General features: G+C 50.5%; 3 protein-coding genes across 4 annotated transcripts; all 3 read left to right on the top strand.

Annotated features, from left to right (window-relative positions):
* Nucleotides 1-14,282: 14,282 nt before the first annotated feature.
* LOC306772715 (GTPase IMAP family member 8-like) lies at nucleotides 14,283-24,552 on the top strand (the record flags this gene model as incomplete). The annotated part of the gene is made up of 3 exons (XM_079262318.1): nucleotides 14,283-14,304; nucleotides 21,165-22,128; nucleotides 23,676-24,552. The coding sequence occupies 3 exons, from the start codon at nucleotides 14,283-14,285 to the stop codon at nucleotides 24,550-24,552; spliced, it is 1,863 nt and encodes a 620-aa protein (XP_079118444.1).
* Nucleotides 24,553-26,833: 2,281 nt separating this feature from the next.
* Nucleotides 26,834-33,891, top strand: galcb (galactosylceramidase b). 2 transcript variants are annotated; one of them, XM_079261922.1, is made up of 17 exons: nucleotides 26,834-27,027; nucleotides 27,129-27,197; nucleotides 27,297-27,360; nucleotides 28,069-28,182; nucleotides 28,258-28,397; nucleotides 29,133-29,171; nucleotides 30,323-30,453; nucleotides 30,580-30,735; nucleotides 30,813-30,937; nucleotides 31,018-31,145; nucleotides 31,237-31,326; nucleotides 31,650-31,739; nucleotides 31,809-31,953; nucleotides 32,761-32,941; nucleotides 33,012-33,175; nucleotides 33,252-33,328; nucleotides 33,400-33,891. In XM_079261922.1, the coding sequence occupies exons 1-17, from the start codon at nucleotides 26,881-26,883 to the stop codon at nucleotides 33,541-33,543; spliced, it is 2,004 nt and encodes a 667-aa protein (XP_079118048.1). In that variant the 5' UTR covers nucleotides 26,834-26,880; the 3' UTR covers nucleotides 33,544-33,891. The 2 variants fall into 2 exon arrangements, with proteins under 2 accessions (XP_079118048.1, XP_079118049.1); XM_079261923.1 differs by lacking the exon at nucleotides 30,323-30,453 and adding an exon at nucleotides 29,320-29,447.
* A 757-nt stretch (nucleotides 33,892-34,648) lies between these two features.
* On the top strand, nucleotides 34,649-56,331 carry ak7b (adenylate kinase 7b; the record flags this gene model as incomplete). Its single annotated transcript, XM_079262317.1, has 18 exons — nucleotides 34,649-34,729; nucleotides 34,817-34,969; nucleotides 35,045-35,153; nucleotides 36,160-36,254; nucleotides 36,412-36,522; nucleotides 40,055-40,138; nucleotides 40,964-41,046; nucleotides 41,114-41,204; nucleotides 41,268-41,345; nucleotides 41,417-41,566; nucleotides 41,642-41,942; nucleotides 53,251-53,373; nucleotides 53,457-53,507; nucleotides 53,589-53,786; nucleotides 53,857-53,954; nucleotides 54,024-54,077; nucleotides 56,057-56,215; nucleotides 56,287-56,331. The coding sequence occupies 18 exons, from the start codon at nucleotides 34,649-34,651 to the stop codon at nucleotides 56,329-56,331; spliced, it is 2,064 nt and encodes a 687-aa protein (XP_079118443.1).
* Between the last annotated feature and the right edge of the window lie 12,596 nt (nucleotides 56,332-68,927).

The following is a 68,927-nucleotide window of genomic DNA, read 5'->3' as shown; positions in this document are numbered from 1 at the left end:
ACTGCAAGGACGTTCTCCACCATAACACATCCTCTCACTGCGCCTCGCCTTCACACATGTGAGGAAAGAGGCCATTTGATTTCTGCTGCGCTCCCTGTGCTGTTTTTATTTTTACATTCTGCCCACATCCAGACGGCTGCTCGGCGAACCGCGGGGGAGATCCAGGAGGAGACGAGCAGAGCTGTGAACCGACAGATGCTCGGCGTGCAGCCGCCAGCAGGAGGAGATGGAGGAGGTGCAGCCTGAAAGTTGCCGGCTTGTAAATATTTGTCCTGCCAACGTTCAGATTCAAACATTCAGCTTTGATGAAAGTTTGTATGAAACTTTTATAAACTCAGGAAGTTCAGGAAACGAGGAGCTGCAGCATCAGGCAGGCTGCTGAAGGTTCCTGGTTCAGATAAACTCAGGGGGAAGATCAGGATTCTGTTCAGGTTTGGGACTGAAACCGACTCCTGAGATAATTCTGTGCTTAAGTAGGAACCAGAACCAGGAAGGAAAACCTCCATCGGGAACAGAACCAGGAAGGAAAACCTCCATCGGGACCAGAACCAGGAAGGAAAACCTCCATCGGGACCAGAACCAGGAAGGAAAACCTCCACCGGGACCAGAACCAGGAAGGAAAACCTCCATCAGGACCAGAACCAGGAAGGAAAACCTCCATCGGGACCAGAACCAGGAAGGAAAACCTCCATCGGGACCAGAACCAGGAAGGAAAACCTCCACCGGGACCAGAACCAGGAAGGAAAACCTCCATCGGGACCAGAACCAGGAAGGAAAACCTCCATCAGGACCAGAACCAGGAAGGAAAACCTCCATCAGGACCAGAACCAGGAAGGAAAACCTCTATCAGGACCAGAACCAGGAAGGAAAACCTCCATCAGAACCAGAACCAGGACGGAAAACCTCCATCAGAACCAGAACCAGGAAGGAAAACCTCCATCGGGACCAGAACCAGGAAGGAAAACCTCCATCGGGACCAGAACCAGGAAGGAAAACCTCCATCGGGACCAGAACCAGGAAGGAAAACCTCCATCGGGACCAGAACCAGGGAGGAAAACCTCCATCGGGACCAGAACCAGGAAGGAAAACCTCCATCAGGACCAGAACCAGGAAGGAAAACCTCCATCAGGACCAGAACCAGGAAGGAAAACCTCCATCAGGACCAGAACCAGGGAGGAAAACCTCCATCAGGACCAGAAACTGCCGTCTGGTTGAAAAGTAAAAATCAGCAGAAAGCTGATTTTCAAAGCACTGCAGATAAAATAAATCTCTTCACGGAGACGTCAGAGGTGTCGTGCACGCTCGTGTGGCGGGAAGAGAAGTCTGTCAGGGAATTATCTGGAAGAGCTGACGTCGCCGCTTTGTTCCCTGACGGAGTTTTACATGTTTTAACATTCATGAGATCAGTGGAAGGAGAGAAATCCTCAGCAGTGTCACTTCAGGGCAGAAATCTGATTTCTTCTTCTGGCTCTTCAGGCTTCGTCTTTCTTCCACAAGATGCAACCAGATCTGCTGCTGCAGCCCGCTTCACGAAGGCAGAATGGGACTGGGAGAACAATGAGAAGCATCTGATAAAAGAAGGACTCCTCCCTCCCTGTGGAGGCAGGTTTCCTCTGCAAACACAGGAGTCTGCTTTTATTCACGGCAGACTTAATGAGAGCAGAACCTCCTCAGGACCGCCAGGACTTGATGACCCTCATGAAACAGCATGCCAGCTGAGTTACGGCTTCTTCTAATCTGTGGCTCGTTGAACATACAGCTCAGTGTCATGTTGGTTTTCCAGGAACTGAGATTATACTGGATTTTACCCGTGGAGTCAGATCTCTGAGACACACTTAACCGAGTCAAAAGGCTGATTAAACATGCAGATGAGTCTGTTTCAGCTTCCTGTGAAAGGCTGTAAACTCGATGAGGCGCGGCAGAGTTTTCTCACACAGGAATCGTAGTGTTGAATCAGACCCAACATACAGGGATTCCTTCATAAAAATCAGATTATCTGATTTAAACACGAAAATGAAGCAGAAAAACAAGAGAGATGTCTCAGTGTGGGAAACCTTCCTGCAGTTTACAGACTGTTAACAAACCACTTCAGTTTATTTTGTTTAGTGTGACATTTTTCAGTCTCTATGGAAACGATCAGTTTTTTCCATAAAATCTGTTCATAAAACAGCTCATAAATATAATAATGAGATACGAAACCAATGGATTGATCGAATCTTGATTCAGTCATCCATCCTGAGCTCGACCAGAACTAGAGCAGAAAACCTCCATCAGAACCAGAACCAGGAAGGAAAACCTCCATCAGGACCAGAACCAGGAAGGAAAACCTCCATCAGAACCAGAACCAGGAGGGAAAACCTCCATCAGGACCAGAACCAGGGAGGAAAACCTCCATCAGAACCAGAACCAGGAAGGAAAACCTCCATCAGAACCAGAACCAGGAAGGAAAACCTCCATCGGGACCAGAACCAGGAAGGAAAACCTCCATCAGGACCAGAACCAGGAAGGAAAACCTCCATCAGAACCAGAACCAGGAAGGAAAACCTCTATCAGGACCAGAACCAGGAAGGAAAACCTCCATCAGAACCAGAACCAGGACGGAAAACCTCCATCAGAACCAGAACCAGGAAGGAAAACCTCCATCAGGACCAGAACCAGGAAGGAAAACCTCCATCAGGACCAGAACCAGGAAGGAAAACCTCCATCGGGACCAGAACCAGGAAGGAAAACCTCTATCAGGACCAGAACCAGGAAGGAAAACCTCCATCAGAACCAGAACCAGGACGGAAAACCTCCATCAGAACCAGAACCAGGAAGGAAAACCTCCATCAGGACCAGAACCAGGAAGGAAAACCTCCATCGGGACCAGAACCAGGAAGGAAAACCTCCATCAGGACCAGAACCAGGGAGGAAAACCTCCATCAGGACCAGAACCAGGGAGGAAAACCTCCATCGGGACCAGAACCAGGAAGGAAAACCTCCATCAGAACCAGAACCAGGGAGGAAAACCTCCATCAGGACCAGAACCAGGAGGGAAAACCTCCATCAGGACCAGAACCAGGAAGGAAAACCTCCATCAGGACCAGAACCAGGAAGGAAAACCTCCATCAGGACCAGAACCAGGAAGGAAAACCTCCATCAGAACCAGAACCAGGAAGGAAAACCTCCATCAGGACCAGAACCAGGAAGGAAAACCTCCATCAGGACCAGAACCAGGAAGGAAAACCTCCATCAGAACCAGAACCAGGGAGGAAAACCTCCATCGGGACCAGAACCAGGGAGGAAAACCTCCATCGGGACCAGAACCAGGAAGGAAAACCTCCATCAGGACCAGAACCAGGAAGGAAAACCTCCATCAGGACCAGAACCAGGAAGGAAAACCTCCATCAGAACCAGAACCAGGGAGGAAAACCTCCATCGGGACCAGAACCAGGAAGGAAAACCTCCATCGGGACCAGAACCAGGAAGGAAAACCTCCATCAGGACCAGAACCAGGAAGGAAAACCTCCATCGGGACCAGAACCAGGAAGGAAAACCTCCATCGGGACCAGAACCAGGAAGGAAAACCTCCATCAGAACCAGAACCAGGGAGGAAAACCTCCATCGGGACCAGAACCAGGGAGGAAAACCTCCATCGGGACCAGAACCAGGAAGGAAAACCTCCATCAGGACCAGAACCAGGAAGGAAAACCTCCATCAGAACCAGAACCAGGGAGGAAAACCTCCATCAGGACCAGAACCAGGAGGGAAAACCTCCATCAGGACCAGAACCAGGAAGGAAAACCTCCATCAGGACCAGAACCAGGAAGGAAAACCTCCATCAGGACCAGAACCAGGAAGGAAAACCTCCATCAGAACCAGAACCAGGAAGGAAAACCTCCATCAGGACCAGAACCAGGAAGGAAAACCTCCATCAGGACCAGAACCAGGAAGGAAAACCTCCATCAGAACCAGAACTAGGGAGGAAAACCTCCATCGGGACCAGAACCAGGGAGGAAAACCTCCATCGGGACCAGAACCAGGAAGGAAAACCTCCATCAGGACCAGAACCAGGAAGGAAAACCTCCATCAGAACCAGAACCAGGGAGGAAAACCTCCATCAGGACCAGAACCAGGAGGGAAAACCTCCATCAGGACCAGAACCAGGAAGGAAAACCTCCATCAGGACCAGAAACAGGAAGGAAAACCTCCATCAGGACCAGAACCAGGAAGGAAAACCTCCATCAGAACCAGAACCAGGAAGGAAAACCTCCATCAGGACCAGAACCAGGAAGGAAAACCTCCATCAGGACCAGAACCAGGAGGGAAAACCTCCATCAGGACCAGAACCAGGAAGGAAAACCTCCATCAGGACCAGAAACAGGAAGGAAAACCTCCATCAGGACCAGAACCAGGAAGGAAAACCTCCATCAGAACCAGAACCAGGGAGGAAAACCTCCATCAGGACCAGAACCAGGAGGGAAAACCTCCATCAGGACCAGAACCAGGAAGGAAAACCTCCATCGGGACCAGAACCAGGAAGGAAAACCTCCATCAGGACCAGAACCAGGAAGGAAAACCTCCATCAGGACCAGAACCAGGAAGGAAAACCTCCATCAGAACCAGAACCAGGAAGGAAAACCTCCATCAGGACCAGAACCAGGAAGGAAAACCTCCATCAGAACCAGAACCAGGAGGGAAAACCTCCATCAGGACCAGAACCAGGAAGGAAAACCTCCATCAGGACCAGAAACAGGAAGGAAAACCTCCATCAGGACCAGAACCAGGAAGGAAAACCTCCATCAGAACCAGAACCAGGAAGGAAAACCTCCATCAGGACCAGAACCAGGAAGGAAAACCTCCATCAGGACCAGAACCAGGAAGGAAAACCTCCATCAGAACCAGAACCAGGGAGGAAAACCTCCATCGGGACCAGAACCAGGGAGGAAAACCTCCATCAGGACCAGAACCAGGAGGGAAAACCTCCATCAGGACCAGAACCAGGAAGGAAAACCTCCATCAGGACCAGAAACAGGAAGGAAAACCTCCATCAGGACCAGAACCAGGAAGGAAAACCTCCATCAGAACCAGAACCAGGAAGGAAAACCTCCATCAGGACCAGAACCAGGGAGGAAAACCTCCATCAGGACCAGAACCAGGAGGAACCAGGATGTTCAGACTGGTTTAAATGGAACTTTCCAGAGGAAACCAGATGTTGCTGGTTTTAGCCGTTTTAACCAACATGAATCCGGTTTCCAGCTGGAGATCTGATGAGAAGTGACTCATTCAGAGAGAAATGAAGTCTCCTCAGCTCTCCGTCCTGCTGTGTGAATAATATCAGAGTTTTAAGCATAAACTGTGTTTTTAACATCTTCAGCCAAGTGACCCTTTTATTATTCATCCGCCGGAGTTTCTCAATCAGCATGAAACCAGATCAGACAGCAGCTCCTGCCGTACCTGCTTTTATGTCGCAGTGCTCATTTGCGCATGTAATGCACAGCGTTCATTGGCAAGGGGGAGGTTCAGGGGGGGCTTGCTGAGATTAATAGGACGCTTTGCTCTAAATGAAAATGCTTATTAATGCTGAGTCTTCCCAGGGGGTCTAACAGAGGCCATTTTTCATCAAAGGAGCCCCCACTAAATGGGAGCTCACCATCTGAGAGGGAAGTTTACCTGAAGAAGACTTTCCTGTTTATATTTCCTGTGCGACACATCAGTCAGAGCTCCATCTGTCTGTTACATCCCCCACACCGGGAAACTGAGGCTGCGACAGACTACAACAGGCACATCCCCGGGTCTGAAAGAAAAAAGCTCTCAGTTGTGCACCTGTAGGCCGTCTGGGCAGCTAGGTACAAGAGATGCGACTGTCATCCACGAGCCGCTCAGTAGCAATGCTGCTTCTCACCGCTTAGCGGCGTAATGTGTCAGTTTGTTGTTCAACATACTCTAGTAGCAGAAGACACTCAGCTAGACGCTTGATGCTAGCCGTTAGCCTAAACCCAAAGTTATAAAATAGTATTTCCAAACGAAAAATGAAGACTGAAGTGGTCTCAAACCCTCTTTAAAGGCAAAAAATAATGTGCAAAAACAATCCAACTCATTAAATCTGTTTGGTAACCATGCAGAGGTGAGAGGTGTGTGTTGAGTGTTAGCGAATGTTAGGTAATGCTAACAAACGCTAGCTAACACCAGTCGTAACGCTAACTAAACAAAGAACATTGAACAAAAATAGATGCAGAAAACATCTATTATGCCAGGAACCTATTTAACAAAGTTTATTCAATCAATAAGTTGATCAAATAAATGTTTTGTCTTTATGAATCTCAATAAACTAATTAATAGATACTTTATTGCACTTGAACTTCTTTATAATTTTGAGTGTATTTTAGAAGCAATAATTTACTCACCAAATTTCCATGTCTCTCTTCTCTCTCTCTTTTTCCCTCAAATCATTTTTACCTGTAGCTAAATCAAACATTTATTAGATTTTGTGCAAATGTGTTCGTCTTGATTTGTGTTCCATGAATTCTCAGCGTGGTATATGTATGACATATAAACGTCTTTTTACTCTGTCATTTTGAAAAGCTTTAAGATTGTCAAGTAAGATCCACCTGTACAGTGTTCATGTCTGAATGGGCTGTGGACCACTGTTTACTGGAAAAGTTGGGTCCCCGTGTGAAAAAGGTTCAGAACTCCTGGACTAGAAGATGGAAAAGTGTAGCCTGGTCTGATGAGTATCCGTTTCATTAAAGTATCACTCCATCCTGCCTCAGGTCAACACAAGCAGCAGCTGTGCTAAAGTGCCAAGAACTGCAGTTCCCCCTTCATCCACTAGGGGCTGCAAAACAGATTAAATCCCACAGACTCCCATGTTAAAAAGACCAACTTCACAGCAGAAATAAACATGTTTACAGCAGAAATAAACATGTTTACAGTCTAGTACAAAAATCTATTTTAGGTTTAATAGGTCAGGTTTACCTTCATGACAACTGTGGGGGGAGTGAATTTTTTTCTATCTCACCCGTTTAAAAGTAATTTAATCTTGAAGTTCGGCATATTTAGGGGCGTGTCCTTTTGACTGACAGGTACCCAATCTCCTGCTTCAAGTCAGAAGAACGTAGAACAACCGCAGTTTTTAGCCGGTTAACAACGTGACTTAGCTTTAGCCCGCTTACCTCTGTTAGCTGGTTAGCTCCTGTTATCTCCTGTTATCTCCTGGTTAGCTCGGTTAGCTCTTAGCTACAGAAAGCTCGGAGTTCGTTCGATGTCAACCATCCACCATGACGCTCACAGCCCCCCTCTCAGCTCCACCTCTTTGCACATATTTGTATTTTCCAGGTGAGGCCACACGCATGCTCCTGCCAAGATGGTGATGGTAGGAACCGCCCACCGAGCTTCAATTCAGCTCTTCAGAAACCTACGGGTGACGTCACGGAGGCTCCGCCCATCTTTGTACATACATTCTATGATTCAGCAGCATCTCCTTCCCCTTCAGGTTGAGTACTGTTGCTGACCATGTCCATCTCCTTATGATCACAGTGCAATGGAGAGACATGTGACACTGAATGTCTCTGGAATCCAGCAGCAACAAGGAAAACTTTCTGCTTGTTTACTTTTTGCGATCAATACAACATAAAGCTGCGTCGACTTCTTTCGATCCGAAATGTTTGATTCGGTTTTAAGAAATTAAGGAATCATCTCTGTGTGTGGATATTTTCATCTCTTTGGATCGATAAACACTCGTGGTTTTCAGGCTCAAAAGGATCTCAGATCTCCTCCATCTTCCTCCTCTTTTCAGCGAGATGTGAAGCTGGTGGCGCTACCTGGAGGAAACGCTGATGCTGCTGAAGTGGAGGACCGTGGGCGGTGCAGCTCAGCAGGGTAAAGATAGTTCCTATCCCAAGGCAGCTGCAGCGCTCGGCTCCTCCACCTCCAGCTGATCAGAGAGCAGCCCGACAAACCTCCCACTAACATTCAGCTTCACATGATCTGGAACACATCTGCTGTCCGGGAGATCAGTATACCACTGAGACTATTGATCACATCAGTGTTCAGACTTTCAGCATCTTTTAAGAAGGGTGGGGTGGATTTTAACCCTTAAAACAAATCATTTCTTGGTCAGTCTGTCCCTGTAGAAGCTGAGGCTTTTAACCACAGTAAGCATGCAGACGTGACGTTTCCATGCAGACATGACGTTTCCATGTAGACGTGACGTTTCCATGCAGACGTGACGTTTCCATGCAGACGTGACATTTCCATGCAGACGTGACGTTTCCATGCAGACGTGACGTTTCCATGCAGACGTGACGTTTCCATGCAGACGTGACGTTTCCATGCAGACGTGACATTTCCATGCAGACGTGACGTTTCCATGCAGACGTGACGTTTCCATGCAGACGTGACGTTTCCAAGCAGACGTGATGTTTCCATGCAGTTCTCATCTTATCGTTTTCATCTGTACATCATTCTGTCACGGCTGAAACAAACACACAAGTTTTGTAAAAAAGAAATAAATATTTGTTATAAAATGTTTACTATGAGGGACCATGGTGGTTTAACAACTTGGATCCATGCATTAAACGGTTATAATGCCCTCCGCTGCCCATCAGGGTGTTCCAGATTCCGCCTTGTGAATTATAACCGTCTAATACACAGCTCCTCGTTGGTGGAGTGGGCTGAGTACAGATCCCCTGATACTTTTCTGAGTTGGAGGAGTGATGGTGTTGTGTGCTTCTAATAAATAAACTTTATTCTTGGACAATAATTTCAGCAAATCCTGATGATTTTTGAGCCTGAACCTGGTTTTTATCAGGTTATATAAGTGTACGGTTATAACATAAGTGACGGTTCAGGTCTGTTTTCTCTTCACAGCCATAAAGCTTGCTTTCAGTTTGTGTTTCAGATAAACAAAACTTTTCCTGCAGAAAACAGTGAAGATGCTGGACCCCCTCGAACCCTGCAGCAGCAGCTCACGTTCAGCCGATTTACCACATAGAAACAGAAAAACACCTAAAGCAAGTGAAGGAAAACGCTGGTTTTACACAAACATCCTGTTTGTTTCTTTATCTCAGACTTCGTCCGTTCCTGAATCCCTGATTTATCAGTGAGCTAATAAAACCCTAAACCATCATTAGCTGTGTTTACATTACACATACAATTGCACAAAAAATAAATATTGCGGAAAAAAAAAAAATCGTGACATGAAATACCTACATTTGAAAAAAAAAGACTAAAATATTGATAAAATGTTTTTATGTTCTCATGAGGTGGTTTTTCTTATGTTTTGATAGAGAAATAAAGTGAACTGGAAACAGGTTTTCCGCATACATGTTCCCGGACGTGACGTGGGAGTCATGTGACCAGTTCATTTACGGTAAATATGGCGCGGTGTGGAACAAACAGCTGATTTCAGAGTTTTAGAAAAGAACATGAGGAAGAAAAGCTTTGAAAAGCTGTGGCAAATTTTCTGCAGCAAGTAGAAAACCCCAAATTAATGCTATGTGGCTACTTTGTATGCATTTCTCTTAAAATCTTGCGAGATTTTAAGCTAAACACTGTTCACTGGAAACACTTGCAAATAGGAATTGTTGTTTATCAAAACTGACAAAAATCGCTTTTATTTTGCAATAAATGTAATGTTAACGCAGCTGATGACATAAAACTGTATTTTTCCACTCACAAAAAGAAACAGTGATGGAGATGATGCTCTTCTACAGAAGGCTGAATAAAACCGTCTAAGGAAGGGGGAAAATCAGAACCAGAAGCTAATTCCAGGATTAATGATGGATCCGGACGCTGGACTCCAGGATCCAATGAACCGTAAACTGTTCAACGGTCCAGTTTACTGGTGTTTCACTGCAGAACAAACAGATTACAGCATCACAGCCAAAGAACCATCTCGTAAACACACACACACACACACACACACACAGACATAATCCCAGCTTCTGAAATATAGACATGATCAATGCAAACCTTTCTCAGGGTTTTTATCAGGCTGCAGATGTTTTTATCTTTCTCTCACCGAACATCATCTGCTGATGATGAGGAAGAAAATTCAACTCAACTTTCAGACCACAGCATCAATAAATTATCCTGTGTTGTTCTGGTCCAGTCTGTCTTTTCTGGTCCAGTCTCTTCTGGTCCAGTCTGTCTCTTCTGGTCCAGTCTGTCTCTTCTAGTCCAGACTTTCTCTTTTGGTCTAGTCTGTCTCTCCTGGTCCAGTCTGTCTCTTCTGGTCCAGTCTGTCTCTTCTGGTCCAGTCTGTCTCTTCTAGTCCAGACTTTCTCTTTTGGTCCAGTCTGTCTCTCCTGGTCCAGTCTGTCTCTTCTGGTCCAGAATGTCTCTTCTGGTCCAGTCTGTCTCTTCTGGTCCAGTCTCTTCTGGTCCAGTCTGTCTCTTCTGGTCCAGTCTGTCTCTTCTGATCCAGAATGTCTCTTCTGGTCCAGTCTGTCTCTTCTGGTCCAGAATGTCTCTTCTGGTCCAGTCTGTCTCTTCTGGTCCAGAATGTCTCTTCTGGTCCAGTCTGTCTCTTCTGGTCCAGAATGTCTCTTCTGGTCCAGTCTGTCTCTTCTGGTCCAGAATGTCTCTTCTGGTCCAGAATGTCTCTTCTGGTCCAGTCTGTCTCTTCTGGTCCAGAATGTCTCTTCTGGTCCAGTCTGTCTCTTTTGGTCTAGTCTGTCTCTCCTGGTCCAGTCTGTCTCTTCTGGTCCAGTCTGTCTCTTCTGGTCCAGTCTGTCTCTTCTAGTCCAGACTTTCTCTTTTGGTCCAGTCTGTCTCTCCTGGTCCAGTCTGTCTCTTCTGGTCCAGAATGTCTCTTCTGGTCCAGTCTGTCTCTTCTGGTCCAGTCTCTTCTGGTCCAGTCTGTCTCTTCTGGTCCAGTCTGTCTCTTCTGATCCAGAATGTCTCTTCTGGTCCAGTCTGTCTCTTCTGGTCCAGAATGTCTCTTCTGGTCCAGTCTGTCTCTTCTGGTCCAGAATGTCTCTTCTGGTCCAGTCTGTCTCTTCTGGTCCAGAATGTCTCTTCTGGTCCAGTCTGTCTCTTCTGGTCCAGAATGTCTCTTCTGGTCCAGTCTGTCTCTTCTGGTCCAGAATGTCTCTTCTGGTCCAGTCTGTCTCTTCTGGTCCAGTCTGTCCCTTCTGGTCCAGTCTCTTCTGGTCCAGTCTGTCTCTTCTGGTCCAGTCTGTCTCTTCTGGTCCAGTCTGTCTCTTCTAGTCCAGACTTTCTCTTTTGGTCCAGTCTGTCTCTCCTGGTCCAGTCTGTCTCTTCTGGTCCAGAATGTCTCTTCTGGTCCAGTCTGTCTCTTCTGGTCCAGTCTCTTCTGGTCCAGTCTGTCTCTTCTGGTCCAGTCTGTCTCTTCTGATCCAGAATGTCTCTTCTGGTCCAGAATGTCTCTTCTGGTCCAGTCTGTCTCTTCTGGTCCAGTCTCTTCTGGTCCAGTCTGTCTCTTCTGGTCCAGAATGTCTCTTCTGGTCCAGTCTGTCTCTTCTGGTCCAGAATGTCTCTTCTGGTCCAGAATGTCTCTTCTGGTCCAGTCTGTCTCTTCTGGTCCAGAATGTCTCTTCTGGTCCAGTCTGTCTCTTCTGGTCCAGAATGTCTCTTCTGGTCCAGTCTGTCTCTTCTGGTCCAGTCTGTCTCTTCTGGTCCAGTCTCTTCTGGTCCAGTCTGTCTCTTCTGGTCCAGAATGTCTCTTCTTGTCCAGTCTGTCTCTTCTGGTCCAGAATGTCTCTTCTGGTCCAGAATGTCTCTTCTGGTCCAGTCTGTCTCTTCTGGTCCAGAATGTCTCTTCTGATCCAGAATGTCTCTTCTGGTCCAGAATGTCTCTTCTGGTCCAGTCTGTCTCTTCTGGTCCAGAATGTCTCTTCTGGTCCAGTCTGTCTCTTCTGGTCCAGTCTGTCTCTTCTAGTCCAGACTTTCTCTTTTGGTCCAGTCTGTCTCTCCTGGTCCAGTCTGTCTCTTCTGGTCCAGTCTGTCTCTTCTGGTCCAGAATGTCTCTTCTGGTCCAGTCTGTCTCTTCTGGTCCAGTCTGTCTCTTCTGGTCCAGTCTCTTCTGGTCCAGTCTGTCTCTTCTGGTCCAGAATGTCTCTTCTGGTCCAGTCTGTCTCTTCTGGTCCAGAATGTCTCTTCTGGTCCAGTCTTTCTCTTCCTTTCAGTTAGGATTACTTTCCTCTGCTAGGATTACTTTACTCTCAGGATTACTTTCCTCTCTGCCAGGATTACTTTACTCTCAGGATTACTTTCCTCTCTGCCAGGATTACTTTACTCTCAGGATTACTTTCCTCTCTGCCAGGATTACTTTACTCTCAGGATTACTTTCCTCTCAGGATTACTTTCCTCTGCTCTCCAGGTGACTTTACTCTGAAAGACACAGACTGGATCCTGGATCCTAAATAATGGATCCTGGATCCTGGATAATGGATCCTGGATCCTGGAAGACTCCAGGGCACCTGGACTTGTTTCAGACACCAGGATCCAGGTTTCTAAACGCCGCTTCCTTCGTGTTGCGTTCACGGAACGCTGTGGAAATGAGTTTTCTGGTGAATTTATTTTTGGCTTCCTGTTTTCCAAACTTCAGCCAACAGTGACCCCATGTGGCCGCCTGTGGGTACTGCACCCTGCTTTCTGCCAGTCAGACAGAAACATCTGTCTGCAGTTGCTTCTCCTCAAAGCAAAGAGAAAAGTCGTCCTCCTGCATTCCAGGTTTATTGTTATTTCACATGTTGAGCTGCTGCAGCAGGTTCATGATGAAGGACTTCCTGTAGTTACAGAAACAACATTCAGGAGACAAAAGACCAGTTTCTCTGCATGTCCCCTTCGCTTCCAGGATCTGACCCTCAGACCACAACAGATTCATGAGTCTGAACAAAGACAGCGAAAAATACAGAAACATTTCCTATAAAATGTTTTGTTTTCTTTCTTTTCGCTGATGTTTAAACTGCAGAAAAGTCATGAAGGAGAAACTTTTTACAAGATTTCATTTGTCAAACAGATTCATTTCACTTTTATTTATTTCATGATTTGATTTTTGTCTTACATTTTATTTATTTACATTTTCCATGTAGACATGATGTTTCCACACAAATGTTACATTTACATTTATTTATTTCTATTAAAGAAATGTCTATATTATTATTATTAGTAGTAGAAGTAGTAGAAGTAGTAGTAGTAGTAGAAGTAGTAGTAGTAGTAGTAGAAGTAGTAGTAGTAGTAGAAGTAGTAGTAGTAGTAGTAGAAGTAGTAGTAGTAGTAGAAGTAGTAGAAGTAGTAGTAGTAGTAGAAGTAGTAGAAGTAGTAGAAGTAGAAGTAGTAGTAGAAGTAGTAGTAGTAGTAGAAGTAGTAGAAGTAGTAGTAGTAGTAGAAGTAGTAGTAGTAGTAGAAGTAGTAGTAGTAGTAGTAGTAGTAGAAGTAGTAGTAGTAGTAGAAGTAGTAGAAGTAGTAGTAGTAGTAGTAGTAGTATTGTTGTTGTTGTTGTTGTTGTTGTTGTTATTATTGTCATTATTATTATTATTGCATTACTGAATATATCATTCTATTCACACACAGATAAAACTAATCCTCCAAAACAGTAAATAATTGCAAATCAGCACAAATAAAAACAGATTTTATGTCTTTATTTAATCTCTTTAATAATTCAATAATCTAAGCCAACTTTATTCATAAAAATCATTTTCCAACAAATACTGTAGAACAAAATGTAATTCTATTTATTATTTATTTTTATGTTTATTCCCGTGGTTTATTGTTGTTTTATTGTCATATTCATTCATTGAGTTTATGTTTTTCTATTGAATCTAGATAATAAACATGGTGAATTTGCAGACATTTGAGATTTTGCATCTTTTTTATTCATTTTAAATACAGCAAAAACTAATAGATTTAGTTTTCTAAATGTGTTTTGTCCTGTGATTTTCTATTTCTGCATTTTTTTCTTTTAATTTGATTTTATTTTATGGCTGAACCACACCCGTCATAAGTATGACCTGTTATCAGAATATTCCTTCTCACCCAGTCAGAGGTGATAGTTTTTAATTTCCATATTCAGACTTCTCTGCTCCCTTTGTCCTGTTTGGGCTCGGCGTTGCCATGGAAACCTTCCCCAACCTGAATTTCACGTTGAGTTCCTGGCTGGAGCTTCAGGAATGTTTCAGTCTGAGCTCTGACCGCCAGCTGAGGCTTTCCTGCGTAAAGGAGTGGCTCCTGGTGGCTCCAGAGCTTCTCCACCATCTCCGCCAGTTGTTTTGTTTGTCCTGACTGGTTTGAAGAAGAGGCAGAGGAGACGTCAGGACCAAGAGGAAGATTTCAACATGTATGGAGCAAATTATCAAGGTAAGAGACGTTCCATTCGCTTGTTTCTCTTCACGCTCTGATCATTTATGCAGCAAACAGACTGAAGATTCCTGAGGTTCAGAAGAACTGCACGTCTCTGCAGACACTGTGATAAAAACCTGTTTTTTCTTTAGGGTGGAATCATTTTTACGTTTCTTAAACGCTTCTTTAGGTCTCTGCAGGATGCCTTCTGCTCTCACAGCGAAACCAAACATCTTGCACAAATCTGTATTTTTACCAGTTTCGTTGAGTTTAACATCAACAGATTCACTTTCTGTCCTGAACTGATGCAGAAAAATCACCTGAAGGACACTTTAAACCAAACCATCATGTTTTTCTGTCTCTAAAGTCAGAATATTTCTGACTGTAATGATGTTAAAACTTAAAAACAGAGACCAGAACAGGTGGAACTGGAGTCTAACCAGTTTCAGTGGGGATGGCGCCCCCTGCTGGATGCTGGACAGAAAGCAGCTGACAGCTGATGAGGAGGAAAACTTTTCTCCATGTTTGGGTTTTTCATGCAGCAGCTGACTAAGCTTCATCGGTGAGGGGGTCCGGATGAGCCTGGTGGGGTTTCTCAGTGGTTAGGAGACTAAAGCATGAAGCAGCAGAGTTTTATTTCTACGCCTCTGCTGTTCGTCACCTTATCGTGGTGGAGGGGTTTGTGCGTCCCGAAGATCCTAGCAGCTATGTTGTCGGGGGCTTTATGCCCCTGGTAGGGTCACCCATGGCAAACAGGTGTCTAGGGGAGGGACCAGACCAAGCACGGCTCATAGACCCCTATGACGATGACAAACCTGGGCATAAATGTTCCCTTGCCCGGACGCGGGTTACCGGGACCCCACTCTGGAGCCAGGCCTGGAGGCGGGGTACGAGAGCGAGCGTCTGGTGGCCGGGCCTTCGCCCATGGGGCCCGGTCGGGCTCAGCCCGAAAGGGTTACATGGGCCCCACCTCCCGTGGGCTCACCATCTGCAGGAGGAGCCGTAGGGGTCGGGTGCAATGTGAGCTGGGCGGCAGCAAGGGGCGGGGACCCTGGCGGTCCGATCCCCGGCTGCAGAAGCTGGCTCTAGGGACGTGTAACGTCACCTCTCTGGTGGGGAAGGAGCCTGAGCTTGTGCGCGAGGTTGAGCGGTTCCGACTAGATATAGTTGGACTCACCTCGACGCATGGCTTGGGCTCTGGAACCAGAACCCTCGAGAGGGGCTGGACCTTCTTCCACTCTGGAGTTGCTCATGGTGGGAGGCGCCGGGCACGTTGGGGTTTACCCCGGTGGATGAAAGGGTAGTTTCCCTCCGCCTCCGGGTGGGGGGACGGGTCCTGACTGTTGTCTGTGCTTATGCACCGAACAGCAGTTCAGAGTACCCACCCTTTCTGGGGTCCTTGGAGGGAGTGCTGGAGGGTGCTCCTTCTGGGGACTCCATTGTTCTGCTGGGGGACTTCAATGCTCACGTGGGCAATGACAGTGAGACCTGGAGGGTAGTGATTGGGAGGCATGGTCCCCCCCCTCTGAACCCAAATGGTGTTCTGTTATTGGACTTCTGTGCTCGTCATGGATTGTCCATAACGAACACCATGTGCCAACATAAGAGTGTCCATATGTACACCTGGCATCAGGATTCCCTGGGCCGCAGTTCAGTGATCGACTTTGTAGTCGTATCGTCGGACCTGCGGCCACATGCCTTGGACACTCGGGTGAAGAGGGGGGCGGAGCTGTCAACTGATCACCACCTGGTGGTGAGTTGGCTCAGATGGTGGGGGAGGAAGCCGGTCAGATCTGGCAGGCCCAAACGTGTTGTGAGGGTCTGCTGGGAACGTCTGGCTGAGTCCCCCGTCAGAGCGAGCTTCAACTCCCACCTTCAGCAGAGCTTCGAACATGTCCCGGGTGAGGCGGGGGACATTGAGTCCGAATGGGCTGTGTTCCGTGCCTCTATTGCTGAGGCGGCCAGCCGGAGCTGTGGCTGTAAGGTCGTTGGTGCCTGTCGTGGTGGTAATCCCAGGACTCGTTGGCATCCCTCACCAGCAGTGAGGGATGCTGTCAAGCTGAAGAAGGAGTCCTATCGGGCCTTCTTGGCCTGTGGGACTCTGGAGGCAGCTGATGGGTACCAACAGGCTAAGCGGCATGCGGCTTCGGCCGTTGCCGAGGCAAAAACTCGGGCATGGGATGAGTTCGGCGAGGCCATGGAGAAAGACTTCCGGACGGCTTCGAGGAGATTCTGGTCCACCATCCGGCGGCTCAGGGGGGGGAAGCAGTGCTCCATCAATACTGTGTACAGTGGAGATGGGGAGCTGCTGACCTCAACTCGGGACGTTGTGGGTCGGTGGGGGGAATACTTCGAAGACCTCCTCAATCCTACCAACACGGCTTCCCATGAGGGAGCAGAGCTGGTGGACTCAGGGGTGGACTCTCCTATCTCTGGGGCTGAAGTCGCTGAGGTGGTCAAAAAGCTCCTTGGCGGCAAGGCCCCGGGGGTGGATGAGATCCGCCCGGAGTTCCTTAAGGCTCTGGATGCTGTGGGGCTGTCCTGACTGACACGCCTCTGCAGCATCGCGTGGACATCGGGGACAGTGAAGCTGGATTGGCAGACTGAGGTGGTGGTCCCCCTTTTTAAGAAGGGGGACCGGAGGGTGTGTTCCAGTTACAGGGGAATCACAATCCTCAGCCTCCCTGGTAAGGTCTATTCAGGGGTCCTGGAGAGGAGGGTCCGCCGGATAGTCGAATCCCGGATTGAGGAGGAGCAGTGTGGTTTTCGTCCTGGTCGCGGAACAGTGGACCAGCTCTATACCCTCTCTGGGGTCCTGGAGGGGGCATGGGAGTTTGCCCAACCAGTCTACATGTGCTTTGTGGACCTGGAGAAGGCATTCGACCGTGTCCCCCGGGGGCTCCTGTGGGGGGTACTCCGGGAGTATGGGGTACCGGTCCCCCTTGTACGAGCTGTCCGGTCCCTGTACGACAGGTGTCAGAGCTTGGTCCGCATTGCCGGTAGTAAGTCGGATTCGTTTCCGGTGAGGGTTGGACTCCGCCAAGGCTGCCCTTTATCACCGATTCTGTTCATAACTTATATGGACAGAATTTCTAGGCGCAGCCGAGGGGTTGAGGGGATCCGACTTGGTGGCCTCAGGATTGGGTCCCTGCTTTTTGCGGATGACGTGGTCCTGTTGGCTTCGTCTGGTCGTGATCTCCAGCTCTCGCTTGAGCGATTCGCGGCCGAGTGTGAAGCGGCTGGGATGAGAATCAGCACCTCAAAATCTGAGACCATGGTCCTCAGCCGGAATAGGGTGGATTGCCCTCTCCGGGTCGGGAGTCAGGTCCTGCCTCAAGTGGAGGAGTTTAAATATCTCGGGGTCTTGTTCACGAGTGAGGGAAGGATGGAGCGTGAGATGGACAGACGGATCGGTGCGGCGTCTGCAGTAATGCGGGCTCTGCGCCGGTCTGTCGTGGTGAAGAAGGAGCTGAGCCAGAAGGCGAAGCTCTGGATTTACCAGTCGATCTACATTCCTACCCTCACCTATGGTCATGAGCTGTGGGTCGTGACCGAAAGAAGGAGATCTCGTATACAGGCGGCTGAAATGAGTTTCCTCCGCAGGGTGGCCGGGCTCTCCCTTAGAGATAGGGTGAGGAGCTCGGTCATCCGGGAGGGGCTCAGAGTAGAGCCGCTGCTCCTCCGCATCGAGAGGAACCAGTTGAGGTGGCTCAGGCATCTGGTCAGGATGCCTCCTGGACGCCTCCCTGGTGAGGTGTTCCAGGCACGTCCCTTGGGGAGGAGACCCCGGGGAAGACCCAGGACACGCTGGAGGGATTACATCTCTCGGCTGGCCTGGGAACGCCTCGGGATCCCCCCCGCAGATTGGCAAATGTGGCTGGGGAGAGGGAAGTCTGGGCTTCCCTGCTTAGGCTGCTGCCCCCGCGACCCGACCCCGGATAAGCAGCAGAAGATGGATGGATGGATGGATGGCCTCTGCTGTTCCGTTCTGCGACAGTTTGGGAAACTTGGAGATTTAAGCCTGAAAATGTTATAATGTCATAATTCCATTAGGACTTCCTGAAATACTGTAAAGACGTAAAAGTGGTTTTGGATCTAGTTTCAGGACCGTCTGGAGTCTCAGGAGGCAGCCTGACAAACACCAGCAGGTTGTACTGGTTCTACTGGTTAATGTGGTGCTCTGCATTCCTGAAGGTGTGATGCATGAAGGGAAGAGCTCACCTGGTGTTACTTTTACATCAAATCTGTTCCTCATTTCAGCTGTTCTTTGTGCTGTGAATGAGGCGATGGAGCGAAAAGGCCCGCCTCTCTTCAGCTTTGTTATGTCTGTAAAAACACAAAGGTGCGTTCAGAGTCCCACCCAGAAACCCTGCTCTGCTGCTTCCACCTGACAGAACTTCATTCCAGCTTCCACGTGGCTGCTGCGCTTCCTTCTGGAGAGAAAAAAGAGTGTTTTGTTGTTGCTGTTTGTGCAGAAACACAGCTGGTCTCTGCAGATTAAATCATCCTCTCATGTCCTGATTTACAGACGAAAGAATCAGAAACTTCGTCCTCATTTAGTTTAGTTCATGTTATAATATTTACAACATTTACATTTCCTGTTTGTCCACTCTGCCGTATCAGCATGATGCTGCAAAGCTGGACTGTGTGGAAACCATCATTTACAAGACTAATAAAATGACAGGCCACTTCGTCAGGGCCTCCTTCTGGAACTGAGTCGGATTAAACAAGGTGGGAACATTCCTCAGAGATTTTTTATGATTTTTCATGATGAGAATCTCCCGTTCCACCTCATCATGATGAGAATCTCCCGTTCCACCTCATCACCATGAGAATCTCCCGTTCCACCTCATCAACATGAGAATCTCCCGTTCCACCTCATCACCATGAGAATCTCCCGTTCCACCTCATCACCATGAGAATCTCCCGTTCCACCTCATCACCATGAGAATCTCCCGTTCCACCTCATCAACATGAGAATCTCCCGTTCCACCTCATCACCATGAGAATCTCCCGTTCCACCTCATCACCATGAGAATCTCCCGTTCCACCTCATCACCATGAGAATCTCCCGTTCCACCTCATCAACATGAGAATCTCCCGTTCCACCTCATCACCATGAGAATCTCCCGTTCCACCTCATCACCATGAGAATCTCCCGTTCCACCTCATCAACATGAGAATCTCCCGTTCCACCTCATCACCATGAGAATCTCCCGTTCCACCTCATCATGATGAGAATCTCCCGTTCCACCTCATCACCATGAGAATCTCCCGTTCCACCTCATCAACATGAGAATCTCCCGTTCCACCTCATCACCATGAGAATCTCCCGTTCCACCTCATCATGATGAGAATCTCCCGTTCCACCTCATCACCATGAGAATCTCCCGTTCCACCTCATCACCATGAGAATCTCCCGTTCCACCTCATCACCATGAGAATCTCCCGTTCCACCTCATCACCATGAGAATCTCCCGTTCCACCTCATCACCATGAGAATCTCCCGTTCCACCTCATCACCATGAGAATCTCCCGTTCCACCTCATCACCATGAGAATCTCCCGTTCCACCTCATCATGATGAGAATCTCCCGTTCCACCTCATCACCATGAGAATCTCCCGTTCCACCTCATCACCATGAGAATCTCCCGTTCCACCTCATCATCATGAGAATCTCCCGTTCCACCTCATCATCATGAGAATCTCCCGTTCCACCTCATCATCATGAGAATCTCCCGTTCCACCTCATCATGATGGGAATCTCCCGTTCCACCTCATCACCATGAGAATCTCCCATTCCACCTCATCACCATGAGAATCTCCCGTTCCACCTCATCACCATGAGAATCTCCCGTTCCACCTTATCACCATGAGAATCTCCCGTTCCACCTCATCACCATGAGAATCTCCCGTTCCACCTCATCATGATGAGAATCTCCTGTTCCACCTCATCATGATGAGAATCTCCCGTTCCACCTCATCACCATGAGAATCTCCCGTTCCACCTCATCACCATGAGAATCTCCCGTTCCACCTCATCATGATGAGAATCTCCCGTTCCACCTCATCACCATGAGAATCTCCCATTCCACCTCATCATGATGAGAATCTCCCGTTCCACCTCATCACCATGAGAATCTCCCGTTCTACCTCATCACCATGAGAAACTCCCGTTCCACCTCATCACCATGAGAATCTCCCGTTCCACCTCATCACCATGAGAATCTCCCGTTCCACCTCATCACCATGAGAATCTCCCGTTCCACCTCATCATGATGAGAATCTCCCGTTCCACCTCATCACAACGGTCTGGTCTATGGGAGTCCCACAAGGCTCCATGTTGGGACAACCACCATATTGTCATGATGTTTCCAGCAGATTCTGATCCTACCATGTGAATGTGGAGCTGAACTGGAGACTCATCAGACCAGCAACGTTTCTCCATCTTCTATTGTCCAGTTCTGGTGAGTCTGTGTGAATTGTAGCCTCAGTTTCCTGTTTTTACTGACAGGAGGGTTATCTGCTGACCTTGACATGAACCAGTGCTTACTGGACTTCCTGTTGTCTTTCTAGCATCTCCAACCAGTTTCTTATATCCTCAGTTTCTCTCAGTCGTCTTCATCATGTCAACATGACTGTATAGAGTTGCAGCCGTGTGATTGGTTGATTAGATACAGGAAGTTGAACATGAGACACCAGCTGGGAGACATGACGCTCTGAGTCAGTCCAGAAACAAACTGCTGTTTTCATGTGATGATGTTTGATGTGATTCATTATGACTTGAAGATGTTACGCCATGTGTTGTGTGTATGTCAGCGTGCACGGTGGCGTGACAGCGCAGCGCCATATGATGAACGGTATATTTCTTCCTACAGGGTTCACAGCTGGCACAGACCCAGACGAGAGGAGGATCGTTCTGGTCGGGAAGACCGGAGTCGGGAAGAGCGCGGCGGGGAACACCATCCTGGGGAGGGAGGCCTTCGAGTCAGACTTGTCTCCAGCTTCGCTTACGGCAGAGTGTCAGAAAGCCAAAGGAGTCGTGGACGGCCGGAAGGTGGCTGTCATCGACACTCCGGGGCTGTTTGACACTAACTTCACCCAGGAAGAGGTGTTGAACAGGATCAAGATGTGCATCTCTCTGTCTGCTCCGGGTCCTCACACCTTCCTGGTGGTCCTGCAGCTGGGTAGGTTCACCCAGGAGGAGAAGGACACCGTCCAGATGATCCAGACCACGTTTGGTGAAGATGCAGCAAGGTACACCATGGTGCTCTTCACGCACGGCGACCAGCTGAAGGCGCAGTCCATCGAGAGCTTCATTTCGGAGAGTCCGGACCTGAAAGCCCTCATCCGGAAGTGCTACGACAGATACCACGTCTTCAACAATGAGGTCAAAGACCCCCAGCAGACCAGACGGCTGCTGGACATGATCGATAAGATGAGCATGGGTAACGGTGACAGCTACTACACCAACGACATGTTCCGGAAAGCAGAGGCAGCCATCCAGAAGGAGAAGGAGCGACTCCTGAAGGAGATGGAGGAGCAGAGGCAGAAGGAGCTGCTGGCGCTCCGAGCCAAATACTCCGGACACACATACCGCACGGAGGAGACCAGGGTCCACATGAGATACCAGCACGAGGCCCGAACCCGGGCCGAGAGGTCGAATGACTTCATCGGCGCACCAACAATCGCCATAGCAACGTCCTGCGGAGCCGCTGTGGGAGGAGTCCTGGGGATAGCTGGAGGTCCAATTGGCGTGGTGGTCGGCGCCGCCGCCGGAGCTGCTGTTGGAGCTCTGGTCGGCGCTTTAAGCCTGAGAGTTTCCGACCGCTGCCACATCCAGTAAGACGAAGGGTGGAGGAAGAGGATGCTCTTCGTTTACGTCAGATGAATGAAATAAGATGGACTGAGAAGTTAAAGGTATATATCACGTCTTTCTGGAATAACTGGAAAACGTTCGGGGGTCGATCCTGTGGGTGTCGGAGAAAAATGGTCCCATGACATGAAGCTCCCTCCTCATCGGTCTTCTATCTTCTCTGGTGTTGCTCAGAGACCCTTAAGCTATGGAAACCCTGTAAGATTAAATCCCAAATGTAGCCTGAAATCGCAAAGTCTTTATCTAAATTCCTAAAGCTTTGCGAACCATCAAGCTGTTTTCTAACATAACTTCCTCTTTTTGATGCCAAAGATGGTTCACTTACGCAAAAAGTTTACTGTTGTCTGTCGCGGTGGTTCTCAAACTGGGAGAGGGGCGGGACCCTCGTGGGGTAACTAGACCATTTCACGGGGGTCACCAGGTAATTGTAGAAAAAATATACAGCCTACTTTTATCAAATAAACTTGGTCATTTTACCGAGGCTGTCTAAATAAAACCAGCAGATAAATTGGTGAAATTTAAGTTATTAACCGTCACACTACAAATCTGATTTGTCACAGTAATGAACGAAATCCACCAAAAACCACTAATTTATGAAGACTCAAACAGCTTTATATTTAGCAGATTTTAACATATCTGATATATCACACTGTTATCGTGTCATACGTGTTGTTAGGATCGCAGCTGTAAAAGTTTTTGAACCACTGGTCTGCAGAACTGGAACCAGCTTTCAGGAATCCGATCATTCTGGTTCTGATTTCTGTTCAAGGACCAGCATGTTGGAAATAGTGACACCCAGTGGTGGAAATGAAGCCTGCTGCAAGCTGGTAAAGGCTTCCATGGAGGCAATGGCGGACAGGTCCGGTGTTTGGTTTGTGTGTTGCCTTGCAGAAACACGTTGCATCTTCATGACGACCCGTACAGACTGTAAATATCTCAAGTCTTTTCCTGAATATTGTGTTAAATCAAAACAAATCTTGAATCTTTTTTCTCACTAATTAAATCATCATTATATTAATCTGAGCAGGAAAACTTTTTGGCGACGTTTATCTTCCATCAGCTGTTTTACTGCCTGCTTGGATTGTTATTAAGATTATGAAACATGTCGTCTCTGTGACTAAATAAAACAATATTAAACAAACGTTCTTTCAGGATTCAAAGTGTTTTATTGCTGTTTATTTTTGTTGTCTTTATGTGAAACTGAAAAATGTCTGCTTCACCAGTAAGGAGCCTCCACTACTGGGTTTACTGGGTTTACTGGTGTAATGAAAGGAAAGAAAAAGTGACGGAGACATCTAAAAGGTTTCTGATTGGTTCACCGGGGTGTCACCTGATCAATGCTGCGGTGGGGGGGTCTCAGGGTAGGGGCGTGATCACATGATGGGGGCGTGGTCTTCAACTCCCCACATCATGTGTCATCAGCCTCTTTTCCACTTGTTAAACTGGGCTGTAGTCCAGTTAAACCATTAAACCATGAAACCAGCTCAGCGTTCTGTAACGTTTGCTTGGACAGGCTAATGACCTCCTGCACCGTGGCATTCACTGACCAAACGGCTGCTCTTGACATCAGAGTTTCATCCAGATATAAGCCGACACCAAAGATGTGGCTGTGTTTCTTGTCTGCAGGATCTCAGAAGCAGAAGAAGAGTGACGCCCTCCGGATCGTTCTGGTGGGGAAGACCGGAGGCGGGAAGAGCGCCACTGGGAACACCATCCTGGGAAGAGAGGCGTTCCAGTCGTTGGTGTCTCCGACTTCCTGGACTATTGACAGTGAGAAGGCAGAGGGCGATGTTGGAGGCAGACGGGTCGCCGTTGTCGACACTCCGGGGCTGTTTGACACCAACTTCAAGGGGGAAGAAGTGCTGAAGAAGATTGAGAACTGCATGTCCCTGTGCGCTCCAGGTCCTCACGTCTTCCTGGTGGTCCTGAAGCTGGGAAGGTTCACCAAGGAGGAGGAGGACACCGTCAGGATCATCCTGAGCATGTTCGGGGAGGACGCCACCAGATACTCGCTGGTGCTGTTCACACATGGAGATAAACTGAAGAAACAAACTATCGAGCAGTTCATCTCAAAGAGCGAAGATCTGGGAGCGTTCATCCAGGTCTTCCTCGGAAGATACCATGTCTTCAACAACGAAGCGAAGGATGAAGAGCAAATCAGGCAGCTTCTGGAGAAGATTGATAGAATCATCATGGACAACGGTGGAGGATACTACTCCAAAAAGATGTTCAGGAGGGCCAAAAAGACCTCCAAGAAGGAGAAACAGAGGGCTTCAAAGGCAGAGAAGGCCACAGAGCAGCAGAGGAGGAGCATCCTGCAGGCGGAGGTGGAGCAGGAGGCGACTTCTGCAGGACGAGCAGTGAAGAACAACAAATGTCTCCTGCAGTAACAGACTGAGAGGGAGCAGAGTTCTGAGACGACGGCTGCCGCTCAGATTCATCCTTCTCCTCCATGAAACCAAGGATGAGGGATTATCTGGTCCTCAAGTTTCAACACCTCAAACCTTTATTTCAACAACATTCATCTGACAAACAACAAGAAGTTCTGTTCAGCTCTGCAGCCGTCACAAATGTACCACAGCCCTGGGGTTCAAACAAAAACTGGATGACCCTGCAGGTTCAACTTATCCTGGTCATCTACTCGTTTGGCTTACCGAACCCTCAACCAGGTGCCCTGGTTCTGTGGAGAGTCAGGTAAAACAGGTAAAGGTGGCATCCGTCATGGATCTGGAGTCAAGGCAGGAAGGAATAATGAGGAAAAAGTTTGTAAATACTTATATAGCAAAAAGTCAGTAAATGAGTGTTTGGTGGATGTTTTCATGAAGCTTCCTGGTAATAAATCTTAAATCACTGGAAAGTCTGTTTGTTTCCTTTTAAATGGTGTTCATAAGGAAAAAATCAAACTTTTCGTCAATACTCAAACTCTTGTCTCCGCTTCTGCATTTACAACAAAATGCAGGTTGAATTAGAGGAATATCCAAACAACTTCATCACATTTCCACTGGGAGAAACTTCATTTGCTGCTTAACAGCAGCAAAGTGCTACTTACTGAGCTGAGAGGCTTCCGGGTATCCACTCTGGTTGCAGCATCACATTTATCCTGTTGGTCAGGTCAGCAGGCGGTCTCAGGAAATCCAACCTCAGGAAGCCAACCAGAACATCCAAAAACACAAAAGCTAGCTGTAGCGGACGCACTGCTAGCTGCTAGCTTTTGTGTAGCAGTACGCCAGCTGTAGCAACCACGCCATTGGCAGCTAGCCTGCTTTTTTTTTTTTTAAACTTTTTTTATGAAAGCTGAGGATGATCTACAATGATAAGTCTTTAAATTAAATGGAATTAAGATGAAGATTAATAAATACTGGATCAAGTCGTTCTTAAAGCTGCTTTAGAAAGATGCTGCAAGTACCAAACGAACTAGCATCTTCCAGCTACATGTTCTAGGGTGATCAAATCATCATAAATTTTCCATTTTATTTTGTTTAATCAGCTGTTTTGAATGCATCAGGCAGCTAAATGATGTCGCGGTTGCTCAAAGGGAAACAAGTCATTCTGTTGGCCTGGAAAACTGTAAGAATTCAGGAAGTGATAAAAGATGTATGTGACAGTAAAACTGGTTCCAGACTTCAAGCTGCAGATTCATCTTAGTGACAAGTCTGTAAAAGACAATGTGAGAGATTCATCGTAGTTTTATAAAAACATAGTCTTTTAAATGTTGTATGTCTGGATGTTGTCAGGAACAAGTCATTAAAATAAACACCTAAAAGAGTCACACCTTAACCAACTTACCACGTTTTTACTATACCAGAAAATAGAGTCAGATTCCACAATTTAATGATTATTTCTTCAATTTAAAGAGATACCGTGTAACTTTTAGCCACTGGAGCGAGAAACCTGTAACTTCCCACAAGCCACTCGATACTGTCAGTATTGTATGGCTGGTGGGCAAAATTAAACAGTAAAAAACTCACATAAAGCAAAAAATGTCCCAAACATGGCTATAAATGATCATTTTGAGTATTAATTAAGCAGTAAATTTGACAGAACTCGTGTCAATAACTTATTGTTATGAAAATCGTAACATTTTTTCATAACAGTCATAAATTGTGAACTTATGGGACAACTTATAGTTCTGCTTCTTACTGAACAGCACATGAAAAACATAAAAACGTCTCCATATGTCATCTCCGAGAGTCAGGTGACCTCAACAGTGACAGTTCTTCTCTGTGAATTTAGAACTTTTTTTTAATTGTTAACAATGGTATATATTTCTAATATTCCCTTTTCTTTATGAACAGCTGTCATTTATTTTACTCACATTTAGGAGAAAAGCCTGAAATAAATGTCTAAAACTGATTAATAAGTCAATAAATTATTTTAAAATATCAAAAAAAAAGTTTTTGAAATGAAATTAACCTGTTAGGGACAAATTTTTATTTCCTGTTTTAATTTTCAACAGTTTCAATAAAAGTAAGTATGAATAACGTGTCCTTTATTGATTTACTTGGAGTTTATATGATTGTTTTTAAGTGTTCTGAATTATTTTCACATTTTCCTCCTCCTTCCAGTTTTTATTAAAACTTCCGGAATAGGAGGAGGGAAGTAAATTCATTGGGTGATACGTCATCATGTGACCGCTCAGCAGCTCTGTCACGTGACCAGCAGGAACCAGCGCTTATAAGCGAGCGGCGCGGCGCAGCTTCGCGTGCGGGGCTTGCGGGATGGATACGCGGTTGTATGCGGTGCTCCTGTGTGCGGGGCTCCTCTTCCTCCTCGCGGGGTCTTCCTCCGGACAGACGTACCCGCTGAGCGACGCTGCAGGTCTGGGGAGGCAGTTTGACGGGATCGGAGGTCTGAGCGGAGGAGGGGTAAGTTCATCTTTCACTTCCTGCTTTGGTTCCTCGTGACCCCCCCCCCCCCCCCCCCCCCCCCCCCCCCAATCTGACCCTTCCTCTGTGTGCGCGAGCAGGCGACGTCCCGGTTGCTGGTGAACTACGCGGAGCCGTACCGCAGCCAGATCCTGGACTACCTGTTCAAGGTGAGACCGGAAGTAGCTGTGCAGGATAGGTGGGAGGAAACTCCTTGTTTTTGTTGTCGTTTGTGTTTATGTTGATGTTGATGTTTGTGTCGCGCGCAGCCAAACTTTGGAGCTTCTCTGCACATTCTGAAGGTGGAGATCGGAGGAGATGCTCAGACGACAGGTGAGTCATGTGCGTCTACCTGCACCACGTGACCACACCTGTTTACTGTCAGGAAGTACAACTCACGTGACTCATTCAGGCTGTTCTGGAGAGAAGTTTTTTTTACATGTGTCATCCATGATTTACAAAAACAACACTTTTCTGTCGTGTTTTCATGCTGAAAAAAACTTCCTGTAGAAATATATCTCAGATGTCCCAGCTTTCCAGTTGCACCTAAACGCAGCATTTCTTAAACTGTGAGGAGTCTGAAAAGTCAGCTTTGGATGTAATTTTATTCTTTTAAGCTTTTTTAATACTTCAAACATCTTTTTTTTTAAAGATTGTTTTATGATTTCACGTTAGTTGATATTTGTGTTTATGTGAAGGAATTTTTGCTAAAACTCAGCAAGTTATAAGAAATTTATTACACATCAGTAACTATTCAGCCTCACTTTTCTCCATATTGATCAGAAATGTTTACATAGATCGGATTAATTGAATGCCAGTGATTTATATTTGCATGCTGATTGGCCAGCTTGCTGCTGTGGTCCATCATGGTGCCCTACGGAGGTGTGATGAGTTCACTTTCAGCTAGAATTGAATGAATAATTTTGTCAGACAATCCGAGCTGATTATTAATCTTGTAAATTGTGCAGATGTGTGTGAAACGTGTTAATAATTGCTGTGTGTGTGTGTGTCATGGTTACATCACACTGAGCTCCTTATCAGATGGAACGGAGCCGTCACACATGCACTATGAAAACGATGAGAACTACTTCCGTGGCTACGAGTGGTGGCTGATGAAGGAGGCCAAGAAGAGGAACCCGGACATCATCCTCATCGGTGAGAGCGGACTTTGGGCTCTGCTGCTGCACGGCGGACATGACTGAGTCTAAAACTGCCAGTGTGTTCCTGCAGGTTTACCCTGGGCGTTTCCTGGCTGGGTGGGTCATGGGAAGAACTGGCCCTATGACTTCCCAGACGTCACTGCATCGTATGTGGTGAACTGGATCCTCGGTGCAAAGAAGTACCATGACCTGGACATCCAGTTTGTCGGGGTGAGTCCTCCTCCACGACCAAGACACAGATTAGATTTAATTAGATGCAAATTACCGGCAGTAAAGCAGAAGAGGTGGTGAGTCCGTGCATGTCCTTTAAAGGCCCGTTTATGCTGCTTTAGGTATGACGGCGTCCTCACATCAGCATGGTTGTTAGGCAGTCTGTCCACCAGAGGGCAGTGCAGAGTTCTGGAAGAAAGCGGATACACAGACAAACAGTTTCGACCGTCTCCTGCAGCGGTTGCGTGAAATTTGGTCCGTTTCCATGCAGCTTACCTTTCCGTCACTTTACGCAGAAAACGGAGCAACACCAGCAGAAACCACAGGGGGCAGTGTTGCGTTATATAGCTGGACCGCAAACCAGAGAAGAAGAGTTACAGGAAGAAGAGACAGAAAGGAAATGAAGTGGAGAACAGCAACAAAACTTTTCTTCTTCTGGTGCTTCTGGATGGTTGCAAACGATTTTTTGCCGGTGCGTCACCGATGCGTTTTGCACTACCAACCGCTGTCAGAACATGGAGGTGAACTCTGGACTCCCCGCTGCCCCCTAGTGGATGAAGTGACTTAACAACCATGGCAACGTGTTCATATGAGGACGGAGACGTAGGACGTCCACATTTTCGTATCCGAGGGAGCAGAAATGGGCCTAAACGAGAATATTTACAGACGTGGTAGAACATGGTGACGATGTTCTCCGTGAAAATAAAACCTTTTAATTTCTTTGTCTTCTGTTAGATCTGGAATGAGAAGAACTTTGACGTCCAGTACATCAAGGTAAGTACCTCTCCGTCTTGATTCTGGCTGCTGGATGTGAGGAAACTCGGTCCACTCTGAACTCGGGGAAGAACAGCCACTCACATTGAGCTGGGATGTTGGTGAGGTTCTCTCTGGGTTCCTCTGAGAACCTGTGTTTGTTGCCAAGGTGCTGAGGAAGATGCTGGACAGAGCCGGTCTGCCTGCCGTTGGCATCATCGCCGCAGACGGCGACTGGGGCATCTGTAGTTCGATGATCTCTGACCCGATTCTAAATGGCTCTGTCGAGGTGATTGGGTAAGTACAGCATCCGGCGAAAAGGCGTCGAGTTGGGCTTCTCTCCTCTGAGAATCTTTCCTTCTGCAACTCCTCAGCTGAATGTTTGTGGCTGTTGTTCTGCCGGACTGAGCAAAGCTTCAGTCAGGAACTCGTGTTAGGCGAGAACTTTGTTCCTGCTCTCGAGGCTTCATCTGCAACGGGGCGGGGGTCACTGCCGGGGGGAGGGACTTGGTCCGCGGCAGGGTGGCTTGAACACGCGGCTTCGTCCGTGTGTTTAAATGCCAGATGTCGTAAAATGTTCGTACTTTCTCACCACGTCAATCAGCTGTTTATCGAAACAATCTGTTTTTCCTGCATCAGCAAAAATTCCGAAGCGCGAACTGCTTCATGTGTCTCCGTGTTAACCACGCCCACCTCAAATGTCCAACCAATCACACAATACTTCTCCGCCGTTGGACCGTGTGAACTGGTTCGGTTTGAACTGGTTTAGACTTGTGAACTGGTTTAGACTTGTGAACTGGTTTAGACTTGTGAACTGGTTTAGACTTGTGAACTGGTTTAGACTTGTGAACTGGTTTAGACTTGTGAACTGGTTTAGACTTGTGGTTTAAGTGGTTTGGTGTATCCTATTTCCACCTTTCGCACATACTGGATGTTCAGATAATTGATTCCAGTTACCATGGCAGCGTAACGAGGCTGTGATCGATGTGATCTGGTTTCGGAGCTTCAGTCCAGCTCCTTTCTGCGGGTTTTCACATAGCAGACGGAGGCGGACCAGAAACCGAACCTCCAATAAGCCCTCGCTGTGCAAGTCGTATCCAGCTCCTTCGTGCACGGGCCCGGAGGTTCGTCTACGCGGTGGCACGTCTGACTGTGTGTGTTCTCTGTACCAGCTGCTGCGGTACACTCTGGATAAGAGCGGTCTGGAGGGGGTCCGGATCGTAGCCAGCGACAACCTGTGGGAGCCCATTGCCCTGTCGCTGCTGCTCGACCCCGAGCTCAGCAGAGCCGTAGATGTGATAGGGTAGGAGCCTGGTGTGTGTGTCACATGACCGCGCTGTCGTCTGTAAACACGTTTCCTTTACTAACACGGCTCTGACCACACACACCTGAAGCGTGCTCCTCACCTGGTCTGCATGGTCTCCGGCAGGGTGCACTACCCTGGAACCACCACCGTAGACCAGGCCCTGAAGACGCAGAAGAAGCTGTGGTCATCAGAGGACTACAGCACCTTCAACGACGACGTGGGCGGAGGCTGCTGGGCTCGCATTCTCAACCAGAACTACGTCAACGGACACATGACCTCGTGAGGACGCTAACAAACCGAAATCTGAGAGAAAATCTGAAGTTTCAGACCTGTCACCTGAATGATCCGTCCCGCAGGACCATCTCCTGGAACCTGGTGGCGAGTTACTACGAGGAGCTGCCGTTCGGCCGAGACGGGCTGATGACGGCTCAGGAGCCGTGGAGCGGAAACTACGTGGTGGAGTCTCCGATCTGGATCACAGGTCAGACGGCGCCTCCTCCATCACGCTGCAGCTTCTTCTTCTCTGGTTTCTCTCAGTTCACGAAGTGATCTATTTCCCAGCCCACACCTCCCAGTTCGCCCAGCCGGGATGGACTTACCTGCAGACTGTTGGCCATCTGGAACATGGAGGGAGTTACGTGGCTCTGACGGACGGGAAGGGAAACCTCACGGTTGTCATAGAAACCATGGTAAGTCGGAAACGTCTGGGAAAGATGCTTTCTGTTTCTGTTGTAAAAACGTTTTGATGGCAGGAAGTTAAATCATGCGTTTCCTTCTCAGACCCACGACCATTCGGTCTGCATCCGTCCTCCTCTCCCTCCCTTCAACGTGACGTCGCAGACGGCCACCTTCCAGCTGAAAGGATCCTTCGTAAGTTCAGGTTTCCTCATTGACTGCTGCAGATGTTGAAGGCTTTGAGGCTCCTCCTTCCTGTCACGTTGACTGATGGAAAAGAAAATCAAAATGTTCTGTACAGAAGTCGTGCATTTTTCAGGTAATTTGCATAAAACTGCAACTTTCCATCCCACTGCAACGCGTCGAGAACCGGCCGAGTCTGGAAACGGCTTCAGAAATATAACAGTTGCAGGAAAAAGGAGAAAACGGGCCAACATGCCCATCCTGCTGCTGGGAGGCAGTGGTTCCACTGTTCAGGAATGTTCTAGTCCTGGTTCTTCTTCTGCTCCCTCTGACAGGCCTCCATCAAGCAGCTGCAGGTGTGGCGCTCACAGTTCGACTTCAAGGCTAAGAAGCCGTCCTTCTTCCAGAAAATTGCTCCTGTGCAGGTAAAGAGACGCGGCGCTGCGGAGTGTGAGGAAGGTGTTCAGCTGCTGACGTGTCTGTGATAAATGCAGCTCGTAGATGGATCCTTCACGCTGAATCTGGCTGAAGATGAAGTTTACACCCTCACCACCATCGCCTCGGGGAGGAAGGGCAGCTACCCCGACCCCCCTCCCTCCGCTCGCTTCCCCAAAGTCTACAAGGACAACTTCGACGCTCGTGAGTAAAAAAATAACTCAAATCTTTTCTCTGGGTTTCAGTTTATCGGCAGAGAAAAGCAGAACGAAAACATTAAGAAGATTTTAAGATAAAAACATGTTTGTTTCTGGCAGAAAATTTATCTTTAAATGTCGTAGGATGAAGAGTTTTTACGGGGAAACATGAATCATTTTTGCTGTTTTGTTTTGCATTAAAAAAATGACATTTTTATATTTTTCCATTTGCTAAATGATTTGATCTTAACTGACTGCAGTATTTACATCCCAATAATCAGTAAAATACCTTTTATTTGTTTTAATTTTTTTCTATCTTATAGTTTTACATTTGAAAAATTATGTTTTTATGTGCTTTCCAATTTTTCACCCAAAAACTAAGCTGAAAAAAATAAAAAGTACTCTTTTCTGTGGGAAGAAATGCAGGTTATTTAATTAATTAATTTATTAATGTATTTATTTATTCTTTTGCTCTTTCTCTTATTTATTTTTTAATTTGAAAACTAATTTTATTTTTGTTTTGTCTCATTTATACCAAAAAATCATTCTGTTAAACTACTACATTTTATTTGTTCATAATGTCTGTTTTTTTTATTAATGGGGAAAAAAGCACAGATTTTTTTTTTATATATTTATAATTCTACCGAAAGTGTATTTCTGTTTCATGGGTAAAAGTAAAATTAGGTGAATTTTTTATTATATTTACTTTTTAAGTGTGACGTTTTTTTAAGTGTGACCGTTTAATGAACACACACACCAACACACACACACACACACCGTCCCTTCAGACAGAAACTCTCCTTGTGTTCCACAGGAAATCCTCCGTTCTCCGAAGCTCCCAACTTCGCCGATCAGACCGGCGTGTTCGAGTACTTCATGAACCTCACAGACCCGGGACCGCACGTCTTCACCTTCCGACAGGTGGTGACGCAGCGACCGGTCACCTGGGCGGCAGACGCCGATCAGACCATCAGCGTCATCGGAGACTTCCGGTGGTGAGGCGTGTTCTCTGCAGCGCTGCGCCGCTGTCTGTGGAACGTTAACATCAGCAGGTTTGTGTTCCAGGGAGAACGTGACGGTCACGTGTGACGTCTTCATGGAAAGCGAGAAGACCGGCGGCGTCTTCATCGCTGCCCGGGTGGACAAAGGGGGTCAGTTGGTCCGCAGCGCTAAAGGCGTCTTCTTCTGGGTCTTTGCCAACGGTACCTACAGAGTCACCAGCGATTTGGGTCGGTATCCTCATCAGAACCCTGATCCGTTCCACAACAGAATGATGAAGGTCTCTTCTGTCCTCCGCTCCAACAGCTGGACAGACGGTCCTGGCAGAGGGACAGTCCGGTACCCGAGCCTACTCCTGGACCACCTTATCGCTCACCATGAAGGTACGTAGCCGGCGCTGTGAGCCGCTGCTCAAACCATGACGGCGGCTCACACCACTGGAATGTATCTGCAGGGTCCGACGGTCTACGGGATGCTGGATGGAAGCCTGCTCTGGAAGGAGGTCGTGGTTCCGGGTCCGAAGAACGGCTGGGCCGCGATAGGAACGCACTCGTTTGAGCTCGCTCAGTTTGATAACTTCGCTGTGGTGGCAGAGTAACGACCTGACTGTTGCCATAACGCAGACCTGACCACAAAACCAGGACCAGACCAGGCAGGGCCCTCATGACACAAAACCAGGACCAGACCAGGCAGGGCCCTCATGACACAAAACCAGGACCAGACCAGGCAGGGCCCTCATGACACAAAACCAGGACCAGACCAGGCAGGGCCCTCATGACACAAAACCAGGACCAGACCAGGCAGAGCCTTGATGACACAAAACCAGGACCAGGTTGAACCCATGATGTAAAACCAGGGACCTCCAACGACAAGACCAACACACAGTAACTTAATCTTCACTGTTTTAATGATTTTTGCACTGAATGTTTTTACAGCTTCACATGAATGTCAACCTTTATGAAACGAGACATTAATCATGTTAATAAATAAAATCCTGCTGAACTTGAATCTGGTGGTGTGTCATGTGACCTGCAGGTATTCAGGAAGTCTGCAGGTCGGTAATATTTCACCTGGAATAACTTATGGTGGTGAAATGGGGCTTTAATTGAACTGAATTGATGCCTTGGCGGTGATGGAGCCATCCAATCAGGAAAATGGCGTGATGAGTTGGTCCTTCTGGAGTTAGAAAACCACACAAATGTCGTCTTGTCTGCATAGAAAACACGTTTCAGGGGAAGTCATGGATGCTAGATGGGAACAAAGGCTTCTGGAGCCTGAAAAGTTGATCCACAGCAGTATTTCAGGTTAATTTTTAATGAAAAGTGTACATTGATAAACATGTCTGTGTGCTAAAATCAGTGATCAGTTGTCCATTGATCGACGTTAAACGGTCTGAAGAGCCTGAAATAAAACTGCAAAACATAAAATCTGTGAACACCCTTTATTTTAGTCTTTTTCTTCTTTAGGAGTAAAAAAGTGACTTCATAAACTGCACTTATTTGACTAGTTAGTATTTATTAGTTTGTGTTTTTACAAACAAGAAAAATAAAGATTATTTTTATATAATTTAATTTTCTATCAATAAAATACTAATTAACATAAACCTACAAAACAAGAACTGAAGGTTCGCGGTACTTTCGCGCGCTCTGTCCGTTGTTGCGTGGTCTCCATGGCAACGCAGAAACCGGAAGTGACCAGGTGAGATGGCGCACCAGGTCCCACCGTCTCCCAGGAGGGTTTTCCTGAACCTCATCGACTCCTTCTCGTCCGGAAACATCGCCGAGGTAAGAACGCGCGTGCACGTCACAGATCAGGTGGTCGCGAGCGGCTGTGACGTTACAGCGCGTGCGTTAACGTTGTTTCCCGGTCAGTACCTGTGTGAAGGTGTTACTGGAGGTCCTGCTGAGGATGAGGCGGAGGAAGAGGAGTCTGGGTCCCACCTGGACCGAACCGCGGTCTTCCAGCTGGTCGGAACCGTTTCCGGGTCCAGGCAGCACCAGGCGCGCGTGCACGAGGAGTACCGTGTAAGTGTTCTGATCCAGACAGGTGTGTTTTATGTGTGGGGACATCCTGAGCAGGTTCTGATGTGTTTCTTTAAGAATCCGGACCGAGACCACCTCCTGTCCAGCCTGATGACGTGTGACGTTGTCATCTATAACGTCACGCAGCACGCGGACCAGGTGGAGGAGGCCACGTGGGCTGTGAAAGGTGAGAAGTGCTCATCACGCAAACTCATGATCAATTTAGCTTTATTTACAGCATCAATCATGACAAATTCCTCCCAACAGACCAGTTCAGACTGGGTCATCATGCGGTCCACACTGGTCCAGTTCAGCTGTTCACATAAACCAGTTCAAGATGACGAAAACCAGCAGGTTGGCTCCAGTCTGCTCCAATGCCTCCATCAGGACCACAACCAGGGAGGAAAACCTCCACCTGGACCAGAACCAGGAAGGAAAACCTCCATCAGGACCAGAACCAGGAAGGAAAACCTCCATCAGGACCAGAACCAGGAAGGAAAACCTCCATCAGGACCAGAACCAGGAAGGAAAACCTCCATCAGAACCAGAACCAGGAAGGAAGACCTCCATCAGGACCAGAACCAGGAGGAAAATCTCCATCAGGTCCATCTTCCTGGACTGGTTGGGAGTGAAGAGGATGAGGAAGAGGGTGGACCAGCAGAACTCTGATCCAGAATCCAGGGAGGAAAGAAGAAGAACAAAGAAGAAGAGAAAGAATCCAGACCCGACAAGAAGTTTTATCAGGAAGAAAAGTTTAAAGATGAAATGAAAGTGGAGAGGAGGTCCCCTTCCTGAAACCAGACTGGGATCCGGTTCGGTTTCCTGAAACCAGACTGGGATCCGGTTCGGTTTCCTGAAACCAGACTGGGATCCGGTTCAGTTTCCTGAAACCAGACTGGGTCCTCCCGCCCCCTGAGAATGTCTCTCCTTCTGCGCCCCCTAGAGTTACCAGTTTCTTCCCCTCGACCCTAATGATCCTCTGTTTTTTTGATCTGTTGTAAGGCGGCGCCGGTAGAGCTGGCGCCGGTAGAGCCGGCTGCGGAGCCTCAGTTTAGTTCGAACCCGTTTATCTGTCATAAATGTTACATGTCTATCAAATCTTGGACTTGGACTTTGAGTTTCCCATCGGGATGAATAAAGTGGAATTGAATTGATGAAGATTCCAGATAACGACGACTCCTCTTCATCCACAGCTCTCCACGATCGGATCAACCAGTTTTCTGGAGCCAAGCTCTTCATCCTCGTCTCCACGGTGATGACCTGGGCCTGCAGCAAAGCACTAGATCCCGTCAGTGGCTCAGTTTTAGGAAAAGTTGTCTGTGTGTCTGTAATCTGCAGTTCTAGTGACTGATTAATGTGTGTGTGTGTGTGTGTGTGTGTGTGTGTGTGTGTGTGTGTGTGTGTGTGTGTGTGTGTGTGTGTGTGTGTGTGTGTGTGTGAACCAGGATGATCCGGAGTTCCATTTTACTGATGATATTTTCTGGAGCAGAAAGTCTCATCCCAGCTTTATCCAGCACATGACTCTGGAGAAGATGGTGGTCAAACTGGGGAAGACAGTATGTTTCATGTTCCACATGTTCCAGACATTCTCAATGTTCAACATGTTCCACATGTTCCAGACATTCTCAATGTTCAACATGTTCCACATGTTCTCAATGTTCCAGACATTCCACATGTTCCAGATGTTCCAGACGTTCCAAATGTTCCACATGTTCCACTTTTTCCAAATATTCCAGACGTTCCACATGTTCGACGTTCCAAATGTTCCACATGTTCCAGATGTTCCACTTTTTCCAAATATTCCAGACGTTCCAAATGTTCCAGACGTTCCACATGTCCCACAAGTTCCAAATGTTCCAGACGTTCCACATGTCCCACAAGTTCCAAATGTTCCAGACGTTCCACGTTCCAGAAGTTCCACATGTTCCAGATGTTCCACATGTTCCAGATGTTCCACATGTTCCAAATGTTCCAAATATTCCAGACGTTCCACATGTTCCAGACATTCTAGATGTTCAACATGTTCCACATGTTCCAGATTTTCCAAATGTTCCAGACGTTCCACATGTTCCAAATGTTCCAGATGTTCCACATGTTCCAGACGTTCCACATGTTCCAGATGTTCCACATGTTCCAGACGTTCCACATGTTCCAAATGTTCCAGATGTTCCACTTGTTCCAGACGTTCCAAATGTTCCAGACATTCCACATGTTCCAAATGTTCCAGACGTTCCACATGTTCCAGATGTTCCACTTTTTCCAAATATTCCAGACGTTCCAAATGTTCCAGATGTCCCACAAGTTCCAAATGTTCCAGATGTTCCACATGTTCCAGACGTTCCACATGTTCCAGAAGTTCCACATGTTCCAAATGTTCCAAATATTCCAGACATTCCACATGTTCCAGACATTCTAGATGTTCCACATGTTCCAGATGTTCCACATGTTCCAGACGTTCCACTTTTTCCAAATATTCCAGACGTTCCAAATGTTCCAGATGTTCCACATGTTCCAAACGTTCCACATGTCCCACAAGTTCCAAATGTTCCAGACGTTCCACATGTTCCAGATGTTCCACTTTTTCCAAATATTCCAGACGTTCCAAATGTTCCAGACGTTCCACATGTTCCAGACGTTCCAAATGTTCCACATGTTCCAGATGTTCCACTTTTTCCAAATATTCCAGACGTTCCAAATGTTCCAGACGTTCCACATGTTCCAGACGTTCCACATGTTCCAGATGTTCCCCATGTTCCAAATATTCCAGACGTTCCACATGTTCCAGACATTCTAGATGTTCAACATGTTCCACATGTTCCAGATTTTCCAAATGTTCCAGACGTTCCACATGTTCCAAATGTTCCAGATGTTCCACATGTTCCAGACGTTCCACATGTTCCAGATGTTCCACATGTTCCAGACGTTCCACATGTTCCAGATGTTTCAGATGTTCCACATGTTCGACGTTCCAAATGTTCCACATGTTCCAGATGTTCCACTTTTTCCAAATATTCCAGACGTTCCAAATGTTCCAGACGTTCCACATGTCCCACAAGTTCCAAATGTTCCAGACGTTCCACATGTCCCACAAGTTCCAAATGTTCCAGACGTTCCACGTTCCAGAAGTTCCACATGTTCCAGATGTTCCACATGTTCCAGATGTTCCACATGTTCCAAATGTTCCAAATATTCCAGACGTTCCACATGTTCCAGACATTCTAGATGTTCAACATGTTCCACATGTTCCAGATTTTCCAAATGTTCCAGACGTTCCACATGTTCCAAATGTTCCAGATGTTCCACATGTTCCAGACGTTCCACATGTTCCAGATGTTCCACATGTTCCAGACGTTCCACATGTTCCAAATGTTCCAGATGTTCCACTTGTTCCAGACGTTCCAAATGTTCCAGACATTCCACATGTTCCAAATGTTCCAGACGTTCCACATGTTCCAGATGTTCCACTTTTTCCAAATATTCCAGACGTTCCAAATGTTCCAGATGTCCCACAAGTTCCAAATGTTCCAGATGTTCCACATGTTCCAGACGTTCCACATGTTCCAGAAGTTCCACATGTTCCAAATGTTCCAAATATTCCAGACATTCCACATGTTCCAGACATTCTAGATGTTCCACATGTTCCAGATGTTCCACATGTTCCAGACGTTCCACTTTTTCCAAATATTCCAGACGTTCCAAATGTTCCAGATGTTCCACATGTTCCAAACGTTCCACATGTCCCACAAGTTCCAAATGTTCCAGACGTTCCACATGTTCCAGATGTTCCACTTTTTCCAAATATTCCAGACGTTCCAAATGTTCCAGACGTTCCACATGTTCCAGACGTTCCAAATGTTCCACATGTTCCAGATGTTCCACTTTTTCCAAATATTCCAGACGTTCCAAATGTTCCAGACGTTCCACATGTTCCAGACGTTCCACATGTTCCAGATGTTCCCCATGTTCCAAATATTCCAGACGTTCCACATGTTCCAGACATTCTAGATGTTCAACATGTTCCACATGTTCCAGATTTTCCAAATGTTCCAGACGTTCCACATGTTCCAAATGTTCCAGATGTTCCACATGTTCCAGACGTTCCACATGTTCCAGATGTTCCACATGTTCCAGACGTTCCACATGTTCCAGATGTTTCAGATGTTCCACTTGTTCCAGACGTTCCAAATGTTCCAGACATTCCACATGTTCCAAATGTTCCAGATGTTCCAAATATTCCAGATGTTCCACTTTTTCCAAATATTCCAGACGTTCCAAATGTTCCACATGTCCCACAAGTTCCAAATGTTCCAGATGTTCCACATGTTCCAGACGTTCCACATGTTCCAGAAGTTCCACATGTTCCAAATGTTCCAAATATTCCAGACATTCCACATGTTCCAGACATTCTAGATGTTCCACATGTTCCACATGTTCCAGACGTTCCAGATGTTCCACATGTTCCAGACGTTCCACTTTTTCCAAATATTCCAGACGTTCCAAATGTTCCAGATGTTCCACATGTTCCACATGTCCCACAAGTTCCAGACGTTCCACATGTTCCAGATGTTCCACTTTTTCCAAATATTCCAGACGTTCCAAATGTTCCAGATGTTCCAAATATTCCAGACGTTCCACATGTTCCAGACGTTCCACATGTTCCAGATGTTCCACTTTTTCCAAATATTCCAGACGTTCCAAATGTTCCAGATGTTCCAAATATTCCAGACGTTCCACATGTTCCAGACATTCTAGATGTTCCACATGTTCCAGACGTCCCACATGTTCTAGATGTTCCACATGTTCCAGATGTTCCAGACATTCTAGATGTTCCACATGTCCCACATGTTCCAGGCGTTCCAGATGTTCCACATGTTCTAGACATTCTAAATGTTTAACATGTTCCAGATGTTCCGGATGTTCCAGACGTTCTATATGTTCCACATGTTCCAAACGTTCCACATATTCTAGATGTCCAAATGTTCTAGATGTTCCATATGTTCCAGATATTCCACATGTTCCAAATGTCGGGTGTAGTGGAGCAGATGTTTTTGTCGGAGGTGTCTGATCGTGTCCTGGTCTGTGTTTCAGGACAGGGCTCTGTTCTCCACGTACGTGGTGGCGTCAGGTCTGCAGTACGGGAGGGGAGAACAGCTCTTCCACCACTTCTTCAAGGTGAGGTCGTCTGGTCACATGGTCCACAGCGTCTGCTGTGATTGGCTGCTCAGCAGGAGCAATGGTTGTCATGAGGCGACTACAACAACATGACAAGCAGAGCAGTTCTACATTAAATTTCAGTCATAAGAAGCACATCTATAAACAAGTAAATAATACATAAAAATATAATTATTAAAATATAGAAAGAAAAAATACCTTAATTACATTTTTTCTAATTAAAAGAAGATGTGAAAATCCAAACAGAAAAGGCATTTTGGTGTTTAAGGTTCCCGAAGTGGCCCCTGTTTCTATACCTGTTTAATACAGAAAGGGGCGGAGCTTATCCCAGCCGAGGTAGGTCCACCTGGACAGATCAAACGACCTCTCACACTCTCTGTTACTGTTAGAACCTGCTGGGATTAGAACCAGCAACCAAAGCGACTTACATATTACAACACAAGCAGGAAATCAAACAGTAGAGGACATCGTAGGAAGGTGCTGGTGGACTGTCCAGTTGGACGCAGGTCCATGAAGTTCTACAGGCTTTTTTTTCTGTGACAGAGTCAAGCTTCACAGTTGATTTGGATCTTTTACTGAAATCTGAACGCAGGCGTTCAACGGACAACAAGGCTGGAAGTTTCTGATTTTTCCAACCTTTAGTTTGTGGAAATACAAACGAGGCTATTTTATGGACTTTTTCTGGGTCCTGCTCCAAAAGGCAAAACCTGGACCCGGTAAATCCGGGCCAAACTCCATGAAAGCAGCGGAATCAGCCTTTAAACAACCGGCAGCTGGGTTTGGCGTCTCGGAGGCAGCGAGGCTCTAATGAACTCTGCTTCTCAGGAGTCGTGGCTTGGACGGGAAATTTCTGTCTTTGGAGAAGGAAAGAACATCGTTCCCACCATCCACATCAGAGACCTGGCCAGGTGAGGCGCACGCTGGTCATGTGATCACGTCTGAACCTGATGATGCTGACGAGCCTTTATGTTCCAGTGTGGTCCAGAACCTGATCCAGTGTCCACCCAAACCCTACTACCTGCTGGCTGTAGACTCGTCCAGCAACACCCTGGAGGAGATGATGAAGGTGAGCCGTGATGAAGATCTCCGCTACGTCGTGGCCTGAACCTGACATGTGGTTTTCCTGCAGGCCGTCGCCACGGAGCTGGGACCAGGACGGATCCAGAAGAGGCCGTTTGCAGAAGCCTTCCTGATCCGGGACATGAGCGTATGTGGTTCCTGTCGCGGCACCACGATGGCGGCGGATCAGACTCGCATATCTCCGTTTCCTCCCAACAGGTGATGGAGGTGGAGTCCATGCAGGTGGACCTTCGGATGGAGGCCGTCTACGTCAGACAGCTGTTCTCCATGTGCTGGGTGTGTGAGTCAGGTCTGGTGAAGAACGTGGAGCTGGTGGTGGAGGAGTACCGGCAGACCAGAGGCTTGCTGGTGGGCACTATGGCAGACGCTGAAGCCGCCAACACACCAGACAGCTGCTGGATGATGTGTGTGTGTCTTCTGCAGCCGCTCCGCGTGTGTGTTCTGGGTCCGCCTGCTGTGGGGAAGACCTTCATGTCCCAGCAGATCTGCGAGCGCTACAAGCTCCATCATGTCACGCTGAAGGACGTCGTCTCAGAGGCCATCGCCCAGCTGGTCAGCCGCCGCCGCCGCGTCACACGGTACGAGGCTGCCGGCGTTCCTCTGAAGACACATCTGTTTGTCCTTCAGGAAGAGACGGTGAAGAATCCGGATCCAGATGCCGAGGACTCGGTGGGAAAAGCCCAGGAGCTGCTGGGCGTCCTGAAGGACGGCGAGGACCATGAAGGTTGGTCCCACTGACACCAGGACCTTCCAGGCTGGGACTGAAGGTCTTCCAGGACTCTCCAGGCTGGGACTGAAGGTCTTCCAGGACTCTCCAGGCTGGGACTGAAGGTCTTCCAGGACCTTCCAGGTCAGGACTAATGGTCTTCCAGGACTCTCCAGGCTGGGACTGAAGGTCTTCCAGGACCTTCCAGGTCAGGACTAATGGTCTTCCAGGACCTTCCAGGCTGGGACTGAAGGTCTTCCAGGACTCTCCAGGCTGGGACTGAAGGTCTTCCAGGACTCTCCAGGCTGGGACTGAAGGTCTTCCAGGACCTTCCAGGTCAGGACTAATGGTCTTCCAGGACCTTCCACGCTGGGACTGAAGGTCTTCCAGGACTCTCCAGGCTGGGACTGAAGGTCTTCCAGGACCTTCCAGGTCAGGATTAATGGTCTTCCAGGACCTTCCAGGCTGGGACTGAAGGTCTTCCAGGACCTTCCAGGCTGGGACTAATGGTCTTCCAGGACCTTCCAGGCTGGGACTGAAGGTCTTCCAGGACCTTCCAGGTCGGGACTAATGGTCTTCCAGGACCTTCCAGGCTGGGACTACAGGTCTTCCAGGACCTTCCAGGCTGGGACTAAAGGTCTTCCAGGACTCTCCAGGCTGGGACTACAGGTCTTCCAGGACTCGCCAGGCTGGGACTAAAGGTCTTCCAGGACTCTCCAGGCTGGGACTACAGGTCTTCCAGGACTCTCCAGGTCGGGACTGAAGGTCTTCCAGGACCTTCCAGGTCGGGACTAATGGTCTTCCAGGACCTTCCAGGCTGGGACTAAGGGTCTTCCAGGACCTTCCAGGTCGGGACTGAAGGTCTTCCAGGACTCTCCAGGTCGGGACTGAAGGTCTTCCAGGACCTTCCAGGTCGGGACTAATGGTCTTCCAGGACCTTCCAGGCTGGGACTGAAGGTCTTCCAGGACCTTCCAGGTCGGGACTGAAGGTCTTCCAGGACTCTCCAGGCTGGGACTGAAGGTCTTCCAGGACCTTCCAGGCTGGGACTGAAGGTCTTCCAGGACCTTCCAGGTCGGGACTAATGGTCTTCCAGGACCTTCCAGGTCGGGACTGAAGGTCTTCCAGGACTCTCCAGGCTGGGACTGAAGTTCTTCCAGGACCTTCCAGGCTGGGACTAATGGTCTTCCAGGACTCTCCAGGCTGGGACTGAAGGTCTTCCAGGACTCTCCAGGCTGGGACTGAAGGTCTTCCAGGACCTTCCAGGTCGGGACTAATGGTCTTCCAGGACCTTCCAGGTCGGGACTGAAGGTCTTCCAGGACCTTCCAGGCTGGGACTACAGGTCTTCCAGGACCTTCCAGGCTGGGACTGAAGGTCTTCCAGGACCTTCCAGGTCAGGACTAATGGTCTTCCAGGCTGGGACTGAGGGTCTTCCAGGACCTTCCAGGTCGGGACTAATGGTCTTCAAGGACCTTCCAGGCTGGGACTAAAGGTCTTCCAGGACTCTCCAGGCTGGGACTGAAGGTCTTCCAGGACCTTCCAGGATGGGACTGAAGGTCTTCCAGGACCTTCCAGGTCGGGACTGAAGGTCTTCCAGGACTCTCCAGGCTGGGACTGAAGATCTTCCAGGACCTTCCAGGCTGGGACTAATGGTCTTCCAGGACTCTCCAGGCTGGGACTAATGGTCTTCCAGGACCTTCCAGGCTGGGACTAATGGTCTTCCAGGACCTTCCAGGCTGGGACTGAAGGTCTTCCAGGACCTTCCAGGTCGGGACTGAAGGTCTTCCAGGACTCTCCAGGCCGGGACTAAAGGTCTTCCAGGATCATACGGGTCGGGACTAATGGTCTTCCAGGACCTTCCAGGCTGGGACTGAAGGTCTTCCAGGACCTTCCAGGTCGGGACTAATGGTCTTCCAGGACCTTCCAGGCTGGGACTGAAGGTCTTCCAGGACTCTCCAGGCTGGGACTGAAGGTCTTCCAGGACTCTCCAGGCTGGGACTGAAGGTCTTCCAGGACCTTCCAGGTCAGGACTAATGGTCTTCCAGGACCTTCCAGGCTGGGACTGAAGGTCTTCCAGGACCTTCCAGGCTGGGACTAATGGTCTTCCAGGACCTTCCAGGCTGGGACTGAAGGTCTTCCAGGACCTTCCAGGTCGGGACTAATGGTCTTCCAGGACCTTCCAGGCTGGGACTACAGGTCTTCCAGGACCTTCCAGGCTGGGACTAAAGGTCTTCCAGGACTCTCCAGGCTGGGACTACAGGTCTTCCAGGACTCGCCAGGCTGGGACTAAAGGTCTTCCAGGACTCTCCAGGCTGGGACTACAGGTCTTCCAGGACTCTCCAGGCTGGGACTGAAGGTCTTCCAGGACCTTCCAGGTCGGGACTAATGGTCTTCCAGGACCTTCCAGGCTGGGACTGAAGGTCTTCCAGGACCTTCCAGGTCGGGACTGAAGGTCTTCCAGGACTCTCCAGGTCGGGACTGAAGGTCTTCCAGGACCTTCCAGGTCGGGACTAATGGTCTTCCAGGACCTTCCAGGCTGGGACTGAAGGTCTTCCAGGACCTTCCAGGTCGGGACTGAAGGTCTTCCAGGACTCTCCAGGCTGGGACTGAAGGTCTTCCAGGATCTTCCAGGCTGGGACTGAAGGTCTTCCAGGACCTTCCAGGTCGGGACTAATGGTCTTCCAGGTCGGGACTGAAGGTCTTCCAGGACTCTCCAGGCTGGGACTGAAGTTCTTCCAGGACCTTCCAGGCTGGGACTGAAGGTCTTCCAGGACCTTCCAGGTCGGGACTGAAGGTCTTCCAGGACTCTCCAGGCTGGGACTGAAGGTCTTCCAGGATGGGACTGAAGGTCTTCCAGGACCTTCCAAGTCGGGACTGAAGGTCTTCCAGGACTCTCCAGGCTGGGACTGAAGATCTTCCAGGACCTTCCAGGCTGGGACTAATGGTCTTCCAGGACTCTCCAGGCTGGGACTGAAGGTCTTCCAGGACCTTCCAGGCTGGGACTGAAGGTCTTCCAGGACCTTCCAGGTTGGGACTGAAGGTCTTCCAGGACTCTCCAGGCTGGGACTGAACGTCTTCCAGGACTCTCCAGGTTGGGACTGAAGGTCTTCCAGGACTCTCCAGGCTGGGACTAATGGTCTTCCAGGACTCTCCAGGCTGGGACTGAAGGTCTTCCAGGACCTTCCAGGTCGGGACTAATGGTCTTCCAGGACCTTCCAGGCTGGGACTGAAAGTCTTCCAGGACCTTCCAGGTCGGGACTGAAGGTCTTCCAGGACCTTCCAGGCTGGGACTAATGGTCTTCCAGGACTCTCCAGGCTGGGACTGAAGGTCTTCCAGGATGGGACTGAAGGTCTTCCAGGACCTTCCAAGTCGGGACTGAAGGTCTTCCAGGACTCTCCAGGCTGGGACTGAAGATCTTCCAGGACCTTCCAGGCTGGGACTAATGGTCTTCCAGGACTCTCCAGGCTGGGACTGAAGGTCTTCCAGGACCTTCCAGGCTGGGACTGAAGGTCTTCCAGGACCTTCCAGACTGGGACTAATGGTCTTCCAGGACTCTCCAGGCTGGGACTGAACGTCTTCCAGGACTCTCCAGGTTGGGACTGAAGGTCTTCCAGGACTCTCCAGGCTGGGACTAATGGTCTTCCAGGACTCTCCAGGCTGGGACTGAAGGTCTTCCAGGACCTTCCAGGTCGGGACTAATGGTCTTCCAGGACCTTCCAGGCTGGGACTGAAAGTCTTCCAGGACCTTCCAGGTCGGGACTGAAGGTCTTCCAGGACCTTCCAGGCTGGGACTAATGGTCTTCCAGGACTTTCCAGGTCGGGACTAATGGTCTTCCAGGACCTTCCAGGCTGGGACTAAAGGTCTTCCAGGACCCTACGGGTCGGGACTAAAGGTCTTCCAGGACTCTCCAGGCTGGGACTAAAGGTCTTCCAGGACCCTACGGGCCGGGACTAAAGGTCTTCCAGGACTCTCCAGGCCGGGACTAAAGGTCTTCCAGGACCCTACGGGCCGGGACTAAAGGTCTTCCAGGACTCTCCAGGCCGGGACTAAAGGTCTTCCAGGATCATACGGGTCGGGACTAATGGTCTTCCAGGACCTTCCAGGCTGGCACTGAAGGTCTTCCAGGACCTTCCAGGTCGGGACTAATGGTCTTCCAGGACCTTCCAGGCTGGGACTGAAGGTCTTCCAGGACTCTCCAGGCTGGGACTGAAGGTCTTCCAGGACTCTCCAGGCTGGGACTGAAGGTCTTCCAGGACCTTCCAGGTCAGGACTAATGGTCTTCCAGGACCTTCCAGGCTGGGACTGAAGGTCTTCCAGGACCTTCCAGGCTGGGACTAATGGTCTTCCAGGACCTTCCAGGCTGGGACTGAAGGTCTTCCAGGACCTTCCAGGTCGGGACTAATGGTCTTCCAGGACCTTCCAGGCTGGGACTACAGGTCTTCCAGGACCTTCCAGGCTGGGACTAAAGGTCTTCCAGGACTCTCCAGGCTGGGACTACAGGTCTTCCAGGACTCGCCAGGCTGGGACTAAAGGTCTTCCAGGACTCTCCAGGCTGGGACTACAGGTCTTCCAGGACTCTCCAGGCTGGGACTGAAGGTCTTCCAGGACCTTCCAGGTCGGGACTAATGGTCTTCCAGGACCTTCCAGGCTGGGACTGAAGGTCTTCCAGGACCTTCCAGGTCGGGACTGAAGGTCTTCCAGGACTCTCCAGGTCGGGACTGAAGGTCTTCCAGGACCTTCCAGGTCGGGACTAATGGTCTTCCAGGACCTTCCAGGCTGGGACTGAAGGTCTTCCAGGACCTTCCAGGTCGGGACTGAAGGTCTTCCAGGACTCTCCAGGCTGGGACTGAAGGTCTTCCAGGACCTTCCAGGCTGGGACTGAAGGTCTTCCAGGACTCTCCAGGCTGGGACTGAAGTTCTTCCAGGACCTTCCAGGCTGGGACTAATGGTCTTCCAGGACTCTCCAGGCTGGGACTGAAGGTCTTCCAGGACTCTCCAGGCTGGGACTGAAGGTCTTCCAGGACCTTCCAGGTCGGGACTAATGGTCTTCCAGGACCTTCCAGGTCGGGACTGAAGATCTTCCAGGACCTTCCAGGCTGGGACTACAGGTCTTCCAGGACCTTCCAGGCTGGGACTGAAGGTCTTCCAGGACCTTCCAGGTCAGGACTAATGGTCTTCCAGGACCTTCCAGGCTGGGACTGAGGGTCTTCCAGGACTCTCCAGGCTGGGACTGAACGTCTTCCAGGACTCTCCAGGTTGGGACTGAAGGTCTTCCAGGACTCTCCAGGCTGGGACTAATGGTCTTCCAGGACTCTCCAGGCTGGGACTGAAGGTCTTCCAGGACCTTCCAGGTCGGGACTAATGGTCTTCCAGGACCTTCCAGGCTGGGACTGAAAGTCTTCCAGGACCTTCCAGGTCGGGACTGAAGGTCTTCCAGGACCTTCCAGGCTGGGACTAATGGTCTTCCAGGACTCTCCAGGCTGGGACTGAAGGTCTTCCAGGATGGGACTGAAGGTCTTCCAGGACCTTCCAAGTCGGGACTGAAGGTCTTCCAGGACTCTCCAGGCTGGGACTGAAGATCTTCCAGGACCTTCCAGGCTGGGACTAATGGTCTTCCAGGACTCTCCAGGCTGGGACTGAAGGTCTTCCAGGACCTTCCAGGCTGGGACTGAAGGTCTTCCAGGACCTTCCAGACTGGGACTAATGGTCTTCCAGGACTCTCCAGGCTGGGACTGAACGTCTTCCAGGACTCTCCAGGTTGGGACTGAAGGTCTTCCAGGACTCTCCAGGCTGGGACTAATGGTCTTCCAGGACTCTCCAGGCTGGGACTGAAGGTCTTCCAGGACCTTCCAGGTCGGGACTAATGGTCTTCCAGGACCTTCCAGGCTGGGACTGAAAGTCTTCCAGGACCTTCCAGGTCGGGACTGAAGGTCTTCCAGGACCTTCCAGGCTGGGACTAATGGTCTTCCAGGACTTTCCAGGTCGGGACTAATGGTCTTCCAGGACCTTCCAGGCTGGGACTAAAGGTCTTCCAGGACCCTACGGGTCGGGACTAAAGGTCTTCCAGGACTCTCCAGGCTGGGACTAAAGGTCTTCCAGGACCCTACGGGCCGGGACTAAAGGTCTTCCAGGACTCTCCAGGCCGGGACTAAAGGTCTTCCAGGACCCTACGGGCCGGGACTAAAGGTCTTCCAGGACTCTCCAGGCCGGGACTAAAGGTCTTCCAGGATCATACGGGTCGGGACTAATGGTCTTCCAGGACCTTCCAGGCTGGCACTGAAGGTCTTCCAGGACCTTCCAGGTCGGGACTAATGGTCTTCCAGGACCTTCCAGGCTGGGACTGAAGGTCTTCCAGGACTCTCCAGGCTGGGACTGAAGGTCTTCCAGGACTCTCCAGGCTGGGACTGAAGGTCTTCCAGGACCTTCCAGGTCAGGACTAATGGTCTTCCAGGACCTTCCAGGCTGGGACTGAAGGTCTTCCAGGACCTTCCAGGCTGGGACTAATGGTCTTCCAGGACCTTCCAGGCTGGGACTGAAGGTCTTCCAGGACCTTCCAGGTCGGGACTACAGGTCTTCCAGGACCTTCCAGGCTGGGACTAAAGGTCTTCCAGGACTCTCCAGGCTGGGACTACAGGTCTTCCAGGACTCGCCAGGCTGGGACTAAAGGTCTTCCAGGACTCTCCAGGCTGGGACTACAGGTCTTCCAGGACTCTCCAGGCTGGGACTGAAGGTCTTCCAGGACCTTCCAGGTCGGGACTAATGGTCTTCCAGGACCTTCCAGGCTGGGACTGAAGGTCTTCCAGGACCTTCCAGGTCGGGACTGAAGGTCTTCCAGGACTCTCCAGGTCGGGACTGAAGGTCTTCCAGGACCTTCCAGGTCGGGACTAATGGTCTTCCAGGACCTTCCAGGCTGGGACTGAAGGTCTTCCAGGACCTTCCAGGTCGGGACTGAAGGTCTTCCAGGACTCTCCAGGCTGGGACTGAAGGTCTTCCAGGACCTTCCAGGCTGGGACTGAAGGTCTTCCAGGACTCTCCAGGCTGGGACTGAAGTTCTTCCAGGACCTTCCAGGCTGGGACTAATGGTCTTCCAGGACTCTCCAGGCTGGGACTGAAGGTCTTCCAGGACTCTCCAGGCTGGGACTGAAGGTCTTCCAGGACCTTCCAGGTCGGGACTAATGGTCTTCCAGGACCTTCCAGGTCGGGACTGAAGATCTTCCAGGACCTTCCAGGCTGGGACTACAGGTCTTCCAGGACCTTCCAGGCTGGGACTGAAGGTCTTCCAGGACCTTCCAGGTCAGGACTAATGGTCTTCCAGGACCTTCCAGGCTGGGACTGAGGGTCTTCCAGGACCTTCCAGGTCGGGACTAAAGGTCTTCAAGGACCTTCCAGGCTGGGACTAAAGGTCTTCCAGGACTCTCCAGGCTGGGACTGAAGGTCTTCCAGGACCTTCCAGGATGGGACTGAAGGTCTTCCAGGACCTTCCAGGTCGGGACTGAAGGTCTTCCAGGACTCTCCAGGCTGGGACTGAAGATCTTCCAGGACCTTCCAGGCTGGGACTAATGGTCTTCCAGGACTCTCCAGGCTGGGACTAATGGTCTTCCAGGACCTTCCAGGCTGGGACTAATGGTCTTCCAGGACCTTCCAGGCTGGGACTGAAGGTCTTCCAGGACCTTCCAGGTCGGGACTGAAGGTCTTCCAGGACTCTCCAGGCTGGGACTGAAGGTCTTCCAGGACCTTCCAAGTCGGGACTGAAGGTCTTCCAGGACTCTCCAGGCTGGGACTGAAGATCTTCCAGGACCTTCCAGGCTGGGACTAATGGTCTTCCAGGACTCTCCAGGCTGGGACTGAAGGTCTTCCAGGACCTTCCAGGCTGGGACTGAAGGTCTTCCAGGACCTTCCAGGTTGGGACTGAAGGTCTTCCAGGACTCTCCAGGCTGGGACTGAACGTCTTCCAGGACTCTCCAGGTTGGGACTGAAGGTCTTCCAGGACTCTCCAGGCTGGGACTAATGGTCTTCCAGGACTCTCCAGGCTGGGACTGAAGGTCTTCCAGGACCTTCCAGGTCGGGACTAATGGTCTTCCAGGACCTTCCAGGCTGGGACTGAAAGTCTTCCAGGACCTTCCAGGTCGGGACTGAAGGTCTTCCAGGACCTTCCAGGCTGGGACTGAAGGTCTTCCAGGATGGGACTGAAGGTCTTCCAGGACCTTCCAAGTCGGGACTGAAGGTCTTCCAGGACTCTCCAGGCTGGGACTGAAGATCTTCCAGGACCTTCCAGGCTGGGACTAATGGTCTTCCAGGACTCTCCAGGCTGGGACTGAAGGTCTTCCAGGACCTTCCAGGCTGGGACTGAAGGTCTTCCAGGACCTTCCAGGTTGGGACTGAAGGTCTTCCAGGACTCTCCAGGCTGGGACTGAACGTCTTCCAGGACTCTCCAGGTTGGGACTGAAGGTCTTCCAGGACTCTCCAGGCTGGGACTAATGGTCTTCCAGGACTCTCCAGGCTGGGACTGAAGGTCTTCCAGGACCTTCCAGGTCGGGACTAATGGTCTTCCAGGACCTTCCAGGCTGGGACTGAAAGTCTTCCAGGACCTTCCAGGTCGGGACTGAAGGTCTTCCAGGACCTTCCAGGCTGGGACTAATGGTCTTCCAGGACTTTCCAGGTCGGGACTAATGGTCTTCCAGGACCTTCCAGGCTGGGACTAAAGGTCTTCCAGGACCCTACGGGTCGGGACTAAAGGTCTTCCAGGACTCTCCAGGCTGGGACTAAAGGTCTTCCAGGACCCTACGGGCCGGGACTAAAGGTCTTCCAGGACTCTCCAGGCCGGGACTAAAGGTCTTCCAGGACCCTACGGGCCGGGACTAAAGGTCTTCCAGGACTCTCCAGGCCGGGACTAAAGGTCTTCCAGGATCATACGGGTCGGGACTAATGGTCTTCCAGGACCTTCCAGGCTGGGACTGAAGGTCTTCCAGGACCTTCCAGGTCGGGACTAATGGTCTTCCAGGACCTTCCAGGCTGGGACTAAAGGTCTTCCAGGACCTTCCAAGCTGGGACTGAAGGTCTTCCAGGCTGGGACTGAAGGTCTTCCAGGACCTTCCAGGTCCGGACTGAAGGTCTTCCAGGACCTTCCAGGTCGGGACTAATGATCTTCCAGGACCTTCCAGGCTGGGACTAAAGGTCTTCCAGGACCTTCCAGGCTGGGACTGAAGGTCTTCCAGGCCGGGACTAATGGTCTTCCAGGACTCTCCAGGCTGGGACTGAACGTCTTCCAGGACTCTCCAGGTCGGGACTGAAGGTCTTCCAGGACTCTCCAGGCTGGGACTGAAGGTCTTCCAGGATGGGACTGAAGGTCTTCCAGGACCTTCCAGGTCGGGACTGAAGGTCTTCCAGGACTCTCCAGGCTGGGACTGAAGATCTTCCAGGACCTTCCAGGCTGGGACTACAGGTCTTCCAGGACTCTCCAGGCTGGGACTGAAGGTCTTCCAGGCTGGGACTGAAGGTCTTCCAGGACCTTCCAGGCTGGGACTGAAGGTCTTCCAGGACCTTCCAGGCTGGGACTAATGGTCTTCCAGGACCTTCCAGGCTGGGACTAATGGTCTTCCAGGACCTTCCAGGCTGGGACTACAGGTCTTCCAGGACTCTCCAGGCTGGGACTACAGGTCTTCCAGGACTCTCCAGGCTGGGACTGAAGGTCTTCCAGGACCTTCCAGGTCGGGACTGAAGGTCTTCCAGGACCTTCCAGGCTGGGACTGAAGGTCTTCCAGGACCCTCCAGGCTGGGACTGAACGTCTTCCAGGACTCTCCAGGTCGGGACTGAAGGTCTTCCAGGACTCTCCAGGCTGGGACTGAAGGTCTTCCAGGACTCTCCAGGCTGGGACTGAAGGTCTTCCAGGACCTTCCAGGTCGGGACTGAAGGTCTTCCAGGACCTTCCAGGTCGGGACTGAAGGTCTTCCAGGACCTTCCAGGTCGGGACTATTGGTCTTCCAGGACCTTCCAGGCTGGGACTGAAGGTCTTCCAGGACCTTCCAGGCTGGGACTAAAGGTCTTCCAGGACTCTCCAGGCTGGGACTAAAGGTCTTCCAGGACCCTACGGGTCGGGACTAAAGGTCTTCCAGGACTCTCCAGGCTGGGACTAAAGGTCTTCCAGGACTCTCCAGGCCGGGACTAAAGGTCTTCCAGGACCCTACGGGCCGGGACTAAAGGTCTTCCAGGACTCTCCAGGCCGGGACTAAAGGACTTCCAGGACTCTCCAGGCCGGGACTAAAGGCCTTCCAGGACTCTCCAGGCCGGGACTAAAGGCCTTCCAGGACTCTCCAGGCCGGGACTAAAGGTCTTCCAGGACTCTCCAGGCCGGGACTAAAGGTCTACCAGGACTCTCCAGGCCGGGACTAAAGGTCTTCCAGGACCCTCCAGGTCGGGACTAAAGGTCTTCCAGGACTCTCCGGGTCGGGACTAAAGGTCTTCCAGGACTCTCCGGGTCGGGACTAAAGGTCTTCCAGGACTCTCCGGGTCGGGACTAAAGGTCTTCCAGGACTCTCCAGGTCGGGACTAAAGGTCTTCCAGGACTCTCCAGGTCGGGACTAAAGGTCTTCCAGGACTCTCCAGGTCGGGACTAAAGGTCTTCCAGGACCCTACGGGCCGGGACTAAAGGTCTTCCAGGACTCTCCAGGTCGGGACTAAAGGTCTTCCAGGACTCTCCAGGTCGGGATCAGACCAAACCGGACTTGGTGGCTACGGTGGCTTCAGCAGATCAGATGTAAAATCTGGATCAGAACCAGAATCAGTGTCGAATTGTGAGAAGGTGTTCAGGTGTGTGTGTGTGTGTGTGTGAAGTTTCTATGTGGCTTTTTGGGAAGATCTGTAAAAACTGCATCGTGGTCGTCATGACAACTGACAACAGACGATGAAGACCTTTATGCTGAGTCATCGTTTCCCTCATCCTCCAGGCGGTAGAAGGATCTGGTTCCTGCTTTGCTGGATGGAGCCGCTGCTTTCAGCACGACTGACTGCAGCTGGACTCCAATCATCCCAACATTTTACACATTTTTCTTTCCTACTGAAGAAACTTTGGAAAAATCCGAGACGCGAGCCGAAGCTTCATCTGACACAAACGTCTCCTGGTGAGACGGTAGCCGAGTGTCGTCCGTAACGACGCTTCACGTCAACTTTGAGTAAATCTACCGTTACCAGCTGATACAGAGTAGGAATCAAACCAGTTCAGAACCGAACCAGATTCCAGTTTCCCAGTCGGTTTATTGTTCTGTGTTCCTGATGAGAAATGATTAAATGACCCTGGAATCCTGATTCTGCTGCCGTCGTGTGTTCAGCTGTTTCAGAGGAGCAGCTGAAGGTGCTGCAGGACAAGCTGAGGTCCAACCCGTGCAGAAACCAGGGTTTCCTTCTGGACGGTTTGCCCGACACGTCTGAACAAGCTAAAGACCTCTTCTGTGGTGACACACACACACACGTGATGCTGCTCGCGTGTCAGTCCGGTAAAACAAACATGAATGACTGACTTCTGTTTCCTCATCAGCAGCAGAAGAAGAAGCCGACGGAGCGTCTCCGTCCAGGAGGGTGATGCCAGGTCTCTGACCTCCCTGACCTTTGACCTCCGAGGTTTTCCGGCCTGGTTAAAGGTAACTTCCTGTTTCCTGTTCTGCTGCAGAGTTCGTCTTGTTTCTGGACGCGTCGGATTCCTTCCTGACCGACCGTGTGATGGAGCTGCCTGAATGGCTGGTCCAGGAGCAGCAGTACGAGCCGGAGTGCTTCCTGAGGCGCCTGGCGGCTTACAGGGAGGCCGCCGCGGGGGACGACACCGTCACCAGCTTCTTCACCGACATGAACGTCAGCCCTGTGTTCCTGGGTAATCCACGCCGCCCGTCCACATCGTGGCCGTCCGTCGTCACGCCGCTCACCTTCTGCCGCCTCTCCAGAAATCTGCAGCAACGAAGATCCCGGCTGCTCGCCGCTGATGCAGAAGGTCTTCGACACTCTGGGCCCCCCCCGGACCTACAGCCCCAGCAGCCAGGAGGTGGAGGGGGAGGAGCGCAGGAGAGCTGAGGAGAGGATGAAGAGAGAGGCCCAGGTGAAGGAGGAGGAGGAGCAGAGGGAGGAGGAGGAGGCCCGGAGCAGAGCCGCGCGCTGGGAGGAGTGGGTAGGTGGAGAACCGGTTCAGACCACCTGACAGCAGGTAGAGGCGACTCAGTGATGCTGGTTAACGTCCGCTGGCGTCGCTACGGCGGCGGCTGGGTTCAGCGTTCGGAGACGCTCGTCGTCTTTCAGCAGAATTATCTGGAGTTTTAATCTGGAGGGGATTCTTTTACATTTAGAGAAAAAAAATCAGGAAAAAAAATCATTTAAAAAAAAAACCCCAAATACTTAAATAATTCATAGCAATTATTTAATTAATTACTTAATTTAAAAAAATATAAACTAGAAAAGTGCTCTTCTTGCAGATGAGTAAATGTGAATGTTTTATGCTGAATGATTGATATGCAGTTGCATCACCATTTGGAGAAGCAGGACAACTATGCAACTTATTTTGTTATGGTAATGCATCGGGATTCGAACCCACGAACATCTGAACAAGACCCCATTTCTATAACCACTACACCGCCACAGCTCTCCAATGCTGCAAGGCAGAATCATCAAAAATATTTATAACTGGAATGGGAATGTTTCTTTTGTTTGTTTTTTTTACACTTCCTGCAGTGTGGAATCGGCAAAAGAGCTTAGAATTTAATGTGTAAAGTAGCACACAAGATCTATTAGATCTAGATCAGCATAAGGAGAAGAGGTACAACCATCTGATAGGATTTATGAAATCCAGCACCTGGATTTGAACCACCAGTGTGTCATCAGCAGACTTGCAAAAAGATGTGAAAGGTTGAACTGCTGTTAAGAAGCCAAAGATTATTTTAAATAGTTTGTAAATACAACTAAAATTCTGAAGTCGGTAGTTAAACTACATCGATCATTGCAGAAAATCATTGCAGAAAAAGCTGCATTTTCTGTTTTGTCCAATCACAGGAATGGATTTTAAAAATTTACAAAAACTTGAATACCTGAGAAAGTTTAAATGTTCCAAAGACCAAAAGTCTTCCCACATATGTCCCGAATGAGCTGAACAGTTTGATACTTGAATGGTTAAAGTGAGAAGAAAGGGGTAGGAGGACTAGCTTTTCAAACATTTTGCAGGAAAGACCACTTTGTAATATTTACCTGTTTTTTCCCCAAAGCTTTTTTAAAAAAAAAAAACTTGAATCAACACTTTGTGTTACTTGTACAACTTTTCAAGACAGACTTTGCACATACATTGACATACTTGAACTGCACAGTATTGAGTGAAAGCTGCACTTCGATGGAATAGTACACAGCACTCTGTGTACAACAACTGGCATACCATCATGATGCAGTACATCAGGTTACGTCTCCATGGTTACATAACTAATGGATGTCTGGACGAGCCCTACCTATAAGAGCATCACCTGGACAGTCGGGTTCGTACCTGCAGACTCCTCCTAGGGAGATGTTCGTCTCCTGACTGGAACTAGAAGATTTTACGTAGAAACTAGCATGCGGTCTGCTAGCTGTTACACCTGAAACTGCACCCTCAACAAACAGGTGCACGTCTTGCGATGGAGGCGCTTCAGTGGAACTCCAACTCCTACCTGCTGTTTGCAAACGTTGTGGATCAGTACGGATCCCGTCTCACACACCACACGGATCTTTCCTTGGAGTGGAAAGCAGAGAAGCTCCTCGATCACTGAGGATGCTGAGATCACTGCAACACCACCAGTCTGTGTTTGCAGGTCAGGTTTAAACCTGACCACAGAGGTGGCAGTTCCTGGTCCAGAAAGTAAAAGTCCTGCCATGTCTTTGGATCATCTACGTGTACATCTAGAACAGGTGTTTTCACCAACAGGCTCGTTTACCTGGCAAATAAACTCTGCTCATTAAATTCAGCTGCTTTGGTGACTGGTTGGAACAGCTGCCGGACTGGACTTTTACTGTCTGGACCAGGAATTGCCACCAGCACGAGGACGGCTCCACGTCCGACATGAATAAATAAATGATTGATGGGTCAGAACCACGGCGACGGTTCATGTGTGTTGGCCCGCTCTGTGTGTTTAGGCCAGACGTTTGGAGGAGGCGCGGCAGCAGGAGGAGCAGCAGCTGGAGGAGCTGGCGGAGCCCATGAGGAGCTATCTGATGGAGCATGTCATGCCCACACTGACCCGAGGTCTGATGGAGTGCTGCAGAACCCAGCCAGCCGACCCGGTGGACTTCCTGGTACGGTTCTGCTCGTCTCAGAGCCGAGTGTTTTTTTTTCCTCCTCTTGACGGGTTCTGGTCTCCTTTCAGGCAGAGTTCTTGTTTAAGAACAACCCCTCGGACGGCTCCCTGTAGACCCCCAGCTGCTCCAGACCCTCTTCAGATCGACGGTCTTCAGATCGATCCTCTTCAGACCTGTATTAAAGGGAAGTTCTGATCCTGGACTCCGAGTTTCTGTCCATCAGCTCCTGCTGGGACTCTGAGTCGTTCTGCGGCTGCAGGTTTAATCACCAGACAGGTCTCATCTGATCAACTTCTAAACCGTTCAGGCTCCAGCATATCTCCCCAAGTCCACCACCAACACAACCAACACCACTGCCACCACCACCACCAACACAACCAACACCACTGCCACCACCACCACCAACACAACCAACACCACTGCCACCACCACCACTAACACCATTAACAAGACCACCATCACCAACACAACCAACACCACTGCCGCCACCAACACCATTAACACCACCACCACCACCACCACTAACACCACCACCACCATTAACACCATTAACACTACCACCACCATTAACACCATTAACACCACTAACACCACCAACACCACTAACACCACCACCACCATTAACACCACTAACACCACCACCACCACCACTAACACCACCACCACCACCACCACTAACACCATTAACACCACCACTAACACCACCAACACCATTAACACCACCACCACTAACACCACCACCACCACCACCATTAACACCACCACTAACACCACCACCACCAACACCATTAACACCACCACCACTAATACCACCACTAACACCATTAACACCACCACTAATACCACCACTAACACCATTAACACCACCACCACCACCACTAACACCATTAACACCACCACTAACACCACCACCACCACTAACACCACCAACACCATTAACACCATTAACACCACCACCACCACTAACACCACCAACACCATTAACAACACCACCACTAATACCACCACTAACACCATTAACACCACCATTAACACCACCACCACCATTAACACCACCAACACCATTAACACCATTAACACCACCACCACTAACACCACCAACACCATTAACACCACCACCACAACCACCACCACCACCACTAACACCACCACCACCACTAACACCACCAACACCACTAACACCACGAATACCACCACCACCACTAACACCACCACCACCACTAACAACACCACCACCACTAACAACACCAACACATTAACACCACCACTAACACCACCAACACCACTAACACCACCACCACCAACACCACCAGCACCACTAACACAACCAACACCATTAACACCACCAACACCACCACCACTAACACCACCAACACCATTTACAGCACTAACACCACCACTAACACCACCACCACCACCACTAATACTACCACCACCACTAACACCACCACCACCACCACTAACACCACTAACACCACCACCACCACCAACACCACTAACACCACCACCACCACCAACACCACTAACACCACCACCACCACTAACACCAACACCACCACCACCAACACCACTAACACCACCACCACTAACACCACCAACACCATTAACACCACCACCACCACTAACACCACCAACACCATTAACACCACCACCACAACCACCACCACCACCACTAACACCACCACCACCACTAACACCACCACCACCACTAACACCACGAATACCACCACCACCACTAACACCACCACCACCACTAACACCACCACCACCACTAACAACACCACCACTAACACCACCAACACCACTAACACCACCACCACCAACACCACCAGCACCACTAACACAACCAACACCATTAACACCACTAACACCACCACTAACACCACCACCACTAATACTACCACCACCACTAACACCACCACCACCACTAACACCACCACCACCACAAACACCACCAACACCACCACCACCAACACCACTAACACCACCAACACCACTAACGCCACTAACACCACCACCACCACTAACACCATTAACAAGACCACCACCACCAACACAACCAACACCACTGCCGCCACCAACACCATTAACACCACCACCACCACTAACACCATTAACACCACCACCACTAACACCACCACCACCATTAACACCACCACCACCACCACCACTAACACCATTAACACCATTAACACCACCACCACTAACACCACCACCACCACCACCAACACAACCAACACCACTGCCACCACCACCACCAACACAACCAACACCACTGCCACCACCACCACCACCACAACCAACACCACTGCCACCACCACCACTAACACCATTAACAAGACCACCACCACCAACACAACCAACACCACTGCCGCCACCAACACCATTAACACCACCACCACCACCACCACTAACACCACCACCACCATTAACACCATTAACACCACCACCACCATTAACACCATTAACACCACCACCACTAACACCACCACCACCATTAACACCACTAACACCACCACCACCACCACCACTAACACCATTAACACCACCACTAACACCACCACCACCAACACCATTAACACCATTAACACCACCACCACTAATACCACCACTAACACCATTAACACCACCACTACTAACACCATTAACACCACCACTAACACCACCACCACCATTAACACCATTAACAACACCACCACTAATACCACCACTAACACCATTAACACCACCACCACCACTAACACCATTAACACCACCACTAACACCACCACCACCACTAACACCACCAACACCATTAACACCACCACCACCACTAACACCACCAACACCATTAACACCACCACCACTAATACCACCACTAACACCATTAACACCACCACCACCACTAACACCATTAACACCACCACTAACACCACCACCACCACTAACACCACCAACACCATTAACACCACCACCACCACTAACACCACCAACACCATTAACACCACCGCCACAACCACCACCACCACCACTAACACCACCACCACCACTAACACCACCAACACCACTAACACCACGAATACCACCACCACCACTAACACCACCACTAACAACACCAACCCATTAACACCACCACTAACACCACCAACACCACTAACACCACCACCACCAACACCACCAGCACCACTAACACAACCAACACCACCAACACCACCACCACTAACACCACCAACACCATTTACAGCACTAACACCACCACTAACACCACCACCACCACTAATACTACCACCACCACTAACACCACCAACACCATTTACAGCACTAACACCACCACTAACACCACCACCATCACTAATACTACCACCACCACTAACACCACCACCACCACCACTAACACCACCACCACCACTAACACCACCAACACCACTAACAACACCAACACATTAACACCACCACTAACACCAGCAACACCATTAAAACCACTGTTAAGCCCAGTCTAGGGGTTTCTGAGCGCAACAGGAATACCATCCTTCAGTTATGTGAAGGTTCCAACAAAAAGTTGCTTTTATTTTTACAACAAAAATAATAACCAATGGTCTAACAGAAGACATCTGATCTGAAAAACAAGTCAGAGTTATTAATGGGGAAAAATCTCAAGTCAGCAAACGCCAAAATAATAAACAAAACAGATCCTATGCTCTGGGTTTAAGCCTACCTATGCAAAATAAATATGAAAACAAAAAAAAAACAAAAAAACAGGTTCTTACCTCCTTGTCTAACAAAAACAAGAGAAAACTCAAACCAAGTTTTGAGTACCACTAGCACCACTAACACCATTATAACCACCAGCACCACTAACACCATTATAACCACTAGCACCACTAACACCATTATAACCACCAACACCACTAACACCATTATAACCACTAGCACCACTAACACCATTACAACCACCAGCACCACTAGCACCACTAACACCATTATAACCACCAGCACCACTAGCACCACTAACACCATTACAACCACCAGCACCACTAACACCATTATAACCACTAGCACCACTAACACCATTATAACCACCAGCACCACTAACACCATTATAACCACTAGCACCACTAACACCATTATAACCACTAGCACCACTAACACCATTATAACCACTAGCACCACTAGCACCACTAACACCATTATAACCACTAGCACCACTAACACCATTATAACCACCAGCACCACTAACACCATTATAACCACTAGCACCACTAACACCATTATAACCACTAGCACCACTAACACCATTATAACCACTAGCACCACTAGCACCACTAACACCATTATAACCACTAGCACCACTAACACCATTATCACCACTAGCACCTCTAACACCATTATAACCACTAGCACCTCTAACACCATTATAACCATTAGCACCACTAGCACCACTAACACCATCAACACCATCATAACCACCAGCACCACTAACACCATTATAACCACTAACACCATTATAACCACTAGCACCACTAGCACCTCTAACACCAATATAACCACTAACACCATCAACACCATCATAACCACCAGCACCACTAACACCATTATAACCACTAACACCATTATAACCACTAGCACCACTAGCACCTCTAACACCATTATAACCACTAGCACCACTATCACCATTATAACCACTAGCACCACTAACACCATTATAACCACTAGCACCACTAACACCATTATAACCACTAGCACAACTAGCACCTCTAACACCATTATAACCACTAGCACAACTAGCACCTCTAACACCATTATAACCACTAGCACAACTAGCACCTCTAACACCATCAACACCATCATAACCACCAGCACCACTAACACCATTATAACCACTAACACCATTATAACCACTAGCACCACCAACACCATTATAACCACCAACACCACTACCACACCTCCACACACCATCATAACCACCAGCACCACTAACACCATTATAACCACTAACACCATTATAACCACTAGCACCTCTAACACCACTAACACCATTATAACCACTAGCACCACCAACACCATTATAACCACCAACACCACTACCACACCTCCACACACCATCTGAGTAATAAAGTTGATACAAAACTTGCATGGTTGAACCACCAGGTGTCAGTGTCAGATCATCTTTATGCAGACAGGAAGGAGTCTTCCTCACTGATGAGGAGCTTTCTGTGTGATGTTCATCCATCAAACTGAGCTGCTTCATCCTGGAGGTGAAGATGAGGAGCGCAGCTTCATCCTGCTGCAGGAGGTGCAGCGTCTGAAAGTTGTTGGAGCCTGAAGATGTTTGGATCCAGATCAGTCGTGTTCTGGGTGCTGAAAAGTCCAAAGAGTGAAAATAAAGGGCCAGAAAGTGCAGAGAGGAGCAGAACTTGGCCAGAAAACCGGATCCAGGACTGTGGTTCTGATTCAAGTAAACTGAATTCATCACGTTGAAATCAGCTGCGCCCTCTGGTGGCTGGAAGCAGAACTATGGGAGGAAAGGGGAAAGGTTTTTTATGAACAGGTTGTTCATTAACAGTTAGGTTCAAGTTATATAAAATATCATTAAAAACTGATTATAAAATGTTTAGTTTAACCCCCCCCCCCCCATAGAGCTGATGAGGATGTGGCAGTGATTAAGTACAAACTGTTGTTGCTCAGTAAAGAGGGGAGTTCATCTTAAACCCAGCTTCTGATTCAACGTGTTTCTCTTTATTTTCTGCTTTTATCTCCAACCACATCCCAACATCATAACTGAACATTTTCTCTAAAAAAGTAACTCTTAAATCTTTAAAATTACAGCAGCAAAATAAACTTGACTCAAGTCGACGGGTAATTAGAGTTCCATGTCCAGCTCTGCACAAGTCTGCTAATCAAGTCTGATGTGTTTCAGGTGTGTTGCAGCAGTTAGACTCTGAACACCTGCAGGACTGCAGCCCTGGAGGACCAGTGTTGCCCTCCTCTGGTCTATAGACGTTGCTATTTATATAGAAAGGCTCAGGTCTGGACTGGTGTGTTGATAGTCTGGTTTCCACACCTGAATCCGGTCCCACCTGTTTGTCATCAGCCATCAGCTCCATCAGGATAAATCCTCTCAGACGGTTTAGTTTCCGGTTTGTTCCTCCTTTCCTTCCTTCTGACTCTGATTAACCTTCAGACATGATTAAACTTAGAAAAAAGTCAGAAAATCTTCCTGTTTTCAGAGGCAAATCCTTCTGAAACAAGTTTTTCTGTTTCAGTCGGACAGAGTTTAACGTGTTGCCGCTTCCCGTCTCAGGTCATGTGACTGGACTTCATCCTGTAATAAGTCTGCAGAGAAATCCTCCTTTAAAAACTCCTGATCTGTTTGTTTAGAAGTTTGATGTTTTTGTGCTGCGAGTGATGAATCGTGTCATGAGAGCACACAGCGTTTAGCTGAACACAAAGCTGCTTTTGTTTATGTTGGGGTGTAAAAATCCTCTCAAACTGTCAGATTTTCCTTCGACTTACAATCAAAACATTTTTATAAATCCTGTTGCAGATCCCAAACTCTGCATCTCTGAACGGCTGAAGATGCAGGATCAGCTTGGGACGATCCCACAGGAGGAAACTATTCAGAACTCCTGATTTCCACCTTCATCTCCGCCTGATCACAGCTGGGCTGCTGCTTATCAATAATAAGACTTGTTGCCATGACGACAAGCTGTTTGTGTGGCAGCATCTGGACTGAATCCACTCTCAGCGATGCTGGTCACTCTTCCCAAACACCCGTTAATCTCAGAGGGAGTGTGTTTTGTTGCTAAGGAACAGTTTGCCTGCCGTCTCCGCAGGGGGTCTCCATCCTGAATATCATTATCTGCCTCCATTGTGGAGGACGACACATTTTTCTTTCTGCCAATATTTATCTTGGGCTGGGCTCTCCGGAGGCCCGCAGAAACATTTTCATTGATTAAAGTAAGACAGTGCTGCTTCTTCCAATGTGAATTTACCAGAACGGCTGCGGGAGGTGGCTGGAGGGGAAGCCTGGTGGTCTGAAACACAGCGACCCATCCTGCCTTCAGGCGGCTGCTGGGCTGACGGCAAGGTTCTTGTCCCACTCTGTTCCCTGGGCCCGATCCCAGCCTGGTCCCCATCCGGTCTGAATCCGGCCCAAACCCGGCCCGATCCCAGCCTGCTCCCCATCCGGTCTGAATCCGGCCCAAACCCGGCCCGATCCCAGCCTGGTCCCCATCCGGTCTGAATCCGGCCCAAACCCCGCCCGATCCCAGCCTGGTCCCCATCCGGTCTGAATCCGGCCCAAACCCAGCCCGATCCCAGCCTGGTCCCCATCCGGTCTGAATCCGGCCCAAACCCAGCCCGATCCCAGCCTAGTCCCCATCCGGTCTGAATCCGGCCCAAACCCCTCCCGATCCCAGCCTGGTCCCCATCCGGTCTGAATCCGGCCCAAACCCCGCCCGATCCCAGCCTGGTCCCCATCCGGTCTGAATCCGGCCCAAACCCAGTCTGTTCCCAGCCTGGTCCCCATCCGGTCTGAATCCGGCCCAAACCCGGCCCGATCCCAGCCTGGTCCCCATCCGGTCTGAATCCGGCCCAAACCCGGCCCGATCCCAGCCTGGTCCCCATCCGGTCTGAATCCGGCCCAAACCCAGCCCGATCCCAGCCTGGTCCCCATCCGGTCTGAATCTGGCCCAAACCCAGCCCGATCCCAGCCTGGTCCCCATCCGGTCTGAATCCGGCCCAAACCCGGCCCGATCCCAGCCTGGTCCCCATCCGGTCTGAATCCGGCCCAAATCCAGCCCGATCCCAGCCTGGTCCCCATCCGGTCTGAATCCGGCCCAAACCCAGCCCGATCCCAGCCTAGTCCCCATCCGGTCTGAATCCGGCCCAAACCCAGCCCGATCCCAGCCTGGTCCCCATCCGGTCTGAATCCAGCCCAAACCCGGCCCGATCCCAGCCTGGTCCCCATCCGGTCTGAATCCAGCCCAAACCCGGCCCGATCCCAGCCTGGTCCCCATCCGGTCTGAATCCGGCCCAGACCCAGTCTGTTCCCAGCCTGGTCCCCATCCGGTCTGAATCCGGCCCAAACCCCGCCCGATCCCAGCCTGGTCCCCATCCGGTCTGAATCCGGCCCAAACCCCGCCTGTTCCCAGCCTAGTCCCCATCCGGTCTGAATCCGGCCCAAACCCAGTCTGTTCCCAGCCTAGTCCCCATCCGGTCTGAATCCGGCCCAAACCCAGTCTGTTCCCAGCCTGGTCCCCATCTGATCTGAATCCGGCCCAAACCCGGCCCGATCCCAGCCTGGTCCCCATCCGGTCTGAATCCGGCCCAAACCCAGCCCGATCCCAGCCTGGTCCCCATCTGGTCTGAATCCGGCCCAAACCCCGCCCGATCCCAGCCTGGTCCCCATCCGGTCTGAATCCGGCCCAAACCCAGTCTGTTCCCAGCCTAGTCCCCATCCGGTCTGAATCCGGCCCAAACCCGGCCCGATCCCAGCCTGGTCCCCATCCGGTCTGAATCCGGCCCAAACCCAGTCTGTTCCCAGCCTGGTCCCCATCCGGTCTGAATCCGGCCCAAACCCAGTCTGTTCCCAGCCTAGTCCCCATCCGGTCTGAATCCGGCCCAAACCCGGCCCGATCCCAGCCTGGTCCCCATCTGGTCTGAATCCGGCCCAAACCCAGCCCGATCCCAGCCTGGTCCCCATCCGGTCTGAATCCGGCCCAAACCCAGTCTGTTCCCAGCCTGGTCCCCATCTGATCTGAATCCGGCCCAAACCCGGCCCGATCCCAGCCTGGTCCCCATCCGGTCTGAATCCGGCCCAAACCCAGTCTGTTCCCAGCCTGGTCCCCATCCGGTCTGAATCCGGCCCGATCCCAGCCTGGTCCCCATCCGGTCTGAATCCGGCCCAAACCCGGCCCGATCCCAGCCTGGTCCCCATCCGGTCTGAATCCGGCCCAAACCCGGCCCGATCCCAGCCTGGTCCCCATCCGGTCTGAATCCGGCCAAAACCCGGCCCGATCCCAGCCTGGTCCCCATCCGGTCTGAATCCGGCCCAAACCCGGCCCGATCCCAGCCTGGTCCCCATCCGGTCTGAATCTGGCCCAAACCCGGCCCGATCCCAGCCTGGTCCCCATCCGGTCTGAATCCGGCCCAAACCCGGCCCGATCCCAGCCTGCTCCCCATCCGGTCTGAATCCGGCCCAAACCCGGCCCGATCCCAGCCTGGTCCCCATCCGGTCTGAATCCGGCCCAAACCCAGCCCGATCCCAGCCTGGTCCCCATCTGGTCTGAATCCGGCCCAAACCCAGTCTGTTCCCAGCCTGGTCCCCATCCGGTCTGAATCCGGCCCAAACCCAGTCTGTTCCCAGCCTGGTCCCCATCCGGTCTGAATCCGGCCCAAACCCAGCCCGATCCCAGCCTAGTCCCCATCCGGTCTGAATCCGGCCCAAACCCAGTCTGTTCCCAGCCTGGTCCCCATCCGGTCTGAATCCGGCCCAAACCCGGCCCGATCCCAGCCTGGTCCCCATCCGGTCTGAATCCGGCCCAAACCCGGCCCGATCCCAGCCTGGTCCCCATCCGGTCTGAATCCGGCCCAAACCCGGCCCGATCCCAGCCTGGTCCCCATCCGGTCTGAATCCGGCCCAAACCCGGCCCGATCCCAGCCTGGTCCCCATCCGGTCTGAATCCGGCCCAAACCCGGCCCGATCCCAGCCTGCTCCCCATCCGGTCTGAATCCGGCCCAAACCCGGCCCGATCCCAGCCTGGTCCCCATCCGGTCTGAATCCGGCCCAAACCCCGCCCGATCCCAGCCTGGTCCCCATCCGGTCTGAATCCGGCCCAAACCCAGCCCGATCCCAGCCTGGTCCCCATCCGGTCTGAATCCGGCCCAAACCCGGCCCGATCCCAGCCTGGTCCCCATCTGGTCTGAATCCGGCCCAAACCCAGCCCGATCCCAGCCTGGTCCCCATCCGGTCTGAATCCGGCCCAAACCCGGTCTGTTCCCAGCCTAGTCCCCATCCGGTCTGAATCCGGCCCAAACCCAGTCTGTTCCCAGCCTGGTCCCCATCTGATCTGAATCCGGCCCAAACCCGGCCCGATCCCAGCCTGGTCCCCATCCGGTCTGAATCCGGCCCAAACCCAGTCTGTTCCCAGCCTGGTCCCCATCCGGTCTGAATCCGGCCCAAACCCGGCCCGATCCCAGCCTGGTCCCCATCCGGTCTGAATCCGGCCCAAACCCGGCCCGATCCCAGCCTGGTCCCCATCCGGTCTGAATCCGGCCCAAACCCGGCCCGATCCCAGCCTGGTCCCCATCCGGTCTGAATCCGGCCCAAACCCGGCCCGATCCCAGCCTGGTCCCCATCCGGTCTGAATCCGGCCCAAACCCAGCCCGATCCCAGCCTGGTCCCCATCCGGTCTGAATCTGGCCCAAACCCAGCCCGATCCCAGCCTGGTCCCCATCCGGTCTGAATCCGGCCCAAACCCGGCCCGATCCCAGCCTGGTCCCCATCCGGTCTGAATCCGGCCCAAATCCAGCCCGATCCCAGCCTGGTCCCCATCCGGTCTGAATCCGGCCCAAACCCAGCCCGATCCCAGCCTAGTCCCCATCCGGTCTGAATCCGGCCCAAACCCAGCCCGATCCCAGCCTGGTCCCCATCCGGTCTGAATCCAGCCCAAACCCGGCCCGATCCCAGCCTGGTCCCCATCCGGTCTGAATCCAGCCCAAACCCGGCCCGATCCCAGCCTGGTCCCCATCCGGTCTGAATCCGGCCCAGACCCAGTCTGTTCCCAGCCTGGTCCCCATCCGGTCTGAATCCGGCCCAAACCCCGCCCGATCCCAGCCTGGTCCCCATCCGGTCTGAATCCGGCCCAAACCCCGCCTGTTCCCAGCCTAGTCCCCATCCGGTCTGAATCCGGCCCAAACCCAGTCTGTTCCCAGCCTAGTCCCCATCCGGTCTGAATCCGGCCCAAACCCAGTCTGTTCCCAGCCTGGTCCCCATCTGATCTGAATCCGGCCCAAACCCGGCCCGATCCCAGCCTGGTCCCCATCCGGTCTGAATCCGGCCCAAACCCAGCCCGATCCCAGCCTGGTCCCCATCTGGTCTGAATCCGGCCCAAACCCCGCCCGATCCCAGCCTGGTCCCCATCCGGTCTGAATCCGGCCCAAACCCAGTCTGTTCCCAGCCTAGTCCCCATCCGGTCTGAATCCGGCCCAAACCCGGCCCGATCCCAGCCTGGTCCCCATCCGGTCTGAATCCGGCCCAAACCCAGTCTGTTCCCAGCCTGGTCCCCATCCGGTCTGAATCCGGCCCAAACCCAGTCTGTTCCCAGCCTAGTCCCCATCCGGTCTGAATCCGGCCCAAACCCGGCCCGATCCCAGCCTGGTCCCCATCTGGTCTGAATCCGGCCCAAACCCAGCCCGATCCCAGCCTGGTCCCCATCCGGTCTGAATCCGGCCCAAACCCAGTCTGTTCCCAGCCTAGTCCCCATCCGGTCTGAATCCGGCCCAAACCCAGTCTGTTCCCAGCCTAGTCCCCATCCGGTCTGAATCCGGCCCAAACCCAGTCTGTTCCCAGCCTAGTCCCCATCCGGTCTGAATCCGGCCCAAACCCAGTCTGTTCCCAGCCTGGTCCCCATCTGATCTGAATCCGGCCCAAACCCGGCCCGATCCCAGCCTGGTCCCCATCCGGTCTGAATCCGGCCCAAACCCAGTCTGTTCCCAGCCTGGTCCCCATCCGGTCTGAATCCGGCCCAAACCCGGCCCGATCCCAGCCTGGTCCCCATCCGGTCTGAATCCGGCCCAAACCCGGCCCGATCCCAGCCTGGTCCCCATCCGGTCTGAATCCGGCCCAAACCCAGTCTGTTCCCAGCCTGGTCCCCATCCGGTCTGAATCCGGCCCGATCCCAGCCTGGTCCCCATCCGGTCTGAATCCGGCCCAAACCCGGCCCGATCCCAGCCTGGTCCCCATCCGGTCTGAATCCGGCCCAAACCCGGCCCGATCCCAGCCTGGTCCCCATCCGGTCTGAATCCGGCCCAAACCCGGCCCGATCCCAGCCTGGTCCCCATCCGGTCTGAATCCGGCCCAAACCCGGCCCGATCCCAGCCTGGTCCCCATCCGGTCTGAATCTGGCCCAAACCCGGCCCGATCCCAGCCTGGTCCCCATCCGGTCTGAATCCGGCCCAAACCCGGCCCGATCCCAGCCTGGTCCCCATCCGGTCTGAATCCGGCCCAAACCCCGCCCGATCCCAGCCTGGTCCCCATCCGGTCTGAATCCGGCCCAAACCCGGCCCGATCCCAGCCTGGTCCCCATCCGGTCTGAATCCGGCCCAAACCCCGCCCGATCCCAGCCTAGTCCCCATCCGGTCTGAATCCGGCCCAAACCCAGTCTGTTCCCAGCCTGGTCCCCATCTGATCTGAATCCGGCCCAAACCCCGCCCGATCCCAGCCTAGTCCCCATCCGGTCTGAATCCGGCCCAAACCCAGCCCGATCCCAGCCTGGTCCCCATCTGGTCTGAATCCGGCCCAAACCCCGCCCGATCCCAGCCTGGTCCCCATCCGGTCTGAATCCGGCCCAAACCCAGTCTCTTCCCAGCCTAGTCCCCATCTGGTTTGAATCCGGCCCAAACCCCGCCCGATCCCAGCCTGGTCCCCATCCGGTCTGAATCCGGCCCAAACCCAGCCCGATCCCAGCCTGGTCCCCATGCGGTCTGAATCCGGCCCAAACCCAGTCTG

Source organism: Telmatherina bonti (genome assembly GCF_933228915.1).
Source record: "Telmatherina bonti genome assembly, chromosome: 22".
Classification (NCBI taxonomy): domain Eukaryota; kingdom Metazoa; phylum Chordata; class Actinopteri; order Atheriniformes; family Telmatherinidae; genus Telmatherina; species Telmatherina bonti.
The sequence above is the reverse complement of the archived record's forward strand: the minus strand, read 5'-3'. Positions and strand labels throughout refer to the sequence as shown.

What these genes read in the sequence shown, in the direction of transcription:
- galcb (XM_079261922.1), top strand. Translation starts at nt 26,881, where the DNA reads ATGGATACGCGGTTGTATGCGGTGCTCCTGTGTGCGGGGCTCCTCTTC. An exon ending in TGGACATCCAGTTTGTCGGG is followed by an intron (nt 28,398 to 29,132) that starts GTGAGTCCTCCT and finishes GTCTTCTGTTAG; the next exon opens with ATCTGGAATGAGAAGAACTT. An exon ending in AGAGCCGTAGATGTGATAGG is followed by an intron (nt 30,454 to 30,579) that starts GTAGGAGCCTGG and finishes GGTCTCCGGCAG; the next exon opens with GGTGCACTACCCTGGAACCA.